The sequence below is a fragment of the Neoarius graeffei genome, chromosome 20, assembly GCF_027579695.1.
Source record: "Neoarius graeffei isolate fNeoGra1 chromosome 20, fNeoGra1.pri, whole genome shotgun sequence".
Taxonomy (NCBI): Eukaryota; Metazoa; Chordata; class Actinopteri; order Siluriformes; family Ariidae; genus Neoarius; species Neoarius graeffei.
This window is the reverse complement of record NC_083588.1, coordinates 46,333,115-46,405,203: the sequence shown is the minus strand read 5'-3', so window position 1 is coordinate 46,405,203 and position 72,089 is coordinate 46,333,115. Positions and strand designations below refer to the sequence as shown.

General features: G+C 44.3%; 2 protein-coding genes across 6 annotated transcripts in view; both read left to right on the top strand.

Annotated features, from left to right (window-relative positions):
- LOC132868717 (uncharacterized) overlaps positions 1–6,924 on the top strand; it is a 15,209-nt gene extending 8,285 nt beyond the window's left edge. For 3 of the 4 annotated variants that reach the window (XR_009650879.1, XR_009650878.1, XM_060901830.1), the window contains 2 exons: positions 959–1,055; positions 6,320–6,924. Coding sequence is in view for 1 of the 4 variants with exons in the window: in XM_060901830.1 (XP_060757813.1) it covers positions 959–1,055; positions 6,320–6,778 (556 nt within the window). In the remaining 3 variants the exon portion in view is untranslated. Of the gene's footprint in view, positions 1–958; positions 1,056–6,046; positions 6,227–6,319 lie in introns of all 4 variants that reach the window. The other variant, XR_009650877.1, reaches the window with a different exon arrangement.
- Positions 6,925–38,241: 31,317 nt separating this feature from the next.
- Positions 38,242–71,783, top strand: sh2b1 (SH2B adaptor protein 1). Of its 2 annotated transcripts, none has more exons than XM_060901820.1 (11): positions 38,242–38,606; positions 38,938–38,984; positions 48,489–50,590; positions 50,803–50,904; positions 52,067–52,158; positions 58,229–58,314; positions 60,985–61,137; positions 61,307–61,518; positions 61,658–61,832; positions 70,656–70,746; positions 71,664–71,783. In XM_060901820.1, exons 3-11 carry the CDS (start codon positions 48,890–48,892, stop codon positions 71,683–71,685), a joined length of 2,634 nt encoding a protein of 877 aa, XP_060757803.1. In that variant the 5' UTR covers positions 38,242–38,606; positions 38,938–38,984; positions 48,489–48,889; the 3' UTR covers positions 71,686–71,783. The 2 variants fall into 2 exon arrangements, with proteins under 2 accessions (XP_060757803.1, XP_060757804.1); XM_060901821.1 differs by having other exon boundaries at positions 38,284–38,308.
- The last annotated feature ends 306 nt before the right edge of the window (positions 71,784–72,089 follow it).

The following is a 72,089-nucleotide window of genomic DNA, read 5'->3' as shown; positions in this document are numbered from 1 at the left end:
TCAAAACTCCTTGAAACCGCATGTTTTAGAAGGGCACAACTTAGAGAAACATACTTGGTTATTTATATACACTAGAAGAACAAATAAAGACAAGAAATATTAATGAGTGCGAAAACAGGGGCAACTGCAGCAAGCAACTGTCTCAGTCGACGCCTGCATACTTATTAAAATGCTACCCTGGACTTTTCAATGTAAAACAGGGTCAGCAGCATTTCCAAAAGTCACCATTTCGGGGACTCGAAAACTCCAGAGTAGTGTAGACACCAGGCATAAATGTCGCAAAAATGATGCGTTTTAAAAGTAAAACGTATGAATGTGGATGTAGCCTCAGCCTCTCTGGGATGCTCTTTTTATACCCAATCATGTTACTGAAATACCGCGAGTTGGCCTAGTGATCAGCGTGTCCACCTCTCAATCGGGAGATCGCGAGTTCTACTTGTGGTCGGGTCATACCAAAGACCATCATAAAAATGGTACCTACTGCCATCTGGCAAGGCACGCTGCAACACAGATGCGAGTGGGGAGTCAAGCTCTTGTGGTGACCAGAGGACTAGCCCCCCACTGTAACCCTAGCTAGGCGAGAGGCTGAGGGCTACAGAAACGGAGATTGGCGCCGCCATGTGGTGTGGGAAGGACTTTCGACTTTTTTTCGATGTTACTGGAAAAAAAATCTGTTTCAACATTTTATGTTGTCTTTTTAGTACTATTTTCAGTGAAAATAGGGTTTCCATGATTTGCAAATCATTGCATTCTGTTTATAGTCACATTTTACACAGCGTCCCAACGTTTTTGGAAACAAGGTTGTATCTTTCAAGTTACACCTACTAAAGTTCCAATAGATAAACCACCAACATCAAAGAAAAGTACAATGTGGTATCTTTATTTATGAGAGTGCATATAAAAGCAGGCAATCTAGTGACTAAGGAAATATTGTTCTGTATTTTTAATGCATCAATAGCTTCTGGAGTGCGAGCTGTAAAGTTCCTGGAGGTGCTCATGATGTCACTGTGTTTAAGCAATCCCAGCTGTTCACCATGGCTCACCTTCTTCCTAAGGTACATATGGCACTAATGTCAATGTATACTTCTACTCCACATACTAACCAGACACTACATGGTATGGTGGTAAATCTGTAATCCCACATTTTGTCGTCATTTCCATTGCCAAGTTAGACCAGGTACCATGCATACCAGAAAGGGGCATATGGGTGGAGCTTGGAATAGTACAGAGCACTGATTGGTTAAATGAAATGTGTGGCACAACAATCTTGAATAGTGGTAGAAAGATTTTTTCCCCCTTCCCTTTTTAGTGGATTTAGGAGGTAATATCAATTTCACCGTACAGTTCAATGGTCCGGTTTCAAATGGTTTAACGATTATTTGTTGCTCATATTAATTTTACATTTCTTATGCGAGGTGTAAACCACTCCCCCCAGGATTTCACGAGCCTTTTTTGTGATTGTTGCGGGCTAAAATGCCTGATGTTGCGGGGGGGTTCCAAAAAATTGCAATGAAAGTTGCAGTGTTTTTTAGGTTTTTGTTGTGATTACATTGCGGGAGGAAGTGAAAGTTGTGAGAAATTGTTGCGATTTTCGCTTTTTGTGATTAAAATTGAGTTATATGTTAAATATTAAGTTATTACTGAAAAACTATTGAGTAAACAAAGACACTGAGAAATGGTCCTATAAACAACTTTACCAATATAAAAGATGACCAGAACTACAAAAATGCAGAAAAATAGGCTTTACTTATCCAAATGCTCCTGTTGGTTCAAAGTTAAAGTGCAGAGAACCTCACAGCACAACATGAAGTTACCTTAAAATATATAAATGCCTCAGCTTTCATGTAAGAAAAAAAAAACTATTAATACTAGTACTGTGTGCAGGCAGTCTCTCCTGAAGACTAAATTAAACAATAATTATAAACTAATAAAATAAATGGCTCAGGCTTCATAGAAGAAAAAAACAATTTGAACAGAATCTCACAGTATGATGCTGAAGCTGCCTAAACAATGGAAAATAAAATACCATTTTGGCAAAAATGTTGGCATCCATTAATTTCTTGTATTAAGTAAAACAATAATGTAAAGTGCACACAGTCCTTCACTGTAAACATAACACACTTTCAGTAATAGAATTTAAGCCTACATAAACACTGACTCGCACATGCAGTGTTGCCAGATACTGCTGATGTTTTCCAGCCCAAAATATGTTCAAAACCTGGCAAAATGCACTTAAAACCGCCCAATCTGGCAACACTGCGCACATGCTGCTTCTCTTGAATGTAAGTAAGGCGAAAGGTAGTTTGTCGACGTCACCTCAAGACGATGCCAACGATTGGTCAAATTTGCGGGAAAGTTGCGGTGATTGGATATAATTGCAACACTGCCCTGAATTTGCAGGGATTGGTTGAATTTGCGTTGAAGTTGCAAATCGCAACATCGTGAAATCCTGGAGGGTCTGCTAAACAACCTGAACTGTTGGACCTTCAAGTTAAGCTGAATCCCGTATGTTTCCCAGTGTACTGTTTGCGCACTGCAGAGGGTATAACATTGTGGTGTTTTAGAACTACGTAGGACACCACATGCCCTTTTAGATGTGTAACCTGAACAACCTTAAGTTTATCCTAGGTCAGAATCAATTAAACCAGTGAGTACAAAGACTCACTATCCCCCCACTATGGCTATTCAACTGAATGAATAAAGCAAGAGGCTGTGTACAAAAATAAAACACTTTAATGATTGATATCTTTTTTTTTTTAGTTAAGCAATGAGCCACAGGATGTTATCAAAACACTGCAACGGGCCAAAGCCCCACTGTTAATATGAATTGCCTTATAAAAAAAAAAACAGGAAACAAAACAAACAAATCATTCAAATGCACAAATCCAAAACAAGAGGAATCACCCCTAACAAGGGCACACACAATAGGCCAGTGTTTCCCAACCTTTCTTGAGCCACGGCACATATTTTACATTTGAAAAATCCCACGGCACACCACCAAACAAAAATATCACAAAAGTGTGTGTGTGTGTGTATATATATATATATATATATATATATATATATATATATATATATATATATAAATAAAATGATAATCTAGTCTCAATTTACCCACAGTTTCCTTATTGGGAAATAAGGATATTTCCTTATTGTTTAATTGAACACAACTCTGATATACTCGTAGGAATTGAAGAAAGACACACATGAAGATCTTCAACAGCTCTGAGTCACTCTCCTTTTTTAGTTTTTATAGCGGTCATGCTTGAAAAGCCCAGCTCGCATAGATAGGTTGTGGAAAATCACCTTTTTTGCTTTCTTCTGACCTCTACTCATACTAGGGCCTTCATCTGGGTCAGAATTTTCTCCAGGGCCCAGTTTGGATTGTGTACTTTTTCTCTTCAAATATTTATCTATTGCTATCACCACCGTCACACCCAAAGCATTACTAATTCTATTGTTTGAATGGCAACAGGTAGATACACAGGTTAATTAGCTACCTGCTGCCATCTATTGGAAGAGTATTTAATTGTTCTGCCGGTCACTATACGTCGTTGGCATAGATGAACGAAGACAAATTATTTGCAGTAAATAAATAATTTTCGGAACAATTAAGTGAAATTGGATAATGTCCCACGGTACACCTGATGATCTCTCATGGCACACTAATGTGCCGCGGCACAGTGGTTGGGAATCACTGCAATAGGCTATAAAGGGCGAGGGGGAAGAAGACAAAAGGAGCCAGCCGGAGAAGAGAGCCCACAGGGACGCAGCAAGATCATACACTACACTGCTAAACTACTGTATTCAGCTCAGCAATACACCACACTCAGGCAGCAAATGTACTACACCAGTAAACACTATAACTAAAGTAACTATGCACCACGCTCGCCAAGCCCAAATGACATAAGCTAGGAATAAGCCCTCACAACCCCTTGTGCTTCCCCGCCCTGGCTGACAAAAGTGGGAAAAGGGAATAGACCTCGCCAAATAAATATACGAATAAGGAAATAAACAAATAAACTAAACAAAAGTGGAGGTGGTTTTACACACGCTTACAACACACTATGACAAGGCATTTCACTGTGGGCCTTCTGCTGATGGTGGTTAGACTACCCTAAAGGGCATTTAAAGGAACAGTCCACCGTATTTCCATAATGAAATATGCTCTTATCTGAATTGAGACGAGCTGCTCCGTACCTATCCGAGCTTTGCGCGACCTCCCAGTCAGTCAGACACGTTGTCACTCCTGTTAACAACGTAGCTAGGCTCAGTATGGCCAACGGTATTTTTTGGGGCTGTAGTTAGATGCGACCAAACTCTTCCATGTTTTTCCTGTTTACATAGGTTTATATGACCAGTGATATGAAACAAGTTCAGTTACACAAATTGAAACGTAGCGATTTTCTATGCTATGAAAAGGCTGCACTATAATGACAGGCGTACTAACACCTTCTGCACGCTTCGGCTGCGCATTGATATCTGAGCTCCGTATCAATGCGCTGCCGAAGCGCGCAGAAGGTGTTAATACGCCTGTCATTATAGTGCGGACTTTCCATAGCATAGAAAATCGCTACGTTTCAATTTGTGTAACTGAACTTGTTTCATATCACTGGTCATATAAACCTATGTAAACAGGAAAAACGCGGAAGAGTTTGGTCGCATCTAACTACAGCCCCAAAAAATACCATTGGCCATACTGAGCCTAGCTACATTGCTAACAGGAGTGACAGCGCGTCTGACTGCGTCTGACTGACTGGGAGGTCGCGCAAAGCTCGGATAGGTACGGAGCAGCTCGTCTCAATTCAGATAAGAGCATATTTCATTATGGAAATACGGTGGACTGTTCCTTTAACAGGCCCACATTAGCTTTTAAAGTAAACTTTACAATGCGAAAAACAGTGGCTACAATAGGCTACTGTTGCGCTGGCGTCATACCATACAGGCAGGAACAGTCTTTGGCACAATTAACTTCTTACAATCCCCACTACGCATACCAGTAGACTATCCTTTTTCACTTAGACATCGTGTGGGTCAGGGAACTTTGGTGCTGTGTTGTTACTAAGGACTGCTATCACAGGCCAGGAAAACAGCCGGACTTGCTTGAATACCACTCTGCGTTATATCACCGCCGGCAACGCTGCACGCCAACAGTGCTCTCACCACTGCTGCGCTGTTAGGTTTCAGACAAAGGGTGGCCCATGTTACAGGCTAGACTAATCTACCTGCATTTCCTCCTCACGTGAGACAATTGAACGTCAGGTGACTCACTAAACTCCGTTTCTATCCGTGTTCCTGATTAGGTGTGACTAATTACATGGCTTGAAGGCTTCTCCCACTCCCACCCGTCACAGATGTCTGACAAAATGCATGCATTCCTCTCCCAGATTTCATGAAGATTAAAGAATTGACATTGGGCTGTGTTTCATTATTTAAACAATTTAAACATAATTAAGATGGTTACTTGTCATAGTAGGGGCAACATGGTGGTGTAGGGGTTAGCGCTGTCACCTCACAGCAAGAAGGTTCTGGGTTCAAGCCCAGTGCCTGACGGGCCTTTCTGTGTGGAGTTTGCATGTTCTCCCTGTTTCTGCATGGGTTTCCTCCGGGTGCTCCGGTTTCCCCCACAGTCCAAAGACATGCCATCCATCCATCTATTATCTGTAACCCCTTATCTTGTGTTGGGTCACAGGCAAGCTGGAGCCTATCCCAACTGACTATGGGAGAGAGGCGGGGTACACCCTGGACACGTCGCCAGGTCATCACAGGGTTGACACATAGAGACAAACAACCACTCACACTCGCATTCATACCTACGGTCAATTTAGAGCCACCAATTAACCTAACCTGTATATCTTTGGACGGTGGGGGAAACCAGAGCACCCAGAGGAAACCCACGCAGACACATGGAGAACATGCAAACTCTGCACAGTGGCCTTTGTCGGCTACTGGACTCGAATCCAGGACCTTCTTGCTGTGAGGTGATGGTGCTAACCACTACACCACTGTGCCGCCCCCAAAGACATGCAGGTTCATCTAATTCCAGGTCAGCCCTGCAATGATTTGGTGACTTGTCCCGGGTGTACCCCGCCTCTCACCCATGAGTCAGCTGTGATATGCTCCAGCTTGTCCGCAACCCTGCACAGGATAAGCAGTTATGGATAATGGACGGATGGACTTGTCATACTTACCTGGAGAAGGAAATCAAATTCCTGATGATGAAAAAGTACTAGTGTTAGTTTAGAGCATGACATCTTATGGCTTTCATCAAAAAGTGCGTCACTGAGTTGGTCTCTTATGTTTGTGTTCTACTTTCCAGCATACTTGTGAAATTGGTGGGATACCCGTCAACTTCATTGTTCTAGGTGACGCTGCTTACCCACTCCTGGAATGGCTCATGAAGGTGTATACCCCCAGTCCTACTCTAACCCCTCAGCAAAACTCCTTTAACGTCTCTCTTACTGGTGCAAGAACTGCGATGGAAACTGCCTTTGGGAGGTTGAAGGCAAGATGGCGGGTTCTTCTGAAGAGAAGTGATTTTCACTACACCTTTTCACCATATGTTGCAATAACTTGCTGTGCACTGCACAATTTCTGTGAGAGGGAAGAGGAATCTTTCGCTCAAGCCTGGATGGAAGAGGCTGCTGCTTTAGAGAGAGCCGTACCACAGCCGACAACACAGCCATACGCACAATCGAATAATGCTGGTGAAGCTGTTAGGCGGGTCCTCACAGAATATGTGGCCACCAAATTTCCTCTTCACATGCAAGAGTCGTAAACAGGGTTTGGATTCTAGAGGGTGTTGTGAATACAATATTTATTTATTTATTTTATACTTGGTTTGATCAAGTTTTCACTTATGAAAATGTAGCTTTTTAATAAAGCATTGCTGATTGAACACTGATTCCGGACATTAATGACCAAGTGATGTTTTTGTTGTTTTGATCAAGTTCTTCGTGCTCATATTTTGTGTAGCAGTAAAGTGAATGCTAAAAAACAATCTGTTCTGGAAAATGTACCTTCTTTCCTTTACAAAGATTTCATTTTTAAAAGCTCTGATGCACAAATGATCAAAATATAACAATGTCCACATTATTTTGATCATAAATCAAAATATATGCTATTTGTTTCATTTATTGTCAGCTCAATTTTTTTTGTTATCCTATTAACTTCCTTTTTCTCATAGGGTTTTTACTTGTAATTTTTAATGATGAATTAATTAATATATGCGTTTCCCTTTTCGTTTCCACTGGTGCAGCAGGTAGCTGCCTCAAAGCTTCAGGGGCCCAGGTTTGATCTTCAGCTTGGATTACTGTCTGAGCGGAGGTTTTTGCTTGTTCTCTTCATGTCTGTGTGAGTTTCCTCCAGGTTCTGCAGTTTTCCAAAAGCAAGCCAACGTGGATTGGCTAAGATAAATTACTCCTAGGTGTGAATGACTGTGAGTGAGTAAGTGAGACAGACAGAAACTGGGCGCTCGCATGATGTCCTTTAATGCAGTGTTTCCCAACCTTTCCTGAGCCACGGCACATATTTTACATTTGAAAAATCCCACGGCACACCACCAAACAAAAATATCACAAAAGTGTGTGTGTGTGTGTGTGTGTGTGTGTGTGTGTGTGTGTATGTGTATATATATATATATATATATATATATATATATATATATATATATAAAAAACCCCGATTCCAAAAAAGTTGGGACAAAGTATAAATTGTAAATAAAAACGGAATGCAATAATTTACAAATCTCAAAAACTGATCTTGTATTCACAATAAAACATAGACAACATATCAAATGTCGAAAGTGAGACATTTTGAAATTTCATGCCAAATATTGGCTCATTTGAAATTTCATGACAGCAACACATCTCAAAAAAGTTGGGACAGGGGCAATAAGAGGCTGGAAAAGTTAAAGGTACAAAAAAGGAACAGCTGGAGGACCAAATTGCAACTCATTAGGTCAATTGGCAATAGGTCATTAACATGACTGGGTATAAAAAGAGCATCTTGGAGTGGCAGCGGCTCTCAGAAGTAAAGATGGGAAGAGGATCACCAATCCCCCTAATTCTGCGCCGACAAATAGTGGAGCAATATCAGAAAGGAGTTCGACAGTGTAAAATTGCAAAGAGTTTGAACATATCATCATCTACAGTGCATAATATCATCAAAAGATTCAGAGAATCTGGAAGAATCTCTGTGCGTAAGGGTCAAGGCCAGAAAACCATACTGGGTGCCCGTGATCTTCGGGCCCTTAGATGGCACTGCATCACATACAGGCATGCTTCTGTATTGGAAATCACAAAATGGGCTCAGGAATATTTCCAGAGAACATTATCTGTGAACACAATTCACTGTGCCATCCGCCGTTGCCAGCTAAAACTCTAGTTCAAAGAAGAAGCCGTATCTAAACATGATCCAGAATCGCAGACGTCTTCTCTGGGCCAAGGCTCATTTAAAATGGACTGTGGCAAAGTGGAAAACTGTTCTGTGGTCAGATGAATCAAAATTTGAAGTTCTTTATGGAAATCAGGGACGCCGTGTCATTCGGACTAAAGAGGAGAAGGACGACCCAAGTTGTTATCAGCGCTCAGTTCAGAAGCCTGCATCTCTGATGGTATGGGGTTGCATTAGTGCGTGTGGCATGGGCAGCTTACACATCTGGAAAGACACCATCAATGCTGAAAGGTATATCCAGGTCTGGATATGCTCCCACCCAGACGACGTCTCTTTCAGGGAAGACCTTGCATTTTCCAACATGACAATGCCAAACCACATACTGCATCAATTACAGCATCATGGCTGTGTAGAAGAAGGGTCCGGGTACTGAACTGGCCAGTCGGCAGTCCAGATCTTTCACCCATAGAAAACATTTGGCGCATCATAAAACGGAAGACACGACAAAAAAAAGACCTAAGACAGTTGAGCAACTAGAATCCTACATTAGACAAGAATGGGTTAACATTCCTATCCCTAAACTTGAGCAACTTGTCTCCTCAGTCCCCAGACGTTTACAGACTGTTGTAAAGAGAAAAGGGGATGTCTCACAGTGGGAAACATGGCCTTGTCCCAACTTTTTTGAGATGTGTTGTTGTCATGAAATTTAAAATCACCTAATTTTTCTCTTTAAATGATACATTTTCTCAGTTTAAACATTTGATACGTCATCTATGTTCTATTCTGAATAAAATATGGAATTTTAAAACTTCCACATCATTGCATTCTGTTTTTATTTACAATTTGTACTTTGTCCCAACATTTTTGGAATCAGGGTTGTGTGTGTGTGTGTGTTTGTATATGTGTGTGTGTATACGAACTATAATGATAATCTAGTCTCAATTTACTCAGTTTCCTTATTGGGAAACCTGGGCCTGTTTAGTTGAACACAAAGCTGATATACTCGTAGGAATTGAAGAAAGACACACACGAAGATCTTCAACAGCTCTGAGTCACTCTCCTTTTTTAGTTTTTATAGCAGTCATGCTTGAAAAGCCCAGCTCGCATAGATAGGTTGTGGAAAATCACCTTTTTTGCTTTCTTCTGACCTCTACTCATACTAGGGCCTTCATCTGGGTCAGAATTTTCTCCAGGGCCCAGTTTGGATTGTGTACTTTTTCTTTTCAAATATTTATCTATTGCTATCACCACTGTCACACCCGAAGCATTACTAATTCTATTGTTTGAATGGCAACAGGTAGATACACAGGTTAATTAGCTACCTGCTGCCATCTATTGGAAGAGTATTTAATTGTTCCACCGGTCACTATACGTCGCTGGCATAGATGAACGAAGACAAATTATTTGCAGTAAATAAATAATTTTTGGAACAATTAAGTGAAATTGGCGGCATGGTGGTGTAGTGGTTAGTGCTGTCGCCTCACAGCAAGAAGGTTCTGGGTTTGAGCCCCGTGGCCGGCGAGGGCCTTTCTGTGCGGAGTTTGCATGTTTTCCCCATGTCCGCGTGGGTTTCCTCCGGGTGCTCTGGTTTCCCCCACAGTCCAAAGACATGCAGGTTAGGTTAATTAGTGACTCTAAATTGACCATGAGTGTGAATGGTTGTCTGTGTCTATGTGTCAGCCCTGTGATGACCTGGTGACTTGTCCAGGGTGTACCCTGCCTTTTGCCCGTAGTCAGCTGGGATAGGCTCCAGCTTGCCTGCGACCCTGTAGGACAGGATAAAGCGGCTACAGATAATGAGATGAGATGAATTAAGTGAAATTGGATAATGTCCCACGGTACACCTGATGATCTCTCACGGCACACTAATGTGCCGCAGCACAGTGGTTGGGAATCACTGCTTTAATGGACGAGTGTCCCAGTCATGGTGTATTCTTGCTTTATATTCAGTGTTGCTCTGATAGGTTATAGATCTACTATGACTCTGACAAGGATAAAGTGATTACTGAAAATGTGTGAGTTCAAAGCAGCAACATCAAGTTTTTAGAAATTTTTTAAAAATCCAGTCCTTAGTTTTCAATTTCTGGTCTATCCATCCATTATCTGTAGTTGCTTATCCTATTCTACAGGGTTGCAGGCAAGCTGGAGCCTATCCCAGCTGACTATAGGCGAGAGGCGGGGTACACCCTGGACAAGTCACCAGGTCGTCGCAGGGCTGACAGTTTCTGGTCTAGTGTGTCTTAATTTTTTTTTTTTTAAATCCAAATAACAAACTAAATTACAAAGTCGTTGAGGGGATAGTGGAGAGGGCGAATGAGTTGAATGACTTCTTCAATCGTTTCAACCAGCCCACGTCCCCCCCACCCTCTCCCTCACTGCAGCAATCTCTCCTTCCCTCAACACACCTCCCCCCAGTCATCACAGCAGCCCCCTCCTCCCCCACCTCAACACAGACTCCTCCATGCATTACTGCAGACCAGGTCAGAGGTCAACTGAGGAAGCTTCACCCCAGGAAAGCAGCAGGCCTGGACAAGGTGTGTCCACGACTACTGAAAACCTGCACTGCTGAACTGGGTGAACCACTCCAACACATCTTCAGCCTCAGCCTGCAGCTGGGGAGAGTGCCAACCCTCTGGAAGACATCATCTATTGTTCCAGTTCCCAAAAAGAATCGGCCCAGCGAGCTGAATGACTTCCGACCGGTGGCGCTCACTTCACATCTGATGAAGACGTTGGAGCAGCTCTTCCTCAGCCTCCTCAGACCCCAGGTACAACATGCCCAGGACAGTCTGCAGTTTGCGTACCGGGCAGGTGTTGGTGTGGAAGACGCCATCCTCTACCTGCTACACTGAGCCCACTTGCATCTGGATAAGGGAAATGGCACAGTGAGGATCGTCTTCTTGGACTTCTTGAGTGCCTTCAGCACCATCCAGCCCCTACTGCTTCAGGACAAACTGAACAGGATGCGAGTGGACCCCTGCCTGGTCACCTGGATCTCCAGCTACCTCACTGACAGGCCGCAGTATGTCAGGCTGAAGGACATCACGTTTGACACTGTAATTAGCAGCACCGGAGCACCCCAGGGCATGGTGCTGGCCCCTCTTCTCTACACCCTGTACACCGCAGACTTCTGCTACAACTCGGAGCTGTGTCACATTCAGAAGTTTGCCGATGACACAGCCATTGTTGGGTGTATCAGTGACGACAGAGAGGAGTATAGGAGTCTGGTGAGGGACTTTGCTGTGTGGTGCAACAGGAACCATCTGCAGCTCAACACCTCGAAGACCAAGGAGCTGGTCATTGACTTTTTGGGAGGTCCAGACCAAGGTCACAACCAGTTCTGATCGAGGGAGTCCAGGTGGAGGCTGTGGATTCCTACAAGTACCTCGGGCTGTGGCTGGACAGCAAGCTGGACTGGACTTGTAACACCAATCACTTATACAGGAAGGGACAGAGCAGGCTATACTTCCTTAGGAGGCTGTGGTCCTTTAACATCTGCAGGAAACTCCTGTGGATGTTCTATCAGTCTGTGGTTGCCAGTGTCCTGTTTTGCACTGTGGTGTGCTGGGGGGGGCAGCACATCCAAGAAGGACACATCCAGGCTGGACAAACTGATCAGGCGGGCCGGTTCTGTGGTCGGCATGAAGCTGGACTCTCTGGTGACGGTGGCAGAGAAGAGGTCTATGGACAAACTATTGAACATCATGGACGACGACAGTCACCCTCTGCACACCGTCATCAGCAACCAGAGGAGCCTGTTCAGTGACAGAATGCTCCTTCCCAAGTGCAGGACGAACAGACTCAAAAACTCCTTTGTCCCTCACGCCATCAGACTGTACAACTCCTCTCTGGGGGGGGTAACAGGAGGACAGAGGACGGGAAGGAGCAGTAGCCAAGTCTAACAATAAGCAATACCGGACAATGTGCAATATAATGTGCAATATCTTTCCTGCTTCTCCCCCCTTTCCCCCCCCCCCCTTCCTCAATTCCCCATATCTTATTCTTTTATATTTGTATATGTAAATACTTAATTTATTTTAATTTATCTAGAAGTTTTTCTCTATTTCTTTTCTCTGTTTATTTGTAATGATGCTGCTGGAATCTTAATTTCCCTGAGGGAACCCTCTCAAAGGGATCAATAAAGTTTTATCTAATCTAAAGTTTGATATGCAGATAGGCAGTATCGTGGTGTAGTGGTTAGCACTGTTGCCTTCCAGCAAGAAGGTTCTGGGTTTGAACCTCATGGCTGATATGGGGCCTTTCTGTGTGGAGTTTGCATGTCCTCCCTGTGTCTGTGTGGGTTTGTTCTGGTTTCTCCCACCCTCCAAAGACATGCAGTTAAGCTAACTGGCTACTCTTTTTTTTTTAAAGATATTTTTTGGGCTTTTTTCACCTTTATTAGATAGGACAGTGTAGAGCAGACCCGGGCATTTTACGGCCCGTGGGCCGCATCCGACCCTTTGGTTCATTCTGACCGGCCCGCGCAAGGTTAATTAGAAATTACAAAATAAACGTATTTTCTAATTTTACCTCATGCATGGACTGAATGTGCATTGCTTTTATTTTGAAGTTGTGTTCAACAAAAACACAATGCGCACGACAGGAACATGATATGAAATCCCATGAAACCTAATCCCGCGATAACTACTTCCGTAATTTGTCCAGACCAACTACAAACTTGCATGTCATCCTTCAAACGGTCCAGTCAATCACATAGTGTGACGTCACCAGCAGGCGCCGGAGCCCGAGCCGATCTGATACCTACACCGAATCGACACGGCATCATCATTATAATATGATGTATCTTGCTTGATATTTGGAGTAGAAAGACAATATTGTGATGTCTTTATTGTGTTTTGGGGGTGAATGTGACTGAAAAAAAAATGGTACAAACGTTCACATTTTGTTAACCATTGTTTTGGGAAATTTGATTGAATAAATGACATTTTTGTAAGGCAACCTCGTTTTTTCTATACTCTTACCAGTCTTAGCAGCTTGTAAAAACAATGTTATTTACTGCTTTATATAAAGAAATACAATTAATATTATGCAGAATTTAGTTCAGCCTTTTGGTCTGGCCCTCCACAAAATTTTCTGTTTCTCATGTGGCCCCATGGAAAAAATAATTGCCCACCCCTGGTGTAGAGACAGGAAATAAGTGGGAGAGAGAGACGGATCGGGAAACAACCTCGGGTCGGAATCAAACCCGGGTCCTTGGATTTATGGTATGGCACCTTATCCACCTGAGCCACAACACCCCCCTAACTGGCTACTCTAAATTGTTTATTGATGAAGCTTGGAGAGGGATGGGAAGTTTACATACCCTAGACACACCAATGATGGACTGTTAAAATGTCATCAGTGGTGCCTCTACAGGCTATAGAGAAGATAAGCAGGGAAAAAAAGTGTTTGGGTGTAAAGATTTTACAGTACTCTCAATCACTGTGAACTTTTCAGCACTTGTTCATCAGTAAGACATGGAAGTTGTTTATCAATATACAAAGGATTATATGTTCAGTTTTGGTTACTGGAATCCCATGGAAGTATCATTCTTCTGAGACCATCAGGTATTATAGAAGCACTCCTTTTTGTGGCCTGTGCATTGGTGCTACACCTGGCTTGTCATCCATCTGCGTTCTCTAGGAATCTTTTTGTTCCTGGTTTTTAGGCCTGGAGCCAAAGAGTTGGTCTAACTGGAAGGCTAAAACATAATACCGCTAATCAACAGTGGCTAACACACAATTTGCTCTTTACTCAGAAATATGTATTGTTTAAAATAAATTGTGGACACACTTCTTGCAGAACATTGACAGCTAACAAACTTTGCCCTTTAAATAACTGACCTATAGAGGTGATGTGTGAGTTTGCAGAAGACACTTTGGAATGAAATCCAAATGTTTCCAAAAATTCATTCATTTGTCTTAAGTAACCTCTTGATCCTGGTTGGAACGTACCCTGGATAGGACACCAGTGCACATACATTCACACCTAGAGAACATTTTAACAGCCAGTCCACTTACAAGCATGTTTTTGGGAGGTAGAATGAAACTGGAGAAGCCGTGTGGTCTTGGAGTGAAACTTCACACAGACAGTAACCCGAGCTCAGAACTGTAAGGTAGCAATGCAACCCGCTGCACTACTATGCCACACAAACATGTATAAGATATAAAATAAGGATGGAGAAAACATCAGTCCACATTAGTTAAAAAAATCCAACACAATGTCACTTTTGTGCTCCTGATCCTTTTTACTTCTATCTCTGAGGTCATGGAAGAGTCTGCGCTTTCTGTTGAACTGATTGATTGTTTCCTGACATTTCCCTCCAGCCCAAATCAAACAATAGCTATTCAGTGCCACTTGTACATTTTTTTTTTTTGATAAGGGCACATCACTGAATGTGACCTTTTCCCAGTAACTGGCAAATATATCTCGGATATAAGTAGTTTAAAAGAACAATAGGCAGTCGGGTCCATATGTATTCAGACAGTGATATAATTTTGGTAATTATGTCTCTGTACACCACCACAATGGATTTGAAATGAAGCAACCAAGATGTGATCAAAGTGTAGATTTCAGCTTTAATTCAAGGGGTTTAACAAATTTATGACATTGACGTAATGTAATTGTCGTCTCATCTCATCATCTCTAGCCGCTTTATCCTGTTCTACAGGGTCACAGGCAAGCTGGAGCCTATCCCAGCTGACTACGGGCGAAAGGCGGGGTATACCCTGGACAAGTCGCCAGGTCATCACAGGGCTGACACATAGACACAGACAACCATTCAAACTCACATTCACACCTACGGTCAATTTAGAGTCACCAGTTAACCTAACCTGCATGTCTTTGGACTGTGGGGGAAACCAGAGCACCCGGAGGAAACCCACGCGGACACGGGGAGAACATGCAAACTCCGCACAGAAAGGCCCTCGCTGGCCACGGGGCTCGAACCCGGACCTTCTTGCTGTGAGGCGACAGCGCTAACCGCTACACCACCGTGCCGCCCTTGTAATTGTCGTATTTGGCATATTATTAATTAGACAATTGACTGACAATCAGTTTCATTCCCGGGGTGGCCTGTTTCTTCATTATTTCATGACAAATTAAAGAGATAAAAGGTCTGCAGATGATTCCAAGTGTTAAGTTTGCATTTGGCAGCTGTTTATGGGAACTCTCAATACGCAGTCCAAAGAGGTGTTGATGCAAACCAAGAATGCCATCATCTCATCTCATCTCATCATCTCTAGCCGCTTTATCCTTCTACAGGGTCGCAGGCAAGCTGGAGCCTATCCCAGCTGACTACGGGCAAAAGGCGGGGTACACCCTGGACAAGTCGCCAGGTCATCACAGGGCTGACACAGACAACCATTCACACTCACACCTACGGTCAATTTAGAGTCACCAGTTAACCTAACCTGCATGTTTTTGGACTGTGGGGGAAACCGGAGCACCTGGAGGAAACCCACGCGGACACGGGGAGAACATGCAAACTCCACACAGAAAGGCCCTCGCCGGCCCCGGGGCTCGAACCCAGGACCTTCTTGCTGTGAGGCGACAGCGCTAACCACTACACCACCGTGCCACCCAGAATGCCATCATTAGGCTGAAAAAACAAACAGACCTATCAGAGAGATAGCAGAAATTTTAGGGGTGCCTCATAATTCAACAATTTGGTACATTCTTACAAAGAAGGAATGCACTGGCAAGCTCAGTAACTCCAAAAGGCCTGGAAACCCACAAAAGACAGTTAAAGTGGAGGATCGTATACTTCTTTCTTTGGTGAAGAAAAAATCCCTTTAGAACATCTAGCCAAGTCAACAACACTCTCAAGGAGGTAGGCATATCATTGTCAAAGTCTACAATCAAGAAATGCCTTCATGAATATAAATACAGAGAATGTAAACCTCAACATGCCAACCACTCAAGATCAGAAAGGCCAGATTAGACTACTAGAAAGCCTACCCAGTTCTGGAACAAGAGTCATTGGACAGATGAAACCAAAATTAACTTGTACCAGAATGATGGGAGGAGAAGAGTACAGAGAAGGAAAGGAAGGGTTCATGATCCAAAGCATACCACATCATCTATCAAACATGATGGGCATGGGCATGTGTAGACGCCAATGGAACTGGGTCACTGGTGTTTATTGATGATGTGACTCCTGATAGAAGTAGCAGGATGAATTCTGAAGTCTATAGAGCGATACTTTCTGCTCAGATTCAGTCATATACTGTAAAACTGATAGGACGGCACTTCACAGTACAGATAGATAATGCTCAATAATATCCCGCAGAGGCAACCCAAGAGTTTCGTAAGGCAAAGAAATGGAATATTTTTATATGGTTGAGTCAGTCAACCCAATGGAGCATGCTTTTCACTTACTGAAGGCAGAAAGACCCACAAGCGAGCAGCAACTGAAGGCTACTGCAATAAATACCTGGCAAAGCATCTCAAGGAAGAAAACTCAGCATTTCGTGATGTACATGGGTTCCAGACTTCACGTGATCACTGCCTGCAAAGGATTTGCAACGAAGTATTGAAAATGATGCTTATATTTTTTAATCATGTTAGCTTGTCCAATTACTTTTTAGCCTGTAAAAATGGAGGAAATATGTAAAAAAAAATGGCTGTAATTCCTAAAGGGTTAATGCAATATACTTTTTTGTTAAACCCCTTGAATTAAAGCTAAACATCTACACTTCAATCATATGCTGACTGCTTCATTTCAAACCCATTGTGGTGGTGCACAAAGGCAAAATTACGAAAATTGCGTCACTGTTCAAATACTTATAGACCTGACTGTAGTTCATTCCTATCTTATAAATGTATAATACTTATGACAAGATTTTCTTCAGACTGGGATATAGAGCCACTGATTCTATTCTGCAACAATATCCAAAAAATTTCTTGATGTTTTAGTTTGTCACAAATATTATTTATGACCACAACCATCATTGATGTCATACAGTCAGTAATTCTGCATGTTTTTTTTTTAAAGATTTTTACTGATTCACGTTTTAACATGATGTCCCCAGCCAGCACTTGTAGAGCCCTCTTCTTACAAAACAAAACTTATTTTTGAATATGATAAATCCGTGGGGCGGCACGGTGGTGTAGTGGTTAGCGCTGTTGCCTCACAGCAAGGAGGTCCGGGTTCGAGCCCCATGGCCGGCAAGGGCCTTTCTGTGCGGAGTTTGCATATTCTCCCCGTGTCCGCGTGGGTTTCCTCCGGGTGCTCCGGTTTCCCCCACAGTCCAAAGACATGCAGGTTAGGTTAACTGGTGACTCTAAATTGACTGTAGGTGTGAGTGTGAATGGTTGTCTGTGTCTATGTGTCAGCCCTGTGATGACCTGGTGACTTGTCCAGGGTGTACCCCGCCTTTCGCCCGTAGTTAGCTGGGATAGGCTCCAGCTTGCCTGCGACCCTGTAGAACAGGATAAAGCGGCTAGAGATGATGAGATGAGATAAATCCGTGATAGAAATAGTGGATGTTTGTGACTCCTTGAATGATTGCTTATGAACACACAGGTAATATTAAAGGTGAAGGAAATTGGATCATGAAAGTTTCAGGATATACAAATGGATTGAACTCCCTCCACAAGCCACAAAATATGTGATGTGCAGTGGTCTGATAAAAAAAATACTACAGAAATGATATAAAATGCTGTCTTTGTTCTATAAAAATGCCTAAATTTTGGTCATTCACAGTAAAGGTTTGGACTGGGACAGAAGCCTGTAAAATTGCATCTGTCTGACTTTAACCTAATGAAGTTTTTGCAGCTGGAAAATATTAGATTTACTTTAATAGATTTAATAGATTTAAGTGTAGCAGCATCGTTGGTATTTCTGACTATTGTTAATGCCTTAATGCAGATAACATTGAAAAATTATGAACAGTAATATGATTGTAATACCTCCTTTATTGGAATATACGTTAACAATTGTTGAACTGTGACATTCCTTATTACTGTGTGTGTACTTTATTATAAGTAGTTTATTATATGTGTATGTTTATTAAGGTCTTAGTTCTTGTGTTATATCTTTTGATTTTCATTCATGCTATTACTGGGTTTCAGTCATGTGACTTTTCTTAGTGGTTTTACCGGAAGTGAAATAGCCGGTGGTCTAAACAGCCGCCGTAGTGCAAACAACTAGCGATAACTTATCAGAGTGCTCATAATCTAGCAGCCACTGCTCGCTTTAGATATATTCAGAAGATTGTTGTGTGCAATGGAATCGACCCCTACAGCCTGGGAAAGAAGGATTTGTCATACAATCTTGAAAACTACCCTTCAGTCGAGTTCCTTGACATCTCGAACTATCTGGTGTTGCAGACATCCTTCTACACCGCAAAACAGATGAAAACGTGGAAGAGTATGGAGGCTTATAACTTTTTTGTATGTGGCTGGGTAAAGGACCTCGGTATCAAGTCGCTGCCGAATGAATCCTGTATTGTTTTTGCCCGTGTAAGAATGTTTTTTTTTAAGCTTTTCGTTTGTGTCTTTACAACGAAGCGCTGCAAGTTGAAGTGTAAACAAACAACAGTTCGCTTCATTCTGACTTGTGTTGGCTCTTATCTGTCAGGTAAATCATTCACAAAGATCATCAGAAACCCCTTTAAAGACCTGGAGCTTAGTTAAACAAGACGGAGAAGTGATCACGGCGCATTGTAACTGTATGGCTGGGTAAGAATTTTGTTGCAACCTTCATGCATATGGACTTTGTGAGGAGTAAACAAAGAAACAGCCGGGGACTTTAGCGCTTCGTGACTAATAAAAGTAAAGTTGGAAAACACTAAGGCCATAGCCGAGAGGGAAATACAAACCTTTCACCAAGTGATCACTGCAAACTCGACCATGCTTCGACTCGGCTCCCTTTGATTTCAGTGAGAGGTTCAAAAGCCCCCTTTCTCGACGTTTTTTTGTGAAACCCTGTGTTCGTTCACCCTTTTTTATTAGTTCACGGGAACCCTGAAGAAACTTTTATCAGTTTCACGGTTTGATCGATTCGAACAACCTAAAACAACTCAAGCGTAAGGGATTTTTCATGCAGAGCAATGCACCTTCTCCATACAAATGCTTTGCCAACTGAGCTTTGGTAGACCACCAGCTAAAGTTTTGAATAACTAATGAGGCAGATGTGATATCACGTGAAATCGAGCAATACATCACAGCTTGAAAAATGAACTTTGCTCTAACTTCTCATCTCATCTCATTATCTCTAGCCGCTTTATCCTGTTCTACAGGGTCACAGGCAAGCTGGAGCCTATTCCAGATGACTACGGGCGAAAGGCAGGGTACACCCTGGACAAGTCGCCAGGTCATCACAGGGCTGACACATAGACACAGACACCCATTCACACTCACATTCACACCTACGGTCAATTTAGAGTCACCAGTTAACCTAACCTGCATGTCTTTGGACTGTGGGGGAAACTGGAGCACCCGGAGGAAACCCACGCGGGCACGGGGAGAACATGCAAACTCCGCACAGAAAGGCCCTCGCCGGCCACAGGGCTCGAACCCGGACCTTCTTGCTGTGAGGCGACAGCGCTAACCACTACACCGCCGTGCCACCCAAATAATAGTATGTCTAAAGAATATTCTGTGAGTAGAAAATGTGGAAGGATTTTTTTTAAACCAGAGACAATCATTTGTTTGTTCACAGTCTTTAGGATATAGGTGCCCAAATTCCTTTCTTCTCTGATGTAAATAGGATAAACAACAAATGACAATGACATTACTGTGTGAAATTTCTATGGGTACAGAGAAACAGAGACATTTGCATGTGTTTTATCTGCACAGGAAGTATATCAGTGGTTGGGGGATTTCTCAAGGCGAAAAAGTCCAAACACTCTGGTTTGCTGTACCTGTCAGTTGCAACATTGGATATAATAACTTGTGATTTTTTTTTCTTTTCGGGTAAATGAAGATCCAGAATTTTATGGTATGTAAAAACAAGATGCAACACACTCTGCTTACCTTTCATTATCTGTTTCAAAGACCATAGACTCTAAATCTGATGGGTATAATTTCATTGTCATGCTTGCAAATAGGATCTTATTATTCTTAATATATAATAAGACCTTAATAATATTGTGTGATTCTGGGTGCAAATTGTACCCTGTTTCCTTACTAGTTCTTCAGATACACTTTCATGCCATTTTGTTTAGTTTGTGAATCAGTTACTTTGTGTTCTGTTTCATTTTGCACTTGATAGACAACTTAAAATAAGAAGTTATTCCAAAATCAAAACCAGAACTATAATGTCCAAATTAAATGTATTTAACAAAAGATAAACAACAACAATAAAAGAAGGAGTACTTGGAAGCTGGCTACATCAGAATATGACTTATGCAAACTTTTGCATTTATATTTTGTACATTATACAAATTTTTGCTCATGAATGTGATACATTAAGCAGTCAAAGCAAAATTTACTCTCTAGTTACTCTGAGTTACTTCATACGTAACTAAACTTTATTGTATGTGACATGCAGTATGTAATGCATTGTGCTTATTCATTTTCTGTTTTGAAAGGAACTGTTTCAAACAATACTTACGATCTGCTACATACCTCTATATCTCACTAACCAAAGAACAGAAGATTATAATTTGGTGTCATGCTTGGAGTATGATAAAGAAAAAGGTACTATATAAGAAAAAAAATGACATCTTAAATCAGGTTTTCTTTCCAGAAAAGGTTCCAAGTTAAACCCCCTCAGGTGAGAAAAGATAAAAATGCCTTGAATGCTTGAGAAATTCCACAAAATTGCAGAATTCATTAATTTTGAAATTAGTAAAAGGTTTTAAGAAGTCAATGTTGTCGTAGTTAAGAGCTTACAAAATCAGAAAACGTTGGGACGGTATGGGAATGCAAATAAAATAAGAAAGCGGGTGATTTCTAAATTGACTTGTATTTCCTTACAGACAGTAAGAACCCAAACTATTTCATGTTTTATCTGGTCAATTTCATTTCATTTGTTAATATTCATCTACAACCCCGATTCCAAAAAAGTTGGGACAAAGTACAAATTGTAAATAAAAACTGAATGCAATAATTTACAAATCTCAAAAACTGATATTGTATTCACAATAAAACATAGACAACATATCAAATGTCGAAAGTGAGACATTTTGAAATTTCATGCTAAATATTGGCTCATTTTAAATTTCATGACAGCAACACATCTCAAAAAAGTTGGGACAGGGGCAATAAGAGGCTGGAAAAGTTAAAGGTACAAAAAAGGAACAGCTGGAGGACCAAATTGCAACTCATTAGGTCAATTAGCAATAGGTCATTAACATGACTGGGTATAAAAAGAGCATCTTGGAGTGGCAGCGGCTCTCAGAAGTAAAGATGGGAAGAGGATCACCAATCCCCCTAATTCTGCACCGACAAATAGTGGAGCAATATCAGAAAGGAGTTCGACAGTGTAAAATTGCAAAGAGTTTGAACATATCATCATCTACAGTGCATAATATCATCAAAAGATTCAGAGAATCTGGAAGAATCTCTGTGCGTAAGGGTCAAGGCCGGAAAACCATACTGGGTGCCCGTGAGCTTCGTGCCCTTAGACGGCACTGCATCACATACAGGCATGCTTCTGTATTGGAAATCACAAAATGGGCTCAGGAATATTTCCAGAGGACATTATCTGTGACCACAATTCACCGTGCCATCTGCCGTTGCCAGCTAAAACTCTATAGTTCAAAGAAGAAGCCGTATCTAAACATGATCCAGAAGTGCAGACGTCTTCTCTGGGCCAAGGCTCATTTAAAATGGACTGTAGCAAAGTGGAAAACTGTTCTGTGGTCAGACGAATCAAAATTTGAAGTTCTTTATGGAAATCAGGGACGCCGTGTCATTCAGACTAACGAGGAGAAGGACGACCCAAGTTGTTATCAGCGCTCAGTTCAGAAGCCTGCATCTCTGATGGTATGGGGTTGCATTAGTGCGTGTGGCATGGGCAGCTTACACATCTGGAAAGACACCATCAATGCTGAAAGGTATATCCAGGTTCTAGAGCAACATATGCTCCCATCCAGACGACGTCTCTTTCAGGGAAGACCTTGCATTTTCCAACATGACAATGCCAAACCACATACTGCATCAATTACAGCATCATGGCTGCGTAGAAGAAGGGTCCGGGTACTGAACTGGCCAGCCTGCAGTCCAGATCTTTCACCCATAGAAAACATTTGGAGCATCATAAAATGGAAGATACGACAAAAAAGACCTAAGACAGTTGAGCAACTAGAATCCTACATTAGACAAGAATGGGTTAACATTCCTATCCCTAAACTTGAGCAACTTGTCTCCTCAGTCCCCAGACGTTTACAGACTGTTGTAAAGAGAAAAGGGGATGTCTCACAGTGGTAAACATGGCCTTGTCCCAACTTTTTTGAGATGTGTTGTTGTCATGAAATTTAAAATCACCTAATTTTTCTCTTTAAATGATACATTTTCTCAGTTTAAACATTTGATATGTTATCTATGTTCTATTCTGAATAAAATATGGAATTTTGAAACTTCCACATCATTGCATTCCATTTTTATTTACAATTTGTACTTTGTCCCAACTTTTTTGGAATCAGGGTTGTATTCCTGCATTTCAGGCCTGCAGCACATTCCAAAAAAAGTTGGGACCAGAGCAATTTAGGGCTAGTAATGAGATAAAACAATTAAATAATGATTTAATTCGAAACAGGTGATGTCAACAGGCGATTGTAATCATGATTTGGTACAAAGGCAGTATCCAGGAAAGGCCTAGTCTTTGAGGAGGAAAAATGGACCGAGGATCTCCAGTTTGTCAACAGATGAGTGAGAAAATTATTGAAATGTTTAAAAACAATGTTCCTCAAAGAAAGATAAAAAGGGATTTGGATATTTCACCCTCAATGGCGCATTGTCATGGTCCTACCTGTGGGCTTCTCTCTTTAGGTAACATCTCCACTCAGCATTACCGGCCACGCCCGCACTCACTTCCTCTTATTAACTTTCAGTGACTGTCATTGGCTGTTGCCGATCACCTGCTTTCCCCCTGTGTGTATTTATACTGCAGTCCTCCCAAGCTTCTGTGTCAGATCGTCTGCAACTCTCAGCGTGATAACCTGCTCTGTGTTCCTACTACTCTGACTCCTGAAGATATTCGGTTCCGTCTGACTCTGTCTGCTCTCCAGCCCCGGTAACCTGATCTGCCTTCTGTCCTGTCGACTCTGCCTCTTGCCTGCCTCTCCTGTACCTTTGCCTGATCTCCAGCTCGCCCAGCCCTGCTGCTCGCCTGCCTCTCCATCTGCCTGGTGTGAGCAGCCCTGCCTGGAGCCCTACTCTTCTGCCCTGGTAACCTGACCCTGCATTTCTGTCCCCTATCTTGCTACCTGATTTGTGACTGTGTTCCAGCCTGCTCTCTATCTCCTGCTTGCTGGGAGACTGCCTGAAACCCAAGAGCTGTCAGCCTACAGCCACACCTCTCTGACTATGCCTGATCCTGTCTGATCTCAGAAGCTAAGCAGGGTTGGGCCTGGCCAGTATTTGGATGGGAGACCTCAGACATCACCACCATGCTCCCACCAGCCTCTCAGTCCTCCTGCCACTGAACTTCACACACATATGTTCTCCCAACTCCCTCTTCCCTTGTTATTAATAAACTGTGGCTTGAGTGCATTTGATCTCCTCTCCTGTCTGGTCCTTGACAGAATGATCTGACCATGACATGGAGTCAGCGCTGTAGACTGGCTGCAGTGCATGGAAGGAGATGTCAGTTGGATGTCTGCTGACATTGCAGCCCTGATCCAGTTTGGGCAACAATGACTGGACCAAGCACTCTAGCTGCTCACTGCCCTAGCTCCTCTGAGTCAACCACCACTGCCCCTCGTTGCATCAGCCCCTGTCATACCTGCTGCTGACGTGCCAGCTCCAGGAGGTGCTCCTGCTGCACTCGGTGCCCTGGAACCCAAGGTTGGCAGTCCAGAGCGTTTCTGACGGTGACCCCTCCCAAGTCCATGCTTTCCTGACTGGTTGCTGTTCGACCTGCAGCCCAGAACCTTCGTGGCGAAGGTGGCCTTCATCATCACTCGTCTGACTGGCCGCGCCCGCCTGTGGGGGACTGCTGAGTATGAGTGCTGGACACTGGCGTGTGCCTCCTTCTCCCTGTTTGCAGCGGAGATAACTAAGGTCTTCGACCTGGGCTTGTCGTCAGTAGAGGCATCCGGAGGACTGATGAGTATTCGCCAAGGCAGACGAACAGTGGCTGACTACTCGATCGATTTCCGGACCTTGGCCCGGCACAGCAAGTGGAACATGCAGGCGCTGGTGGACGCCTTTCTGCACAGCCTGGCCGACTATATGAAGGATGAACTGGTCTCGTACGAACAACCATCGACACTCGATGAGGCCATTGCCCTGGCCGTCCGCATTGACCGCCGGGTCCAGACCCACCGACGAGAGAGGGCCCGCCAGACTCAGTCAGTCACCAGCGCACGGAGTAACCCAGCCCCTTCCACGTCTCCTGCTGCTTCTCCACCGAACCTTCTGGACCAGTCAGAGCTCATGGAGATCGGCCGTGCTTCCCTCAGCCCGGCAGAGCGCCAGCATCGGATCACCTCCAATCTGTGCCTGTACTGTGAGAGTGACGGTCACCGTGCTGCCTCTTGCCCAGTAAAAGCCCGAGCTCACCGGACATAGGAGGGTGAGCTCAATGACCATCCATTCCTCCACCAGCCAGAAACCTATGCTCCAAGTTTGTCTTCGTCTATTGGATTCCACCCACACCCTGGCCGCCCTGGTTGACTCTGGCGCCGAGGCTAACATCATGGACACCGAGCTTGCATGCCAGTTGGGTCTGCAAAGCCATCACTTATCCTCTCCCGTTCCAGCCAGGGCGCTGGATGGCCATCTCCTTGGCACCGTCACCCGCCTCACTGCCCCTGTTCCAATGACTCTGTCAGGCAACCACCACGAAACCATCCAGTTTCACCTGCTCCGTTCCCCCGGCCAACCTCTCATCCTGGGCTATCCATGGCTCCGCCAGCACAGTCCTCACCTCGACTGGGCCACTGGAGCGATAAGAGAATGGGGCAAGGACTGCCACCGGACCTTCTTACGAGCCACCACTCTAAACCCCCGTACTCCACCTGCCAGCTCTGCCCCCGACCTCACTAATGTCCCAGTGTGTTATCACAGCCTTTGGGAGGTATTCAGCAAAGCCAAGGCCACTTCCTTGCCTCCTCACCGGCCCTACGACTGCGCCATTGATCTCCTCCCAGGCACTGCACCACCCAAGGGCCGTCTCTACTCTCTGTCCGCCCCGGAAAGGAAGGCGATGGAGGACTACATCAGTGACTCTCTGGCTGCCAGCCTCATCCGTCCATCCTCCTCTCCCGCCGGCGCTGGGTTCTTCTTCGTGGGAAAGAAGGATGGATCCCTGTACCCCTGCATCGATTACAGGGGTCTCAACGACATCACCGTCAAGAACCGATACCCTCTCCCACTGCTCACCTCCGCCTTCAAGCTGCTCCAGGGAGCCACGGTCTTCACCAAACTCGATCTCCGGAATGCCTACCACCTGGTTTGGATAAGGGAGGGAGACGAGTGGAAGACTGCGTTCAACACCCCCACCGGTCATTATGAATACCGGGTGATGCCGTTTGGCCTTACCAACGCACCAGCGGTATTCCAGGCTTTGGTGAATGATGTCCTGCGAGATATGTTGAACAAGTTCGTGTTCGTTTTCCTCGACGACATCCTAATCTTCTCCCAAACCCTGTCCGAACACACCCAGCATGTCCAGCAAGTGCTCCGTCGTCTCCTTGAAAACTCCCTCTTCGTCAAGGCAGAGAAGTGTGAGTTTCATGCCAAGTCTGTGGGGTTCCTGGGGTACATCGTAGCATAGGGGAGCATCCAGATGGACCCTGCCAAAGTCTCAGCAGTGACTTCATGGCCAGTACCAGAGAGCAGGAAGAAGCTTCAGCAGTTCCTGGGCTTCGCAAATTTCTACAGGAAATTAATTCGTAATTACAGCACCATTGCGTCACCCCTCACCACCTTGACCAGCACCAAACAGCCCTTCGCCTGGACCCCGGCTGCCAACGAAACCTTTGCCACCCTCAAGGCTCGGTTCACCACTGCTCCCGTCCTCCAGATGCCAGATGCGGAGCGGCAATTCATTGTAGAGGTGGAAGCCTCAGATGTGGGAGTCGGGGCAGTGCTCTCACAGAGGTCAGCGGATGACAACAAACTCCACCCCTGTGCGTTCTTCTCCCGCCGGCTATCGCCGGCCGAACGCAATTATGACATAGGCAACCGGGAACTGCTGGCGGTCAAGCTCGCCCTGGAGGAATGGCGTCACTGGCTGGAGGGGTGCATAGTCCCATTCCTGGTCTGGACAGACCATAATCTGGAGTACATCCGCACCGCCAAACGACTCAACCCCAGACAGGCCCGCTGGGCTCTCTTTTTCACCAGATTCAATTTCACCCTTTCGTACCGGCCCGGATCTCACAACGCCAAGCCTGACGCACTCTCCCACCAGTTCCAGAAGGATGATGCCCCCTCCAAGGATCCGGCTCCCATCCTACCTGACCCCTGTATCGTTGCTGCTCTGACCTGGGACATCGAAGAACGAGTGCGGGAAGCCCTCCGTGACCAACCCAGCCCCAGTGCATGCCCCGCAAGTCGCCTCTTTGTTCCTGAAGACCTGCGATCCCAGGTTATACAATGGGGACACGACTCCCGTCTAGCCTGCCACCCTGGTTTCACTTGCACCTACCACCTGCTCGCCCAATGGTTCTGGTGGCCTACTATGAGCAGGGATGTGCGAGACTTTGTCCGAGCCTGCCCTACCTGTAATCAAAATAAGTCCTCCAGCCGGCCGCCTGCCAGTTTGCTCCAGCCTCTGCCCATGCCAGTGCGACCCTGGTCCCACATTTCCCTGGATTTTGTTACGGGTCTGCCCCCTTCTAACGGGATGACGGTCATACTCACCATCGTGGACTGCTTTAGCAAGATGGCACACTTTGTTCCCCTCCCAAAACTACCGTCGGCCAAAGAGACCACCCAGATCGTCCTGCAGCATGTCTTCCGCATCCATGGGCTGCCCAAGGACATCGTTTTCGGACCGCAATTCGCCTCCTCTTTCTGGAAGGAGTTCTGTCACCTACTCGGGGCCACTGCCAGCCTCACCTCCGGATTCCAACCCCAGTCCAACGGCCAGTCAGAGCGGACTAACCAGGAGTTGGAGAAGGCACTTCAGTGCATGGCGTCACGCAACCCTAGGGCCTGGTGTGAGCACCTGCTGTGGGTGGAATACTCTCACAACTCTCTCACCAGCTCAGCCACTGGGCTGTCCCCATTCCACTGCGTGTATGGCTACCAACCACCCCTGTTCCCCAGCCAGGAGGGAGAGGTCACCTGCCTGGCTGCCCTCACCTATGCACGCTGATGCCGCCACACCTGGTCTCAAGCCCGCGCTGCACTCCTCAAGTCAGTCACCAGCTACTCTACTGGAGCCAACTGGCGGAGGACGCCTGCGCCCACCTACCGGGTGGGCCAGAAGGTGTGGTTATCAGCCAAGGACCTGCCCCTCCAGGTGGAGTCTCGTAAGCTGGCACCTCGGTTCGTTGGACCATTCCCGATCCAGAGGATAATCAGCCAGTCTGCTGTCTGGCTCCGACTGCCCAAGTCAATGAGAGTGCACCCCACCTTCCATGTCTCTTCGATTAAGCCAGTGCACGAGAGCCTGCTGGTCCCAGCTGCACCTTCTCCTCCTCCTCCTCCTCCTCATCTCATCGATGGTGGCCCGGTCTACTCCGTCTGGCGACTGCTGAAGTCACGGCGCAGGGGCAGGGGCCTCCAATACCTGGTGGATTGGGAGGGCTATGGTCCTGAGGAGAGGATGTGGGTCCCTGCTGGGAGAATCGTAGACCGTACCCTCATCAGCACCTTTCATTGCCTGCATCCGGACCAGCTGGCCAACCGGAGGGGTCGACCAAAGGGTCCTTGTCGGAATGACGATGCGCCAACCGCTACTGTCCCCGAGTCCGATTCTGAACCAGATCCTGAGGCCTTGGACACTGACCAGTCAGAGGAGTTCTGACCCTCCACCGGTATTCCCCCTCCTCCCGCCCGTCTTTGTGGATCTGTGGCTAGGGACTTCTGGAGGCGTCCCTTGAGGGGGGGGGTTTCTGTCATGGTCCTACCTGTGGGCTTCTCTCTTCAGGTAACATCTCCACTCAGCATTACCGGCCACGCCCGCACTCACTTCCTCTTATTAACTTTCAGTGACTGTCATTGGCTGTTGCCGATCACCTGCTTTCCCCCTGTGTGTATTTATACTGCAGTCCTCCCAAGCTTCTGTGTCAGATCATCTGCAACTCTCAGCGTGATAACCTGCTCTGTGTTCCTACTACTCTGACTCCTGAAGATATTCGGTTCCGTCTGACTCTGTCTGCTCTCCAGCCCTGGTAACCTGATCTGCCTTCTGTCCTGTCGACTCTGCCTCTTGCCTGCCTCTCCTGTACCTTCGCCTGATCTCCAGCTCGCCCAGCCCTGCTGCTCGCCTGCCTCTCCATCTGCCTGGTGTGAGCAGCCCTGCCTGGAGCCCTACTCTTCTGCCCTGGTAACCTGACCCTGCATTTCTGTCCCCTATCTTGCTACCTGATTTGTGACTCTGTGTTCCAGCCTGCTCTCTATTTCCTGCCTGCTGAGGGACTGCTTGCTGGGAGACTGCCTGAAACCCAAGAGCTGTCAGCCTACAGCCACACCTCTCTGACTATGCCTGATCCTGTCTGATCTCAGAAGCAAAGCAGGGCCAGGCCTGGTCAGTACTTGAATGGGAGACCTCAGACATCACCACCATGCTCCCACCAGCCTCTCAGTCCTCCTGCCACTGAACTTCACATGCATTCTCCCAACTCCCTTTTCTCCTGTTATTAATAAACTGTGGTTCGAGTACATTTGATCTCCTCTCTTGTCTGGTCCTTGACACGCATAATATCATTTAAGGAATCTGGAGGAATTTTGGTGTGGCAAGGGCACAAGCCTAAGCTGAACACCCATGATCTCTGATCTCTCAGACGGGACTGCATCAAGAACCGTCATTCATCTATAGCTGATATAACCATGTGAGCTCAGGATTATTTTGGCAAACCTTTGTCAAGCACAACAATACAGAGTTACATCCACAAATGCCAGTTAAAACTTTATGGTGCAAAAAGGAAGCTTTATATTAACTGGGTCCAGAAGTGCAATCGACTTCTCTGGGCTTGATGGCATCTGGGATGTACCATCATCACACAGTGGAAATGTGTATTGTGTTCCGATGAATCAGTATTCCAGGTCTTCTTCTTCTTCTTCTTTTTTTTTTGGAAGAAATGGATGCAACTGGCGACTTGTCCAGGGTGCACCCCGCCTTTCGCCTGTAGTTAGCTGGGATAGGCTCCAGCTTGCCTGCGACCCTGTAGAACAGGATAAAGTGGCTAGAGATAATGAGATGAGATAATGAGATGAGAAATGGATGCCGTGTGCTCCAGACCAAAGACAAAAAGGACCAGCCAGACTGTTACCAGCAACAAGTTGAAAAGCCAGGGTCCGTCATGGTGTGGGGTTGTGTCAGTTCCCTTGGCAAAGCTAATGTACACTTCTGTGATGGCAGCGTTCATGTATGAAAAGTATGAAAAGTATGTTGAGATTTTGAAGCAACATATTCTGCCTTCAGGACGACACTTTCTCCAGGGATATTTCAACAAGACAATGCAAAACCACATTCTCCACACATTACAAAGGCATGGCTGTGGAAGAAGAGGGTGCCTGTTCCCTCTGTCCCCAATAGAGAATGTGTGGCGAATTTTGAAATGAAAAATATGACCTCACTGTTGGACCTGTTTGCAGGAAGAATGGGACAAAAAGACACTGAAACACTTCATCACCTGGTGTCCTCAGTCTCTGAACATCTTCTAAGTGTTGTGAGAAGGACTGGCAACATTACAAAGTGGTAAATGCTTTACTGTCTCAACTTTTTTTGAAATGTGTTCATTTTGAAAAAAGAAAAAACAAAAAGCAATTAAATTCATGAGTCAAAACATCCAATAATCTCATCTCATTATCTCTAGCCCAGGGGTGTCAAACCTGATCCATAAAGGGCCGTGTGGCTGCAGGTTTTCATTCCAGCCATGCAGCAGCACCCTGATTTGGCTTATTCAATCAACTGACACACCCACCCTTTAATCAAGGGTGGGTGTGGCTGCAAGTATTTGACTGTGTGAAGACAGTTCAGTGGACTGAATGAGCCAAGTCAGGTGTGCTGCTGCATGGCTGGAATGAAAACCTGCAGCCACACGGCCCTTTATGGATCAGGTTTGACACCCCTGCTCTAGCCGCTTTATCCTGTTCTACAGGGTCACAGGCAAGTTGGAGCCTATCCCAGCTGACTACGGGCGAGAGGCGGGGTACACCCTGGACAAGTCGCCAGGTCATTACAGGGTTAACACATAGACACAGACAACCATTCACACTCACACCTACGGTCAATTTAGAGTCACCAGTTAACCTAACCTGCATGTCTTTGGACTGTGGGGGAAACCGGAGCACCTGGAGGAAATCCACGCGGACACGGGGAGAACATGCAAACTCCGCACAGAAAGGCCCTCGCCGGCCACGGGGCTCGAACCTGGACCTTCTTGCTATGAGGCGACAGCACTAACCACTACACCACCGTGCCGCCATTATTATTTTTATTATTATTGGGGCGGCACAGTGGTGTAGTGGTTAGTGCTGTCGCCTCACAGCAAGACGGTCCGGGTTCGAGCCCCGTGGCCGGTGAGGGCCTTTCTGTGTGGAGTTTGCATGTTCTCCCCGTGTCCGTGTGGGTTTCCTCTGGGTGCTCCGGTTTCCCCCACAGTCCAAAGACATGCATGTTAGGTTAACTGGTGACTCTAAATTGACCGTGAGTGTGAATGGTTGTCTGTGTCTATGTGTCAGCCCTGTTATGACCTGGCGACTTGTCCAGGGTGTACCCTGCCTTTTGCCTGTAGTCAGCTGGGATAGGCTCCAGCTTGCCTGCGACCCTGTAGAAGGATAAAGCGGCTAGAGATAATGAGATGAGATGAGATTATGTCTAAAAAGTGGTCTTTTACATACAGTGGGGCAAAAAAGTATTTAGTCAGCCACCAATTGTGCAAGTTCTCACACTTAAAAAGATGAGTGAGGCCTGTAATTTTCATCATAGGTACACTTCAACTCTGAGAGACAGAATGGGGGGAAAGAATCCAGGAAATCACATTGTAGGATTTTTAATGAATTAATTGGTAAATTCCTCTGTAAAATAAGTATTTGGTCACCTACAAACAAGCAAGATTTCTGGCTCTCACAGACCTGTAACTTCTTCTTTAAGAGGCTCCTCTGTCCTCCACTCGTTACCTGTATTAATGGCACCTGTTTGAACTCGTTATCAGTATAAAAGACACCTGTCCACAACCTCAAACAGTCACACTCCAAACTCCACTATGGCTAAGACCAAAGAGCTGTCAAAGGACACCAGAAACAAAATTGTAGACCTGCACCAGGCTGGGAAGACTGAATCTGCAATAGGTAAGCAGCTTGGTGTGAAGAAATCAAATGTGGGAGCAATTATTAGAAAATGGAAGACATACAAGACCACTGATAATCTCCCTCGATCTGGGGCTCCACACAAGATCTCACCCCGTGGGGTCAAAATGATCACAAGAACGGTGAGCAAAAATCCCAAAACCACACGGGGGGACCTAGTGAATGACCTGCAGAGAGCTGGGACCAAAGTAACAAAGGCTACCATCAGTAACACACTATGCCGCCAGGGACTCAAATTCTGTAGTGCCAGACGTGTCCCCCTGCTTAAGCCAGTACATGTCCAGGCCTGTCTGAAGTTTGCTAGAGAGCATTTGGGTGATCCGGAAGAGGATTGGGAGAATGTCATATGGTCAGATGAAACCAAAATAGAACTTTTTGGTAAAAACTCAACTTGTCGTGTTTGGAGGAGAAAGAATGCTGAGTTGCATCCAAAGAACACCATACCTACTGTGAAGCATGGGGGTGAAAACATCATGCTTTGGGGCTGTTTTTCTGCAAAGGGACCAGGACGACTGATCCGTGTAAAGGAAAGAATGAATGGGGCCATGTATCACGAGATTTTGAGTGAAAACCTCCTTCCATCAGCAAGGGCATTGAAGATGAAACGTGGCTGGGTCTTTCAGCATGACAATGATCCCAAACACACCACCCGGGCAACGAAGGAGTGGCTTCGTAAGAAGCATTTCAAGGTCCTGGAGTGGCCTAGCCAGTCTCCAGATCTCAACCCCATAGAAAATCTTTGGAGGGAGTTGAAAGTCTGTGTTGCCCAGCGACAGCCCCAAAACATCACTGCTCTAGAGGAGATCTGCATGGAGGAATGGGCCAAAATACCATCAACAGTGTGTGAAAACCTTGTGAAGACTTACAGAAAACGTTCGACCTCTGTCATTGCCAACAAAGGGTATATAACAAAGTATTGAGATGAACTTTTGTTATTGACCACTTATTTTCCACCATAATTTGCAAATAAATTCTTTAAAAATCAGACAATGTGATTTTCTGGATTTTTTTTTTCTCATTTGGTCTCTCATAGTTGAGGTATACCTATGATGAAAATTACAGGCCTCGCTTATCTTTTTAAGTGGGAGACCTTGCACAATTGGTGACTGACTAAATACTTTTTTGCCCCACTGTAATATGCTGCTCTTTTTACTGACATACAAAGATGTTTCTGTAATATTTAATTCTGTGCTGGAATACTTCTTCTTTTGGCTGCTCCCGATTAGGGGTCGCCACAGCGGATCTTTCGTGTCCATTGCTCCCTGTCTTCCGCATCCTTCTCTACCACACCTGCCACTTTCATGTCCTCTCTCACCACATCCATGTATCTCCTCTTTGGCCTTCCTTGTTTTTGTCTGCCTGGCAGCTCCATCCTCAACATTCTCCTTCCCACATGCTCTGCATCTCTTCTCAGGATGTGCCCATACCATCTCAGTCTCATCTCAGTCTCATCTTAATTCCCAAGCTCTTCACATGTGCTGTCCCTCTGATGTGCTCGTTCCTTATCCTGTCCAACCTTATCATTCCCATTGCAAACCTTAACATCCTCAACTTTGCCTCCTGTCTCTTCGTTAAGGGTATGGTCTCCAATCCATACATCACCGCTGGTCTCACTACTGTCCTATACATCTTACCTTTCACTTTTGCTGGGACTTTCCTATCACAAATGACTCCTGAAATCCTTCTCCATCTAACTGCTCCACCCTGCCTGCACTCTCTTTCTCACCTCACTATCGCAGCCCCCATTTTCCTGCACAGTCGACCCCAGGTACTTGAATTCACCAACTTTCTTTCTGTCTACTCCTTGCATCTTCACTACACTCTCATCCCCATTCTCATTGATGCACAATTATTCTGTTTTGCTACTGCTCACCTTCATTCCTCTTTGTTCCAATGCATACCTCCATCTCTCCAAACCCAGCTCAACCTCCTTTCTACTTTCACCACATATCACAATATCCGTGCTGGAAAACTAATGTTTGGAAATCTAAAATGTTAAAAACCTATAACAAAGTTTGTACAAAAAATGGTGTGCCTAAGACTTTTGCACAGCCATATTTGTGTATAGCCAAATTTATGCTGGAAAAAATGATAAAGAAAACCACATCTGAGTAGTTCTTTGGTAACGGAATTACATTTACAGCAAAATATGGTAACTTTTTTAGTTGCAGTACTCAGGATAATAGTATTAAATAAAAATTTCACACTGTATGGGGTATCTTATGACTAAAAAAAAGCATAGAAAATTTTGCTGTGTTTAACTCTGAATGCAAAATCTTCTATGAGGAAAGAAAAATAAGTAACGGAATTATGTCAGAAAAAAAGAACTTTCCATCCATCCATCCTCCTGTGCAGGGTCGCAGGCAAAGTGGAGCCTATCCCAGCTGACTAGGGGCGAAAGGCGGGGTACACCCTGGACAAGTCGCCAGGTCATCACAGGGCTGACACATAGACACAGACAACCATTCACACTCACATTCACACCTACGGCCAATTTAGAGCCACCAATTAACCTAACCTGCACACCTTTGGGGGAAACCGGAGCACCTGGAGGAAGCCCGAGCAGACACGGTGAGAACATGCAAACTCCACACAGAAAGGCCCTCATTGGCCGCTGGGCTCGAACCCAGGACCCTCTTGCTGTGAGGTGACAGTGCTAACTACTACACCACCATGCTGCCCAAAATAACTTTCATTTCTTAAAATTCAAACCAAGATTTCTCTTAAGTGACACTGCTATAATTGGGGTGATGATTTTTAAATATGATTTTCAGTACATTTTGCTTTGGATTCCATACTTTAGCAATATCACTGAGCTGACAAGTTAATGCACTCTTGATCATTTCATAATTTTGGCCTCTCTGCTGAAGAATTGCCCATATCTATTTGAAATAGGGGCATTTTTATTGACTGGTCAAACCTAGGTATGAAAAAAAAAACAGACTTTAGAGGATTGGAATGAAACCTAATTAGTAAAGTTGTACAATTTGGATGTGCAGTGGACATGATTTATAGAAGTTCAACCCCATAAGGGCAGGAAAGCTATTAAGTAATAGACTAGTATGAAGTATGTTCAGTTATTATTGTTAGTCAAAATCTGACAAAAGGTGTTACATTTTCTGTTTCTCGATATGTGTGAATTCAATTGAAATACCAAAACTCACATGTAGTACGATTAATACGTGAAAATGAACCAAGTGTTTACACTTAAACAGAATATTTCAGGAATATTTTCCGTGCTGTGTGAAAAGCTTCACGGTTTTCAGTACATTTTGCCTTGGATTCCATACTTTAGCAATATCACTGAGCTGACAAGTTAATGCACTCTTGATCAAGAAAGAAAGAAAGCACAACTTTATTCATCACACAAAAAACCCAGACTTTAGAGGATTGGAATGAAACCTAATAAGTAAAGTTGTACAACCCCGATTCTAAAAAAGTTGGGACAAAGTACAAATTGTAAATAAAAACTGAATGCAATAATTTACAAATCTCAAAAACTGATATTGTATTCACAATAGAACATAGACAACATATCAAATGTCGAAAGTGAGACATTTTGAAATTTCATGCAAAATATTGGCTCATTTGAAATTCCATGACAGCGACACATCTCAAAAAAGTTGGGACAGGGGCAATAAGAGGCTGGAAAAGTTAAAGGTACAAAAAAGGAACAGCTGGAGGACCAAATTGCAACTCATTAGGTCAATTGGCAATAGGTCATTAACATGACTGGGTATAAAAAGAGCATCTTGGAGTGGCAGCGGCTCTCAGAAGTAAAGATGGGAAGAGGATCACCAATCCCCCTAATTCTGTGCCGACAAATAGTGGAGCAATATCAGAAAGGAGTTCGACAGTGTAAAATTGCAAAGAGTTTGAACATATCATCATCTACAGTGCATAATATCATCAAAAGATTCAGAGAATCTGGAAGAATCTCTGTGCGTAAGGGTCAAGGCCGGAAAACCATACTGGGTGCCCGTGATCTTCGGGCCCTTAGACGGCACTGCATCACATACAGGCATGCTTCTGTATGGGAAATCACAAAATGGGCTCAGGAAGATTTCCAGAGAACATTATCTGTGAACACAATTCACTGTGCCATCCGCCGTTGCCAGCTAAAACTCTATAGTTCAAAGAAGAAGCCATATCTAAACATGATCTAGAAGCGCAGACGTCTTCTCTGGGCCAAGGCTCATTTAAAATGGACTGTGGCAAAGTGGAAAACTGTTCTGTGGTCAGATGAATCAAAATTTGAAGTTCTTTATGGAAATCAGGGACGCCGTGTCATTCGGACTAAAGAGGAGAAGGACGACCCAAGTTGTTATCAGCGCTCAGTTGAGAAGCCTGGTATGGGGTTGCATTAGTGCGTGTGGCATGGGCAGCTTACACATCTGGAAAGACACCATCAATGCTGAAAGGTATATCCAGGTTCTAGAGCAACATATGCTCCCATCCAGACGACGTCTCTTTCAGGGAAGACCTTGCGTTTTCCAACATGACAATGCCAAACCACATACTGCATCAATTACAGCATCATGGCTGCATAGAAGAAGGGTCCGGGTACTGAACTGGCCAGCCTGCAGTCCAGATCTTTCACCCATAGAAAACATCTGGCGCATCATAAAACGGAAGATATGACAAAAAAGACCTAAGACAGTTGAGCAACTAGAATCAAGAATGGGTTAACATTCCTATCCCTAAACTTGAGCAACTTGTCTCCTCAGTCCCCAGACATTTACAAACTGTTGTAAAGAGAAAAGAGGATGTCTCTACAGTGGTAAACATGGCCTTGTCCCAACTTTTTTGAGATGTGTTGTTGTCATGAAATTTAAAATCACCTAATTTTTCTCTTTAAATGATACATTTTCTCAGTTTAAACATTTGATATGTCATCTATGTTCTATTCTGAGTAAAATATGGAATTTTGAAACTTCCACATCATTGCATTCCGTTTTTATTGACAATTTGGATGTGCAGTGGACATGATTTATAGAGGGTCAAGTCCATAAGGGCAGGAAAGCTATTAATGGGCGGCAGGGTGGTGTAGTGGTTAGCACAGTCGCCTCACAGCAAGAAGGTTCTGGGTTCGAGCCCAGCAGCCGGCGAGGGCCCTTCCGTGTGAAGTTTGCATGTTCTCCCTGTGTCTGTGTGGGTTTCCTCCGGGTGCTCCGGTTTCCCTCACAGTCCAAAGACATGCGGTTAGGTTAATATGGGACGGCCTTGGGCTGAGGTGCCCTTGAGCGAGGCACCTAACTCCCAACTGCTTCCTGGGCGCTGTTAGCATGGCTGCCCACTGCTCTGGGTATGTGTGTGTGCTCATTGCTCACTGCTTCAGATGGCTTAAATGCAGAGAGGAAATTTCACAAGTGTGTGATGAATAAAGTTGTGCTTTCTTTCTAGACTAGTATGAAGTATGTTCAAATCATTTCATAATTTTGGCTTCTCTGCTGAAGAATTGCACATATCTGTTTGAAATAGGGGCATTTTTATTGACTGGTCAAACCTAGGTATGAAAAAAAAAAACCAGGCAAAATAAAATAAATTTAAAAACCCCAGACTTTAGAGGATTGGAATGAAACCTAATTAGTAAAGCTGTACAATTTGGATGTGCAGTGGACATGATTTATAGAAGGTCAACTCCATAAGGTCATGGGCGGCACGGTGGTGTAGTGGTTAGCACGGTCGCCTCACGGCAAGAAGGTTCTGGGTTCGAGCCAGTTTGTGAAGTTTGCATGTTCTCCCCATGTCTGTGTGGGTTTCCTCCGGTTTCCCTCGCAGTCCAAAGACATGCGGTTAGGTTAATATGGGACGGCCTTGGGCTGAGGTGCCCTTGAGCGAGGCACCTAACTCCCAACTGCTCCCCGGGCGCTGTTAGCATGGCTGCCCACTGCTCTGGGTATGTGTGTGTGCTCATTGCTCACTGCTTCAGATGGCTTAAATGCAGAGAGGAAATTTCACAAGTGTGTGATGAATAAAGTTGTCCTTTCTTTCTTTCTTTCTTTCTTTCTTTCTAGACTAGTATGAAGTATGTTGTTATTATTGTTTGACAAAAGGTGTTACATTCTCTGTTGTATGAAATACCAAAAATCACATATACGTGAAAACGAACTGTGTGTTTATACTGAAACAGAATATTTCAGGACTCTTTTGTGTGCTGTGTGAAGAGCTTCACGGTCAGTGCTTTCCCCTCCATCCTAATCCCCCTCCACTCTCCCTGAGCCCCTCACACTCTCCCACTGTATCGCGAGACACTGACTGGGGCAGCAGGCAGAGAAATAATCCTATGATTATAACACATCAGGAGCGCAATGTACGCGTGTTATAGCTGCTGTATGATCCGTTATTAGCACGCTGACGATTTATTCACGCGGGACGTTAGGTGCAGTGGCTAGTCCGAGTGGAACGAGGACTAATACTGAAGACAACAACACTGGCTTCTTGTCTAAACAACTAGCTAGCTATGTAGCCGCCGAGCTAGTTAGTTAGCTAGCTAGCTAGCTCGATTTGCAACATAGCCATTTACGTAGGTTAGCAAGCTAGCTCAAGCTAAAGTCTCGGGGTCTGCTTGAAATTGTTTTAAAATCCTTTTTCGTCCCCTGAACAATAAGGTAGGACGTTTTCTTTAGCTGTAACTGAAGTAAATATGGCTAACTAGCCAGTTAGCTAGCTAGCTAGCTAGCTAGCTAACAAGCAATCCATCCATCCATCCAAGTAGCTTTTATTAGCAAAAGTTCCAAGCTAGCTTGTTCAGCATATTATCATCATTAGGGCGTTATTTAGCCCGGTAGATAGCTGTAATGCTTTTAGTTCTGTCATGTCTTTGTAATTATAACATTAGCTATTGCTCCGTACATGACAGCTGTGTATTGTTATGGCAGCGAGGCCTGTGTGTGTGTGTGTGTGTGTGTGTGAGAGGTTAATTGTTGTTTTCCTCCATAGCTAGCAAGCAAAGCGCCGGTCTCCAGTTACACCCTGACCCGAAAATGGTGAGTCCACGCCGGGGTGGTTTGTTTGTTTGTTTATTAATTATTATCATGTTTTGGTAGCAACTAGTGGTGTGAAATGTTGTCACTGTTACAGCATTAGCAAGCAAGCTTGGTTTCATCTAACTAGTATAAAAATAAAGAAATTGTAAGCAGTGTGTGTGTGAGAGAGAGAGAGAGTGTGTGTGTGTATCTCAGTCACAACTCCGAGCTGTGCAGCTTGTGAAAACTGTAGTAATCAAGTGACATCACACAAGCCTAGGGAGCGAACCCTAGATAAGCCATTACTACAGAGATGAGCAAGGTCCTGATTTCTAGTTGGTTTTGTCATGATCATCTGCCAAACCTTTCTTCTCAAACCAAAACAAATCAGTGAATCATGCTTAATCATTGATGGTTGTATGATGGGTCATCACTCACTCATCCCTTGACTGGCGTCGTCAGAGAGACACGGCAGCCGCTGAAGTCGATATCCTTTTCCAATTCGTCCAGTCGCTCGTGACTCGGACGTTCTCTAGTGCCCCTTTTCCACCAAATCAGTTCCAGGGCTGGTTCGGGGCCAGTGCTTAGTTTGGAACCGGGTTTTCTGTTTCCACTGACAAAGAACTGGCTCTGGGGCCAGAAAAACCGGTTCCAGGCTAGCACCAGCTATTTGCTAGACTTCTGGTTAACACCAGACCATATCACAAGTGAAATATGGTCTGGAATCCGCCTATTGAATTTCTCGTAGGGGAGGTGTGGTTTACGATTGTCAACGGCCGTTTATAGAGATCTTGCAGTCACGTGACTGGAAAGTACACAACCGCCATCTTGTTGGTCAAAAACACCGCTGAATACTGCTGCACTCGTGTACAGAATGGATCAATTTCAACCGACAGACTACACGGCTCATTTTTCTAATGAACAGATGACTAGATATATGTCTAAAATAAACGATCTACAGATTTGTGACCCTTATGGCTTACCGGACGGAGTTTTCACGACCGGATTTTGAACTGCCAGCGGAATACCCGGACGTGTATAATTACCTCATTAACTTTCCCTCACTGTTCAGTGGTGAAGCACTGCGTGCTTATAAATCTCTGGACAGTTATCTTTACAGAAATTCAGGATTTGTCAGCGACTCAGATGTGGCATCTTGTAAACAAGAATCCTCATTGGACGGGTAAGTCACTTAAGTATTGAGTATAGCACTGGCCAGCCGATTATAGAATAGAATAAGGTAATTCCAGCTGTAATTCCAAATCGTCCGTGTTGTTTACATGGATCTGGCGTTGGAGAGGTAGAGGCTTAGCAGTGGAGATTTGAGTGGCTGTTTTCTGAGCTTAGTCAACAGGCCGGCTCTGCAGCCTCGCTTTTGCTTCCGCTCCCGACGCTGCCTCCTTCGCTTTGCCTCCGATAACAATCCACGGAGACCCCGCTGGTCTCGCTATCTCGTCCGGAATGTTGTGCATGCGATGGAAATCGCTACAAACCGTCATTTTCTGCTGGAAACCAATGTCCAGTAAGTCCATACGGTTGTAGTGGATATTGAAGTCCAGTACAGACGAACAACATGCAAAAATACACACAAAAAACATAAAAAATGTGCACAGGTAGGGAGAGCTTGTAGCCTCAGCCGTTGTAGTAGAATTGTATATAGTAGGGTTTTCCAGAAGAAAAGGTAGAAGTAAAAGCAGAAGTAGAAGGCGGAATATGGTGTTTGACCGACAAGATGGCGTCTGTCACAATCTGGATCGGCTGTGACATCACATGCAAGTGCTCCATTGGACGTTGCGAATGTCTATCATTTGGCGTATACGTAGCCCATGGCCAATCATGGCAGTTGTACCCGGTGACGTAGTTAGAGCGACGAAGAGGCGAAGAAGAGAAGGAAAGAGTTTTTTAAAACAAACTTTTGCTCTAAACTATTCAGAACAGTGTCTAAAGCTTGATCGAAAGTTTGGTTCGTATCGCTCGCCGCCATGTTAAATGTGATCCGTAAACAGTCCCAAATAAACTACAAGCTTCCGTTTGTCGAGTAGTACGCGTCACCGTCTTTCCACCCCTCCCCACTCTCTGATTGGCTCCCTAACTCAGGCGAGCCTTTAGACCATAGTTTCCATGCTGTCTTTTCAGATCGGAACGATTGTGCAAAGCAGCATGGGATTTCCCAGGCTAGCTATTTGCTGGGCCAGAGGAAAGAACCACTTGCGTCAGCGGGGGGCGGAGTTGTTAAGACCAACAACAATAGTAAGACCGCGAAAGGTCGCCATTTTTAAATAAGAGACGAGATATCATGGATGCAGTAAAGCAGTAGTCATCCATTACTGTTGTTGTTGCTGCTGCTTCTTCTTCTTCTCCGTGTTGTTGTTGCTTCGATGTTCGCGCCAAGGTTTATGCAAACGCAGCGACGTAACTGACGTATACAGTGACGTAATGACATGGCTCCCCTTAGCACCCCGAGCTATGGAAAAGCAAACTGGTTCTCAGCTGGCTCGCAAGTTGAACGAGTTGTGAACCAGCACCAGCACTGGCCCCGAACCAGCCCTGGAACTGATTTAGTGGAAAAGGGGTATAGGAGGCTTCTCTGGGTCCACTCGGTGATCTTGTTCGTCCAGGCTTTCCTCTGCCTTCCTCTTCGGCATGTGCCTTAAAGAAAGAAAGAAAGGACAACTTTATTCATCACACACTTGTGAAATTTCCTCACTGCATTTAAGCCATCTGAAGCAGTGAGCAATGAGCACACACACATACCCAGAGCAGTAGGCAGCCATGCTAACAGCACCCGGGGAGCAGTTGGGAGTTAGGTGCTTCGCTCAAGGGCACCTCAGCCCAAGGCCGTCCCATATTAACCTAACCGCACATCTTTGAACTGTGGGGGAAACCCACGCAGACACCGTGCAAACTCCACACAGAGAGGCCCTCGCCGGCCGCTAGGTTCGAACCCAGAACCTTCTTGCTGTGAGGCGACCATGCTAACCACTACACCACCGTGCCGCCCAACCATTCAACCATTCCCTGCAGGATCGTTTTGCTGAGCGTGCTGTGCGTGAACCAAGCGAGCTTTCTCTTCTTTACTGTGACGAGGAGAGGTTCGTAGGGTCCTACTTGTCTCCTGACATAGACCAAAGACATGGTACGATGGGTGGCTTTATATAAATATTGGTTTTGAAATTACAACGGGGCGGCACGGTGGTGTAGTGGTTAGCGCTGTCGCCTCACAGCAAGAAGGTCCTGGGTTCGAGCCCCGGGGCCGGCGAGGGCCTTTCTGTGTGGAGTTTGCATGTTCTCCCCGTGTCCGCGTGGGTTTCCTCCGGGTGCTCCGGTTTCCCCCACAGTCCAAAGACATGCAGGTTAGGTTAACTGGTGACTCTAAATTGACCGTAGGTGTGAATGTGAGTGTGAATGGTTGTCTGTGTCTATGTGTCAGCCCTGTGATGACCTGGCGACTTGTCCAGGGTGTACCCCGCCTTTCGCCCGTAGTCAGCTGGGATAGGCTCCAGCTTGCCTGCGACCCTGTAGAAGGATAAAGCGGCTAGAGATAATGAGAATGAGATGAGAATTACAACGACCGTGACCTTATTCAAACTTGGTATGAGGATCTATCACAAGCGGACAACACTTGCAGGGTTTTTTCTAGAAAAATTTAGTATGAGGGCGCTCACCATGGCGAGGGAGCGAAGTGGGGGGGGGGGGAGATGGTGCCGGTTGTCCCCCGCCGTGCAAAGCCTTTGAAAAATGCTCCAATGGGACATTCTGAGGCTATCTGAGAGGAAAATTGTAACAAATTGTCTGTCAACATTGAAAAAGAAAGAAGTAATCTTCTTCTGCCCCGGACAGTCTTTGGCTTTCTTCCGTTTCGTGCCGCGGGATGACATCTTTAAATGCCCAAGTGTCAACAAAAACAACTCGCAAACTACTTCTGTCAAAAGCTCCCGCGCCGGTGGGTGAAAGGTCATTCAGTCTCGAGAAATCTCGCTCTACAAGTCAGCTGACCTTGTATGTAACCCATGTCAAATCTCGCGAGAGCAGCAGCAACAATTAAACAACTAAACAACATGGCACCTCAGTCTGGAAAACGCCAATTCGGATTGTTTTTGCACCGTCTGGCGGTGTATCTACTATGATTGGAATATTTTTGGAGCAATTATAACGTATTTGATGATCAGACACATTGTCACGTGGTGTTGCTGGGATGTTTTCACGGAGTCGGTAAGGGGGCGCACGCCGAGAGTAAGAGGGCGCAGCGCCCCTGTTCCCCCGTTTAGACGAAAGCCTGACTTGGTACAGCTGGAAACAGGTTCTGGTTCCCTCAGAAGTACTTTCTTTTCTTTTTCGTATCACAACATGCATACTACGTTGTGTCTGAAATCATTCACTTGTTCACTACTCACTATATAGGGAATTACTACTATATAGTGAGCTCATGAAAAAACACTTTCAAACACTACTGTTTTGCGCCTTTATTTATGTACGTCATTACTGTTGCACACTTGTCGCACAGAATCAGTGAGAATGGGGATGAGAGTGTAGTGAAGATGCAAGGAGTGGACGTAAAGAAAGTTCAAGTACCTGGGGTCAGCTGTGCGGGAAAATGGGGGCTGCGATAGTGAGGTGAGAAAGAGAGTGCAGACAGGGTGGAGCAGTTAGATGGAGAAGGATTTCAGGAGTCATTTATGATAGGAAAGTCCCAGCAAAAGTGAAAGGTAAGATGTATAAGACAGTAGTGAGACCAGCGGTGATGTACGGATTGGAGACCGTACCCTTAACGAAGAGAGGTTTGCGATGGGAGGACAGGATAAGGAACGAGCACATCAGAGGGACAGCACACATGGAGAGCTTGGGAATGAAGCTAAGAGAGATGAGACTGAGATGGTACGGGCACATCCTGAGAAGAGATGCAGAGCATGTGGGAAGGAGAATGTTGAGGATGGAGCTGCCAGGCAGACGAAAACAAGGAAGGCCAAAGAGGAGATACATGGATGTGGTGAGAGAGGACATGAAAGTGGTAGAGAAGGATGCGGAAGACAGAGAGCAATGGAGACGAAAGATCCGCTGTGGCGACCCCTAATCGGGAGCAGCCAAAAGAAGAAGAAGACTGTCGCATAATTAAAACGTGCCAGATCGCTAGCCGTGCTTTCTGCCATAATGGCGTAATGTTTACTACATTCAAAACAGTTAAAGTGCATCTCACGGGTAAATTCAGGAGCAAGATCAGTGTAATTCTCCTATTTTATATTAAACTTTGGTCAAATATCTGTAACATTCTGCATTCTCTGCAGTTTTTTTACTTTGCGCAATACCAGAAAAATTCAGTTGAAATCAAGCCATTTGAGGCGAATTGGTCCGCCTCTGAAAAAACTTTGCATTTGGATTTCCCGGCAAACATTGATTTTCGTGACATCGCGTGCAGGACGCCTCCCTCTGAATCCTACGTCAGCGCTGGTTTGTTTATGAGAAAACGACCTGATGGTTTTCTGCAAATTTCTTCAACGTTATCGCGTAATTATTAAAATGGTTAACAGATGTATCGTAGGAGGGTGTAGCAACACCAATCTTGATGGGATTAGTACTCATCGTTTTCCAAAAGACCAGACAGTGAGAGAGAAATGGGAGCGCTTGGTCTACACAGGCTGTGCACTGAAACTGCACAAGCTCGCGCAGCCTGCTGGCGCTTCCGCAGGTAACGTCACGAATCTGGCTCCAGACTCCCTTGGGATTTTTCCAAATGCGTTTTGTTATTTTATTTTTTTCTGCTGTAGACAGATGGCCTAGTGCAAAATTACCCTTCTGGATGAGTGTGTAAAGGGACATACTTTCATATAAAAAAAAAACGAAATTGGTCCAGAATTTCACTTTAAACATAATTCAAAAATACTCTGCATATTATTATCAAAAGTCAAACAGAAATTTACATACATTTGTACATAGCATTCTTTCGTTGCTGCACTGGTTGCGCCTCTCTGTCATCTGCCTTTTTTTTTTCCTTCAGCGCGACTGCAATGCATGATGGGATATATTGCTTGGTTAGTGACCATCGGTTGTACACTACTTTTCGTGATGCATTGTGGGATACTTTGAGTGCACTATATTAAAAGTTAAAGTCCTTCCCGCGCCTACAGTACCTGGTATTCCTAGGCAGTCTCCCACTCAAGTACTAACCAGGCCCAACTCTGATGGTGGCGCATCGGGCGGCGCCGATCTCCGTTTCCGTAGCCCTCGGCCTCTCGCCTATTACATAGCTAGGGTTACAGTGGGGGGCTAGTCCTCTGGTAACCAGGAGAGTTTAACTCCCCATGCACATCTGTATTGCAGCGTGCCTTGCCAGATGGTAGTAGGTACCATTTTTATAATGGTCTTTGGTATGACCCGACCGTGAATAGAACTCCCGATCTCCCGATCGAGAGGCGGACACGCTGCCACTAGTCGGTGAGTGCACTATATAGGGTGTAACAATTCTCATTATACATTCGGACAGCACTACAAAATTGCGACCTCGCTATATAGTGAGTAGGGAGTGATGTCGGACACATAGCACGTGACCTAACCGTTGCCACAAAGTTGGAAGCACACAGTCGTACAGAATGTCATTGTATGCTGTAGCTTTAAGATGACCTTTTACTGGAACTAACCTGTTCCTGCATGACAAAGCCCTGTGCACAATGCGAGGTCCGTGCAAACATGGTTTGTCAAAGTTGGAGTGGGAAAAAAACTTGAATGTCCTGCACAGAGCCCTGACCTCAACCCCACCGAACACCATTGGGATGAAGTGGAATGCCGACTGCACCCCAAGCCGCCTCGTCCGACATCAGTGCCTGACCTCACTAATGTTCTTGTGGTTGAATGAGCACAAATTTCCACAGCCACGCTCCAAAACCTAGTGGAATCCGTTCCAGAAGAGTTGGGGTTGTTCTAGCAGCAAAGGGGGAAGTACATCTGGAATGGGATGTCCTATACGCATTTATGAGTTTTACGGTCAGGTGTCCACAAGTATTTGGCCACGCAGTGTGCACCACTATTTGCTCTACTCATATTAAATACGGTCTCAACTTATGCATCACCTTTCCCTATATACAGTACTGTGTAACAAAAGTCTTGGGCACATGTAAAGAAATGCTGTAGATAAAAAAAAGGCTTAAAAATAATAAAATGGTGAAATATTTCAGAAAAATACTGTAAACAGCAGTAAGCCATAATAAAAAAAGTCAATATTTGGTGTGAGACGACCCTTTGCTTAAAAAAAAAAAAGGTCTGCAGTACAGTGAGTGCAGTTTGATAAGGAAATGAGCTGTAGGTTTTACTGAGCGTCTTACAGAACCAGCCATAGTTCGTCTGGACACTTTGACCGTCACACTCGCGTCTTCATTTTGCACCAAAGCCCAGCAGCCTTCATTATGTTTTCTTTTTTAATCTGAAAAGTGCTCTCTTATGTAATATGCTGCTCAGATACAAACTTTGTTTTTTTCTGTAACATTTAAAGGGGAACTGAAGGCAATTTATTTATCAAAATTCTATTTCTCATTTTATTAAATATGAGCCCCGTGGCCGGCGAGGGTCTTTCTGTGCGGAGTTTGCATGTTCTCCCCGTGTCCGCGTGGGTTTCCTCCGGGTGCTCCGGTTTCCCCCACAGTCCAAAGACATGCAGGTTAGGTTAACTGGTGACTCTAAATTGACCGTAGGTGTGAATGTGAGTGTGAATGGTTGTCTGTGTCTGTGTCAGCCCTGCGATGACCTGGCGACTTGTCCAGGGTGTACCCCGCCTTTCGCCCGTAGTCAGCTGGGATAGGCTCCAGCTTGCCTGCGACCCTGTAGAAGGATAAAGCGGCTAGAGATAATGAGATGAGATTTTATTAAATATAGGAATGCATTTTTGATCACTATTTTGTCACTGCTATTGCAAGTTATGAGTGTTTGAAGTATGCTCTGTAATATATCAGTCCATATGTCAAAGCAACGGCCGTAAACGAGATGCGTTGAGACCTGTGCGAGACATCGTAGGACGGAAGTAAAATGTACAGCGGAAATCAAAATGACTGACATCTGCCGACGTTGTCAAAAGACGCGCGCGCCCTCTTTCGAATGCTGATGTAATCAAGCCGGAAGTTGTGTTTGTTTTGATAGCAATCAGGAAAGTTTGAAAAAAGTAGGCAGTAATCAGGCTTTCGTCTAAACCGGGGAACAGGGGCGCTGCGCCCTCTTACTCTCGGCGTGCGCCCTCTTACCGAAATGCCGATTGAACCCCAAGTCACACTCAGGCCATGCACTTGTATGCTTCTGCACAACATGCAATCTCTCAAAACGATCGTTTCTCCGTGAAAACATCCCAGCAACACCACGTGACAATGTGTCTGATCATCAAATACGTTATAATTACTCCAAAAATATTCCAATCATAGTAGATACACCGCCAGACGGTGCAAAAACAATACGAATTGGCGTTTTCCAGACTGAGGCGCCATGTTTGTTTACTTGTCGCGGCTGCTCTTGCGAGATTTGACATGGGTTACATACAAGGTCAGCGAGAGCGAGACTGAATGACCTTTCACCCACCGGCGCGGGAGTTTTTGACAGAAGTAGTTTGCGAGTTGTTTTTGTTGACACTTGGGCATTTAAAGATGTCATCCCACGGCACGAAACGGAAGAAAGCCGAAGACTGTCCGGGGCAGAAGAAGATTATTTTTCTTTTTCAATGTTGACAATTTGTTACAGTTTCCCTGTCAGATAGCCTTAGAATGTCCCATTGTAGCCTCAATTTTTCAAAGGCTTCGCACGGCGGAGAGGGGGGGACAACCGGCACCATCCCCCCCCCCGGCTTTGCTCCCTCGCCATGGTGAGCACCCTCATACTAAATTTTTCTAGAAAACACCCTGGTAATCGTCATTTAAACTCGTTTTTGTGCAATATTTCATTTGGAAAACAGTTTTCAAAATGGCGGCACTGACACCTGGCTGACACTTCACGTTTCGAAGTCTCGTGAAGATCGCACGGATAAGCGACGCCTGCCGTGGACCAAACGAACTAAATTCAACATGGCTAAAAACCGAATAGGCCGATAAGTATAATATTTAATTGCAGTTAGCTGCCAATACGAGTCATGATGAAACCAAAAGCGTAATTGAATAACACGTTAATTAAGAAATAAAGCAAGTTTAAAAATGACTGACTTCAGTTCTGCTTTAATTCTGTGCTGGAAAGCAAACATTTGGAACTTTAAAATGAGCTGTTCATTTCTTGTATGTTGTCTCTGTACCTTGTTGACTCGTACACACTTTATTATTCGTAGGAGCATGTTACTGTAACACAAGAATTTCACGGTTTTTATATAATTTGCGTTTTGATTACATATGACGGCAAAGCTGATTTTTAATATAAGAAAATCTAATAAATGTTGCAAGACATTAGTCACTGACAAAAGCGATCATTAGTTACCCCGTAAAGTGGCTCTGCATTTCAGAATGTTTAATTTGCCTAGCTTTTGTGCATTTATGCCATTGATACTATTATACTTTTTTTTTTCTTTTGCAGGCCACGGATCCGCTCATCTGGTTTCTGGTAAAGCCCTGAAGAAAAACAAGACCTTATCAGCTCCGCTCCTCACTGAACACTAGCTCTTCATAATCCTTTTGGTGTATTCTAAAGTCGATCAGTATGCAGACTCTTCTATGTATTTAAGTCAGCGCTCACTGCTTTATTCAGAGTGTGCAATCGTTTCTAAAGCAGCCCAGTTGTTTCTTAAATGGGGGGAGACTGTCATAACTCCTTCGCCGGATCATTACGTTTCCTAATCCTGTGTACAGCTTTACCCCATGAGCAGAGCGTGCCTTCTCCTGACCCCATCGTTTTGTGACAGTCTCCTGATCCTCGATCAGAAGGCTTTAGTGATTAATCTGCAAATCACAGTGACTCAGTCTGTCATTTAGTCAGTTATGAACGGCTCCTTATTAACCCCGCCCAGCCCACGGGCTGCAGCAAACTCCTCCCCTCTTCCCCCATCTCCATCTCCCTCGCCTTCTCCTCCATCTCCGTCATTGTTGCCCCTTTCTATGCGTCCGCCACCTTTACCCCCTCCGGCTTCTGGTCAGCCGCTGTCTTCTCTGTCTGACACACCGACTCCCTCACCTTCTCCCTGCCTTAGCTGGACCGAGTTCTGTGAGCTTCACGCCCGAGTAGCCGCTGGCGATTTTGCCCGTCACTTCAGGGCCTTTCTCCTGGAGAATCCACATTATTCCCCTGATTCTGCTGCTGCTTTCTGCCGCCGCTTCACTGACCGATTTGTTCGACATTTTGAGAGCGAACTTGAGGGAAGCGGTGCAGTGAGGGAGGGTACAGGGATTTGGGTCACTCAGTCTGATGGCACGTCACTGGAGGAAGAAGCGACGTCTCCACCACTTGTGCCACCTGACGCTGCTTCGACCTACCTGCCCAAACATGGCAGGGCTCCACCCAAGCCACTTTCAGCCCGGCAGGGATTGGACACTCGAGGTGCGGATAGATTTCAGAATCCTACCGTTTTCCAGGACTCGTATGCGCATGCGCAAATTCTGCCACCTTCTTCTTCTTCGTCTTGTTCGTCTTCTATGGGCGGGAACAATGGTCGAAGGGAAGATAGGGCATTGACGGTTAAGAAGTATCCTGGCCACTTGCCTGGTAATGGAGACCTGGAAGAAGAGGAGGACAGCTGGGTGGGGCCAGTGACAGGAGAGGAGGCGGAGTCAGACGAGCTCGTAGGGAAGGACTGTGAGTCAGAGGGTGGTACTCTCACAGACAGACCTGATGGCAGCCTGACACCACTAAGCCCTGCTTCTGGAGGACCGCTAAACTCCGGCTCAAAGGGCAGCATCTCCGGTGCAGGTGGTCACTCCAAAAACAAGCTAAAGAAACGCTTCTCCCTGCGCAATGTCGGCCGCAGTGTGCGGGGCAGCGTGAGAGGTATCCTGCACTGGCGGAGCTCTTCTAGTGACTCGCCTCAAAACTGTGGCTCTGCTAATGCTACACCTCTGCCCTCTAGCTACAGCTACACTATGGGCCTGCAGGATGCCAAGAGGAGCGCTCAAGGTGCCCCAACTTCGCTTCCCGTCTCACTTTCTCTGCCCCTCTCACTCCCTCACTCATCCTCCTCCTCCCTGCCACCGTCGTCCTCCAGCAGCGCCACATCTCTCTCCCTGTCTGAAGCTCGTGATCGGAGGAGGAGTAACGGAGAAGGCGAGAAGGAGAAGTGGACCCACAGGCTAGAGAAGCTGCGCCTGTCCCGCTCTCCACCACCAACCCTACAAGCACCTGTGGGACCCACGTCAGCCTTGTTACCCTCTTCCCTACCTTCTAGGAAGACAGGCAGACTTGTACGAGAGGGAGGCGTGAACGTTTGCTCCTCTGCAGATGAATTTACTGGCTCTCATGGCTTTTCAGGCTTCTCTTTCGGGTTGCTCCATCATGGCATGGACAATACCAATGCCGTGTCTGGCTCCAGTGCAGACCAAGCAGGTGGAATGCCTCCTCCGGTCACAGGGGGGACAATAGCTGGACGGGGCACTCGCTGGCACAAGTGTCGACTGGTTCTGAAGGAGCGAGAAAAGGAAGGAGGCGAGCGAGGAGAGGAGTACTTCCTTGAGTTTTACATCCCTCCCAAGGTAAATGGAAAATCATATTTTTAGAGGTCAGTTTTATGCTCTGCATTGCATTTCACGGAATCTTGCAAACTAGAAGTAGTAAACTTTATATGATTCTGTTGTACTTTGGATTAAAATCAGTTGTTGGAAACTTATTTGTCTGGTGTTGCTGTGAATTCTGTAGACAGGATATGAAAGACCAGAAAAACAAATTTCTTTGCTGTCCTCTTCAGGCCTCCAAACCCAGACTGACTATCCCATGCTGCTGCATCTTAGACGTCAGGAGCACCACAGCTCTTGAAGTGCCAGACAAAGAAAACACTTTTCTACTGCAGGTTTGTCTTTACGGGTCTCAGTTTCTGCTTCCGTCACACTCTCACTCCAAGGTGCCTCGCGAATCAAATGTTACTTTTACCTACGCTTTGCTTTTGTTGTAGGGCTGTAACGATATGCGTATCGAAATCGAAATCGCGATACGCAGAGCCACGATCCATATCACGATACAAGAAGGCAGAATCGCGGTACACCCTTTCAAACTTCTCCTCAGCCCAAAAACAGAGGCACTTCCAAACTTCAATTTATGAATACTTTACTTTTTATTTAAATTACATTTTAAACTTACTTAAATTACTTTTATTTTTTTATATCTATTAGTAAGTCGTTTTTTCGCCGACCTGCGACAATCTTCTGCGAGTCACGCAACGTCCACACTTGCCACTGGCAGAGCATTCATTTCTTTTAAGCGGTCGCCATTCTGGTTGCGACGCGGGGAGCGAATCTGTAAACAAGCAGCTCATTGGCTGGCTAGGTGTGCCACAAGCCAATCACAATCACTTGACCGGAAAGGCATGCAGTGTTGCCAGATTGGGCAGGTTTAGGTGCTTTTTGGCTGGTTTTGAACATATTTTGGGGTGGAAAACGTTAGCAATATCTGGCAACACTGAAGGCATGTCTGCTTGGGCGGAAGCCTTCTGCGGCAGTTACATTTTGACACACGAGCAATGTTTCACCATAAAAATTCTGTAATTTCCATCCGTTTTCCGCGATCACAGAAAATCATTGGCCCTATGAGAGTGAGACAGTGAGCGAGCCACCCCCCAAAAAAAAATCTTAATGGATTTACACGATTTGGAAAAATGACTTTTTCAGAACCGAAAAAAACAGAGCTTCTGGCTCAACAGTATTATTTTGAGAAATAAAACAATCTTTGGATATACATTTGTTCATTTTTGCATACATATTACTCATTCTCTGCAGTGGTCTGAATTATTTGTTATTAAATAGTTAATGTAAGTAAGTAAATGTTAATAAGTCAAATTTACTACTTTAAAAAAACATTAAAAAAAAAAATCGTGGGCATATCGAATCGTGGGTCAAAAATTGCGATACGAATCGAATCGTGAGTTGGGTGTATCGTTACAGCCCTATTTTGTTGCAATTAATATCAGGCCTTCTTGTCCATCTCTTGTTTTCTGTCCCTCTGTGTTGTTCTCTTAGTTGGAAGGACAGGTTCAGTACGTCATTGAGACCAGAGATGCTGTTCAGATGAGAGCCTGGCTGAGTGACATCAGAAACAGCACCTGTATGAGGTAAGATATATATTATTTACCAGCTTAAAGGTCATGGACAATGGTTGGAGGTGAAATGTAGAATATCAACTTTATTGTCTAGAAGAACGACCCAAAAAGCGAATTCAATCTTCCTAGTATCTAATTTGCACCCTAAAATTGAATAAAACGGTTAAAATATACCGTTTTGCCCAATTTCCGAAGGTTTGCTTACATCTCACTTATGCGCACTTTCACCGCCAGGGGACCGTCATCGTGACATCATTTAAGCCAAACAGACTGGGAGCAGCTCTGTATTTACCTGCGAACCGAGCACACGTGTACGGACTTTGGTTGTGAGAGGTTGTGTAAAATGTCTGAAAGCGATAGTGATTTTGAAGTAGGAACTCTCCAAATTGAATATCGAGAGGTGAAACCATATATGTATGAACCTATGGCCGTTGCGAAGCAGTCGGTGAATGTGGCTCACTGGTTTGACCGTGCGGCCTCGGAATCGGACAGCGACTCGGCCGACTCTGATCGCGGTGACCCCGCACCTCAACAAGACTCGCGCCCAAACGATTTATCCTGGTAGTTATGATAAATTCCTACTTTCGTCGTAATGCTAAATAAGAGCCCTTTTGAAGAATAATTAAACGGCCCTCCCTAGTGGATATAGGGAACGATTACTGGACAGTGCGCCGGTAGGCCACATTAGCCTGCCATCCGCGGCATTATACTATTTATAGCCGACTCTGAGCGAGGAAATATCCCTTTGTCTCATTTCCACAATGATTGTACAGGATCCCTCAGGATTCTTGACTTGTCAATTGCAAGCAAAAGTAAAAATGTTTACCTCCAATCTTCTCCTTTTTGCTTGAGCGTTGCTGCTCTGTTTCTTCTTTGACTGATTTTGTTTCACGCACACAATCCACTCTCTCCACCTCTTCTCCTCTTTCGGAAAAAGCCAACCCTCTGGCTTCACGCGCACAATCCACTCTCTCCGCCTCTTCTCTTCTTTCGGAAAAAGCCAACCCTCTGGCTTCACACGCACAATCCACTCTCTCTGCCTCGTCTCCTCTTCCGGAAAAAACCAACCCTCTGGCTTCATGCACACAATCCACTCTCTCTGCCTCGTCTCCTCTTCCGGAAAAAACCAACCCTCTGGCTTCACGTGCACAATCCACACTCTCCGCCTCTTCCGGAAAAAACAACCCTCTCGCTCCGCCTCTTCTCCTCTTTTGAAAAAAGCCAACCCTCTCGCTCTGCCTCTTGTCCTTTTTCAGAAAAAGCCAACCCACTTGCTCCGCCTCTTCTCCTTTTTCAGAAAAAGCCAACCCTCTCACTCCGCCTCTTCTCCTTTTTCGGAAAAAGCCAACCCACTCGCTCCGCCTCTTCTCCTCTCTCAGAAAAAGGTAAAAACTTCTTCCTGAACCGGTCCCGTTGTTACAGTTCACTGCACAACAATGAGGCATGGGGTTTTTCTTTGGAAATTCCTGAACGCACATCTCCACTCAAGCCGAACGGCAATGTAAATAAACGGAAGTGGACTCAACTCAAGCGGTTTGTTTGGCTTGAATGATGTCACGGGGCGAGTGGTCACGAAAATAGCCGAACAGAAATTCGCTGCAATCCGCGCTAACTTATTTTAATTACTTATTAACAATACTTCTTGGGACCAGAAGAAAATTACAGAGGGTTTTTTAACATATAAAGTTTCAAATGTGCATAAAATTAAAACCGTTGCCTATGAGATTTAAGGTCGGTCCATATCGTGAAATACCATGACCTCTGCCTTGAAAATACTGACCTCGGTCCAGAGGCCTCAGTCAGTATTCAAGACCTCAGTCACAATATTTCACGATACGGACCAACCTTAAGCTGGTAAATAATATATTTATTTTTTTCTTTACCAAATTCTAACAGAAAATGAGAGCGCCTGAAAGGGAAACCATATTTAGAACAAACCTGCTACAAACTCGTCAAAAACACACCCTGGCTGCTTGTGGATGGTTTCCCTTTGCGAAAACCTCGACCAGCTGCCGTTTACGGGCCATAAGGACTTCTCTTGACTTGTTGAATTCAGGGTCTGTGAAGATATTTAGTTTCGAGCCGGACTGATTCAGATAGCGCTGGATACTTCTCTGGAAAGACGTGAGCGAGGACGGCTCGTACACATCGCCGTTTTTCTTTGTTGCGGACATGAAAAAGTTGCACAGCAACATGTTTAGTTCTTCACCGGGTATGTCTTCCACCTTTCGACCTTCATTTAGGTTTCGACAGAACTTCCCAAAGACATTGAGGTCGTAGGTCGTCTTTTTTGTTGTATTTTCTGCCTCTTTGCTTCTCAATAAACTGCTGGATTTGCTCGGCGTTAGCAACAGTTACAGGTTTTTAGCTTTCTCCTGAAACGTTTTCTTTTATTTCGTCTTCATCAGGGTAGTAAAACTCGCTTTCGCTGTGAACACTGTCGTTATCGCTATCCATGATATAAAATTAATGCTATTATACTGAGAAATGCGAAAATAAATGTTGACAAAAAATTGCTACCATGTTTGTTGTTGCGAACGAGCGAGTCGCCAAAGGTCCGTAACCGGGGTCCGGATCGTAGGAGTCCGGACCGCTCGCGAGCCAATCAGAGCGCACGATTTGATGGAAACCGGACCGCGAAAAAAATAAATTCAGTTTTGCTGTCAATGTTGTTATAACGTTCAAAAGACCGCTAAACTGGAACAGTTGATTTATTAGAGAGGTGAGTTTGCTTGTACCACATAGTCTGATAACTGCAAAAAAAAAAAAAATCGCATTTTGGCAATAATTTAACAAGTAATAAAGTAATCTGATAATGGAAAACACTGGCTTTACATGTCAGTCAGTAATTAAGTTTAAGTGGCAAAACGTAACTACATTTTAAGCTGGTAGCATTGTTAAACACAAGTAGCTTGTAAACCGTTCAATAATTTAATCAAACAATTTGCAAAATAGTGATAATACCGTTCATTTCTTAGCAGACCTGATATATTTTTTTGACTTGTCTTCAGCTGACCCCAGATTACTGACTGTTAACATCTCCTGAGTAGCTTTACTGGTTTTTATTTAGTGAAAAGTTAACTTAATGACGTCCTCCTCCTCCTCCTCCATGTGTTCTCTGTTCTAATCCGAAGATGGAGGCAGGTTTATTTCTTCTTGGGTTATGTTTGAGCACATATGAATGTTCAAAACAATGTGTTGTTTTTATCGTATATATGAGCTGAGTCCAGTGTGTGTGTGTGTGTGTGTGTGTATGTATATATATATATATATATATATATATATATATATATATATAAGATGTTACACAGTTGTGCGAAGATATGAAGTTTATCTTCAAGTAGTGAACATATTTTTCAACATGAGAAGATAAACTTCATTATCTTCAGGCTACTGTGTAATGTTCTTTATATTATATGGAGACATCTACAAAAAAAAATACACAATCAAAAGAATTTCAATTTTGAACCGGTTCGCCATTTTAACAACGTGCGTCAAATCAGCAGGAAAACACTGGGAGTGATGTCGTCGGAGCAAAATATCGCAAATTATTATACATTTTCCATTGAATAAAAACACCTTCTAGCAGGTTTCATTCATTTGGTTTGATAGCATGCAATATTGTTAGCATATCGCTTATCCTACGTGTGTTACGTCACTCTACCCGATGGAGAATGAGCGTTGAATATGGTTTACAATCTTGCATGATTGTCGAGACAACATAATGTCACATGTTGGAACTGATGCGAATATCCAGTGCAAAAGTTTTCTGCTGTGCATGCACAGAAACGTTTTTGTTTGCCAGGAAAGAGAAAAATGTGTTGAACACCCAAAAGTCGACCAAAACTTTGTTAGATATTCTTCACACATATTTACAAGAGAAAAACATACCAACGTCAAAAAACTGGAAAAGAGAGTATGTATGTACAACCCCGATTCCAAAAAAGTTGGGACAAAGTACAAATTGTAAATAAAAACGGAATGCAATAATTTACAAATTTCAAAAACTGATATTGTATTCACAATAGAACATAGACAACATATCAAATGTCGAAAGTGAGACATTTTGAAATTTCATGCCAAATATTGGCTCATTTGAAATTTCATGACAGCAACACATCTCAAAAAAGTTGGGACAGGGGCAATAAGAGGCTGGAAAAGTTAAAGGTACAAAAAAGGAACAGCTGGAGGACCAAATTGCAACTCATTAGGTCAATTGGCAATAGGTCATTAACATGACTGGGTATAAAAAGAGCATCTTGGAGTGGCAGCGGCTCTCAGAAGTAAAGATGGGAAGAGGATCACCAATCCCCCTAATTCTGCGCCGACAAATAGTGGAGCAATATCAGAAAGGAGTTCGACAGTGTAAAATTGCAAAGAGTTTGAACATATCATCATCTACGGTGCATAATATCATCAAAAGATTCAGAGAATCTGGAAGAATCTCTGTGCGTAAGGGTCAAGGCCGGAAAACCATACTGGGTGCCCGTGATCTTCGGGCCCTTAGACGGCACTGCATCACATACAGGCATGCTTCTGTATTGGAAATCACAAAATGGGCTCAGGAAGATTTCCAGAGAACATTATCTGTGAACACAATTCACCGTGCCATCCGCCGTTGCCAGCTAAAACCCTATAGTTCAAAGAAGAAGCCGTATCTAAACATGATCCAGAAGCGCAGACGTCTTCTCTGGGCCAAGGCTCATTTAAAATGGACTGTGGCAAAGTGGAAAACTGTTCTGTGGTCAGACGAATCAAAATTTGAAGTTCTTTATGGAAATCAGGGACGCCGTGTCATTCGGACTAAAGAGGAGAAGGACCACCCAAGTTGTTATCAGCGCTCAGTTCAGAAGCCTGCATCTCTGATGGTATGGGGTTGCATTAGTGCCTGTGGCATGGGCAGCTTACACATCTGGAAAGACACCATCAATGCTGAAAGGTATATCCAGGTTCTAGAGCAACATATGCTCCCATTCAGACGACGTCTCTTTCAGGGAAGACCTTGCATTTTCCAACATGACAATGCCAAACCACATACTGCATCAATTACAGCATCATGGCTGTGTAGAAGAAGGGTCCGGGTACTGAACTGGCCAGCCTGCAGTCCAGGTCTTTCACCCATAGAAAACATCTGGCACATCATAAAACGGAAGATACGACAAAAAAGACCTAAGACAGTTGAGCAACTAGAATCCTACATTAGACAAGAATGGGTTAACATTCCTATCCCTAAACTTGAGCAACTTGTCTCCTCAGTCCCCAGACGTTTACAGACTGCTGTAAAGAGAAAAGGGGATGTCTCACAGTGGTAAACATGGCCTTGTCCCAACTTTTTTGAGATGTTTTGTTGTCATGAAATTTAAAATCACCTAATTTTTCTCTTTAAATGATACATTTTCTCATATGTCATCTATGTTCTATTCTGAATAAAATATGGAATTTTGAAACTTCCACATCATTGCATTCCGTTTTTATTTACAATTTGTACTTTGTCCCAACTTTTTGGAATCGGGGTTGTATAATAATAATAATAATAATAATAATAATATTGGCTGGCTTTTTTTCATGGTATATCCGAGATATTCCATTCAGCTAGCATGATCTTGAACTTTGACTCGTTTAATATCATGCTAGCTGAATGGAATATATCTGATATACCACGAAAAAATAAGCCAGCCAATGTTATTTAAATATGTCACTCAGACCTGCAATGTATTTTGTATGAAAAAAATGCAAGTTTTTCAGTACGAGAAGATAAACTTCATATCTTCAAGCCACCATGTGATGTTCTTTTTATTATATAGACACATTCGCAAACAAAAGGTACCCAAATGTATCAAAACAATTCCTTGTTTTCCTCACAAGTGACATGTATAAAGATTTATGTCACGGTTTTTGTTCTCCACGTCCTGGATATGGAGAACAAAAACGCCTCTGGCGTATTTCCCAGTAAAACAGTCCTGTCTTTGTGATATAGTATTACATAGTTATAGTATGCTTATGCACGACTGGTCTTGTAACTGCCGAAATCTGATGATTAGTGCGCTTGTTGAAACGCTCACTTTTTGGCTGTTGACCTTAGTGAGCAAGAGGATATCGAGGGAGTGTGTGGTGGAGCACAAACGGACCTCAGTAGCACACCAGAGTTCAGCGATCGTCTGTCTCAAGGTTAGTATCTTGTCAGTAACTATTTGGTGTGAGTTGCAACTATAGTAGCTTCAGTTAAATTGTGGAGATATTACTGAAACTTACCATTTCACTGGTAGTAATTTAATAGTCTTATTTAATTTTTTTTAAAATATCTGATTTACCTTCAGAATTATGTGCATACAGTACCAGTCAAAAGTTTGGAAACGCCTCTAATTCAGTGGTTTTTCATTATTTTAAAATTTTCTGAATTTTGGATTAATACTAAAAGTCATCGACGTTATGAAGAAATATATATATGGAATTATTTGGTAAAAAAAAAAAGTGTTAATCAAACCAGAATATGTTTTATGTTTTAGATTCTTCAAAGTAGGCACCTTTTGCTTAGATGACAGCTTTACACATCTTGGCATTTTCTCAGTCAGCTTTACGAGGTAGTCACCTGGAATGGCTTTCAGTTTACAGCTGTGCCTTGTCAAGAGTTAATTTCTTGAATTTCTTGACCTCTTAATGTGTTTGAGACCATCAGTTGTGTTGTGAAGAGGTAGAGTTGGTGTACAGTGAATGGCCCTATTTGAGTACTGTTCTAATCCATATTATGCCAAGAACTACTCAACTAATGCTGTGTTCACACTTATACCGGTACGATAGTGGTATAACTGTATCGATACAAAGTATACCGGTACAGTTTAGTGCATCTGTCCACACTAGCGAGAAATGTTTGCGGTTTTCTTTCACGGTAGTTGAAATGCACGTGCGCGAAATGTTTCCGTGGTTACCGAGTAACTTCCTTCCGAGAATATGGCGGATGAAACAACGTGTGTGTGCTTTTTGTTGTCAATGTACAGTCTGTATTTCTGGTGGTCATTTATTCAGTCGAATCGTATAAAACGCGCGAGGCAGTTGAGAAAGAAGCAAACGAATCTCCGTTCTTCACTATTTTATTCAGCGAAGACATCGATTGAGGTGTGTGACTTTGCGCATGCGCATTATATTTGTATCGATACAGAGCCGCTTCATCTGTCCACACTACAGCGAAGCGCTACAGTACCGATACTGTACCGGTACGAAACCCATACATTTGTGGGTTTCGTACTGATACAGTTATACCGCTACAGTACCGGTATAGTTGCTAGTGCAGACAGGTGTTGCGGTACGAAAGTAGTTTCGTATCGGTAAAAAATCCCTAGTGTGGACAGGGTATAAGTAAAGAAAAACGACAGTCCATCATTACTTTAAGAAACGAAGGTCAGTCAGTCCGAAAAAGTTTGGGATGAGTTGGACCGCAGAGTGAAGGCAAAGCAGCCAACGAGTGCTCAGCACCTCCGGGAACTCCTTCAAGACTGTTGGAAAACCATTTCGAGTGATTACCTCATGAAGCTGATTGAGAGAATGTCAAGAGTGTGCAAAGCTGTAATCAAAGCAAAAGGTGCCTACTTTGAAGAATCTAAAATCTAAAACATATATTTTGGTTTGATTAACATTTTAAAGTTTACTAAATGATTCCTTACATGTTGCTGCATAGTCTGGATGACTTCAGTATTAATTTACAATGTAGGAAAAAAAATTAAAAAATGGAATTTGAAGGTAGAGCCCTGCACTCCCGCGGGAGTCCCGCGGGACCCGACGCAAAGCAGTGCGGCGCGGGACAAATTTTGAAAGCTCATTGCGGGCGGGAGGGGGAGTGCACAATGCGGGAGCGGGCGGGAGAGGTGATAAGCTGCAGTCCCGCTAACTAAAAACGTGTTTAAAATAAAATTTATAAATTTATGTCTATCATATATAATTTGTGCTGGATATTTTATTTGGCATTAATAAAAACATTTTAAGATGCCTAAATTTGCGGATGTGGTCTAATCTCGCGTACGTTTCCGATTCCTTTCCGCTCTTCCGTGTTTGAGATCTCCGATCATGGCAGAAGAGCAGAGCTCCTCTAGTGAAGCTCACAATGGGTATCTCTGTAAAGCCTCAGCTGCGCATGCCGCCTGGCAACGCGCACCCTCGCTACGTGCGCTAGGTGAAGGATCGGTCAGTGGAGAGCTCAGCTAAGCTCAGCATGTTTAATTCCCCAAGCCAATGACAAGAACTTTCGTGAGAAATAACGCGAACGTCTGCATCATGCGGGATTTGCGGGTGGGAGCGGGACAAAATATGGCAGGCGGGAGCGGGACTGAAAATCATAATTCTTGGCGGGAGCAGGACTGAAACTTCTGTCCCGCGCAGACCTCTATTTGAAGGTGTTTCCAAACTTTTGACTGGTACCGTAAGTTCACATGCAAAGACACATTCTGGCTCTGAAATTGTTTGAATTCACTGTGAGCGTACTACTGAAGTATAGAGCAGCCTTTCTCAACCGGGGTGCCGTCTGGCTTCGTTAGGGGTGCCGTCAAAAAATAATATATTCTAACATTAAAATGAATTAAAATTCCAAAAAACGATAGTCACACTAATGCAGATCATCGCCGCCTCATGCATCATCAAAATTTGTCTCACGGCCCCCTTTCCCATCTCACAACGTCACTGCCGGGGTCAGCGTGACTGCGTATATTTTATATGGGGGTGCCTTGAGAATTTACATACTTCTGAAGGGTGCCATGACTGAAAAAAGGTTGAGAAACGCTGGTATAAAGTATTAAAGGTTTTACTTTACATAAGGACAGTTAAATATCGTGTGTGTTTCTTAATTTGCAGTGTGTTACGGCGGGGTGGGTGGTTCTCCATTGCTGGAACCGCTTCCTCCTGAGTTGCCACCACGTGCCCCTCTAGATGAACCCGATGGTCGACTGCTTGGCGGAGGCGGAGCTAGTCTCGGCATGCCATTCCCAGAGACGCCCGATGCCACAGGTATCCCTTACAGACAATACCAAGTAAAGGGCTAACAAACAGCTGGTCAAACAGGAGTCCGCTGTGAAGTGTGTAACGTCAGATCCAAACAGCGTCTGCCATACTTCTTTTTTTTTTTTCTTCTTCTTCATATAACGGTGGTCCTCAGTGATCCATTGCTTTTCCTCAGGGTCCTTCCTGTTCTCCGAGGGCTCAGCAGCAGAGCCAGTGGAGCACCCATTAAGTGAGTGTCAGTGGTTCCACGGCACCTTGTCACGGCTTAAAGCAGCCCAGCTGGTGCTGGCAGGCGGCATGGCAAGTCATGGCGTCTTCCTTGTGCGCCAGAGCGAGACGCGGCGTGGGGAGTACGTCCTCACCTTCAACTTCCAGGGCAAAGCGAAGGTGTGTTCACGGTCCTTTCTGCTCACAACACCTGTTCTATGGTAAAAGTTTGAGTGAGAAGCACTCTGAAGATATTCTCTTCTCATCGTTTGGCTTTCCATTGCGATGTTAATATCTCTCTTTCCTGCTTCTCGTACAGCACCTGCGCCTTTCTCTGAACGAGGATGGCCAGTGTCGCGTGCAGCATCTCTGGTTCCAGTCTATCTTTGACATGCTGGAGCACTTCCGGGTGCATCCCATCCCCCTGGAGTCTGGAGGCGCCTCAGACGTCACCCTCATCAGCTTTGTGGGAGCCACGGCTGCCCGGCAACCAGGTATTGCCACTTAGGGCCAAAGCTCAAAACTGGGGAACTGGAATAAGGCTTGAGTGTGATGGCAGACTGGAGTAGCATTTGGATTTTGTTAAAAGGGTTTGGAAAACGTTCAGTGTATCCCAAAATTCCAGAATACATTTTTCATTGTGTGTGTGTGTGTATATATACAGTTAGGTCCATATATATTTGGACACTGACACAAATTGGTTTTTTTTACCTGTTTACTGAAACATATTCAAGTTATAATTATATAATGGACATGAACATAAAGTCCAGACTTTCAGCTTTCATTTGAGGGTCTCCACATTAAAATTGGATGAAGGGTTTAGGAGTTTCAGCTCCTTAACATGTGCCACCCTGTTTTTAAAGGGACCAAAAGTAATTGGACAATTGACTCAGAGGCTATTTCATGGGCAGGTGTGGGCAATTCCTTCGTTATGTCATTCTCAATTAAGCAGATAAAAGGCCTGGAGTTGATTTGAGGTGTGGTGCTTGCATTTGGAAGATTTTGCTGTGAAGAAAACATGCGGTCAAAGGAGCTCTCCATGCAGGTGAAACAAGCCATCCTTAAGCTGCAAAAACAGAAAAAAGCCATCTGAGAAATTGCTACAATATTAGGAGTGGCAAAATCTACAGTTTGGTACATCCTGAGAAAGAAAGAAAGCACTGGTGAACTCATCAATGCAAAAAGACCTGGACGCCCACAGAAGACAACAGTGGTGGATGATTGCAGAATAATTCCCATGGTGAAGAGAAACCCCTTCACAACAGCCAACCAAGTGAACAACACTCTCCAGGAGGTAGGCGCATCAATATCCAGATCTACCATAAAGAGAAGACTGCATGAAAGTAAATACAGAGGGTTCACTGCACGGTGCAAGCCACTCATAAGCCTCAAGAATAAAAAAGCTAGATTGGACTTTGCTAAAAAAACATCTAAAAAAGCCAGCACAGTTCTGGAAGAACATTCTTTGGACAGATGAAACCAAGATCAACCTCTACCAGAATGATGGAAAGAAAAAAATATGGTGAAGGCGTGGTACAGCTCATGATCTAAAGCATACCACATCATCTGTAAAACACGGTGGAGGCAGTGTGATGGCTTGGGCATGCATGGCTGCCAGTGGCACTGGGTCACTAGTGTTTATTGATGATGTGACACAGGACAGAAGCAGCCGGATGAATTCTGAGGTATTCAGAGACATACTATGTGCTCAAATCCAGCCAAACTGATTGGTCGGCGTTTCATAATACAGATGGACAATGACCCAAAACATAAAGCCAAAGCAACCCAGGAGTTTATTAAAGCAAAGAAGTGGAATATTCTTGAATGGCCAAGTCAGTCACCTGATCTCAACCCAATTGAGCATGCATTTCACTTGTTAAAGACTAAACTTCAGACAGAAAGGCCCACAAACAAACAGCAACTGAAAACCGGTGCAGTAAAGGCCTGGCAGAGCATTAAAAAGGAGGAAACACAGCGTCTGGTGATGCCCATGAGTTCAAGACTTCAGGCAGTCATTGCCAACAAAGGGTTTTCAGCCAAGTATTAGAAATGAGCATTTTATTTACAGTTGTTTAATTTGTCCAATTACTTTTGAGCCCCTGAAATGAAGGGATTGTGTTTAAAAAAATGCTTTAGTTCCTCACATTTTTATGCAATCATTTTGTTCAACCCGAATTAAAGCTGAAAGTCTGAACTTCAACTGCATCTGAATTGTTTTGTTCACAATTCATTGTGGTAATGTACAGAACCAAAATTAGAAAAATGTTGTCTCTGTCCAAATATTTATGGACCTAACTGTATATAGGCCTATATGATCATATGAATGCGCTGCTGCAGGCCACCGCATGAGCTTTGTGACATTGTAGTAGGCCTAAAACGGGATTTTATCCACCTATCTAGTTGCCTCCCATCGCCAGCATGACCTGTATGAGTGAAATTTGCCGTTTGCTGGCTGTGCATGACTTTTTGCTTCTGACATTTTTCTGATTCTGTATTTGCTTAGTGTGCATGGCCTGATGTGTTTTACTTGTCCCTTTCCTGCAGTCCCCTTACCACTCTAAACCTCAACACTTTCATTCTCAAAACATCTCTCTGATGATTTATCTTTATTGTTGGCTCTACTCGCCACTAACTTTTCAACTCTTTTTTTTATTTTTTTATTTTTCTGCTTCATTCTTCTCCTTTCGATCTGTTTTCCCCTTTTTCTCTCCATCTCTTCTCCTTCTGTACCACCTTCTTAACCTTTGCCACCTCTTCTCCACCTGCTAGCTATACCTGTGTCACGATGATCGAACTTCTATCATAATTATACCAGGGCCCATCTGGGATGAAAATTGTTGTGAAGTTTAAGAACGCAAAATTTTACACGAAAAATAGTGTGACGTACAGTACCAGTCAAAAGTTTGAACACCCCTTCTAATTCAATGCTTTTTCTTTATTTGTATTCATTAGAAGACACTTCATGTCTTAAAAGTAATGATGGCTGTCGTTCCTCTTTACATAGTTGAGCAGTTCTTGACATATGATTACGACAGTTGTGGAATCAGGCTGTTTTACTGTGTTTTTATTATTTATGATTTACTCTTTGATCTCAAACGCATTAAGAAGGCAAGAAACTGCGCTAATTAACTTTTGACGAGGCACACTTGTTAATTGAAAAGCGTTCCAGGTGACTACCTCATGAAGCTGGTTAAGAGAATGCCAATAGTGTGCAAAGCGTCATCAAGGTAAACACTGACTACTTTGAAGAACATGTATATAGTTTTTCTTTACCACATAATTACATATATGTTATTTACCAGCTGGGAGGTCCGTATCATGAAATACCGTGACCGAGGTCAGTATTCAAGGCCGAGGTCACGGTATTTCACCATACGGACCGACCTTAAGCTGGTAAAATAATATATTTATTTTTTTCTTTACCAAATTCTAACAGAAAACGAGAGCGCCTGAAAGGGAAAACCGAGCCGAGCCGCCATTTTGAATCCTCATTCAAGACTGTAATGCAAATTGCTTCCTCCTCGGTGTACAAGTGCACTTCCATGGCAGGAAAAAACTACATTTTGCCGCCTATGTAGTCCCCTATTTATACAAAATTGAGTCATTCAGCATTCAGCCATGTTTTTGCTCGGCGTTAGCAACAGTTACAGGTTTTTAGCTTTCTCCTGAAATGTTTTCTTTTATTTCTTCTTCCTCAGGGTAGTAAAACTCGCTTTCGCTGTGAAGACTGTCGTTATCGCTATCCATGCTGTAAAATTAATGCTGTTCTCTTGAGAAATGCTGGCAAAAATTTATAAGTTTTTTTGATATTATAAATAAATCTTATTAAAAAAAAAAATAAAATCGCATTGATATCTGAGCTCCGTATCAATGTGCTGCCGAAGCGCGCAGAAGGTGTTAGTACGCCTGTCATTATAGTGCGGACTTTCCATAGCATAGAAAATCGCTATGTTTCAATTTGTGTAACTGAACTTGTTTCATATCACTGGTCATATAAACCTATGTAAACAGGAAAAACGCGGAAGAGTTTGGTCGCATCTAACTACAGCCCCAAAAAATACCATTGGCCATACTGAGCCTAGCTACATTGCTAACAGGAGTGACAGCGCGTCTGACTGACTGGGAGGTCGCGCAAAGCTCGGACAGGTACGGAGCAGCTCGTCTCAATTCAGATAAGAGCATATTTCATTATGGAAGTACGGTGGACTGTTCCTTTAAAGCTCGACAAAGGAAAAACTTGACAGCAAGCTAATTACAGTTGTGTTCACAATTATTCAACCCCCACTGAAATTAAGTGTTTTGGCCAGTTTGACATTGATTTTGATCATTTCAGTCATCTTATTTACAATTAAATCAAAGAGGCACTTGTAAATTAGACAAATATAACATAACATTTATAATAAAATGACCACAAATGTCTTTTCTGTGCTCACATCATTATCAGTTTTATTCAACCCCCAAGTGACATTCATTCTTAGTACAACATCCTTTTCCAGTTATAACATCTTTCAAGCGTGAAGCATAGCTTGACACAAGTGTCTTGCAGCGACCAACGGGTATCTTAGCCCATTCTTCATGGGCAAAAGCCTCCAGTTCAGTCACATTCTTAGGCTTGCACGCTGCAACTGCCTTCTTTAGGTCCCACCAGAGGTTCTCAGTCGGATTTAAGTCTGGTGACTGCGATGGCCACTCCAGAATGTTCCAGCCCTTCATCTTCAACCATGCTCTAGTGGACTTGGATGTGTGCTTAGGATCATTGTCCTGTTGAAAGGTCCAACGTCTCCCAAGCCGCAGGTTTGTGACAGACTCCATCACATTTTCTTCCAAGATTTCCTGGTACTGAAGAGAATTCATGGTACCCTGCACACGATGAAGCTTCCCTGTACCATTAGAAGCAAAACAGCCCCAAAGCATAATTGACCCCCCGCCATGCTTCACAGTAGGCAAGGTGTTCTTTTCTTCATAGGCCTGGTTCTTCCTCCTCCAAACAAAGCGCTGGTCCATGGGCCCCAAACAGTTCTAATTTAGTTTCATCAGTCCACAGAACACTTTCCCAAAACTTTTGTGGCTTGTCCACATGACTTTTGGCATACTGCAGTCGACTTTTCTTATTCTTTGGAGTTAGCAAGGGGGTGCGCCTGGGAGTTCTGGCATAGAGGCCGTCATTACGCAGCGTGCGCCTTATTGTCTGTGCTGAAACCTCGATGCCCACATCTGACAGATCTTTTTTCAGTCCCTCACCAGTCACACGGGGATTTTTATCCACCTGGCGCTTCAGGTAGCGCGCAGCAGTCGCCGTCAGGATCTTCTTTCTGCCACGACCAGGTAGTGTTTCCACTGTGCCCTTTGCCTTGAATTTACAGATGATGCTTCCGATAGTATCTCTTGGAATGTTTAACATTTTGGAAATCTTCTTATATCCATTGCCATTCTTGTGAAGAGAAATAACCCCTTCTCTTGTCTTCTGGGACCATTCTCTTGCCTTCACCATGTTTGTCAACACACCAGTAAATGTCTAGAAGGAGCTGAGTATCACAGTCCTTTTAAATCTGCCTAATTGGTGCTTATTATGCTTGATTGATGCTCATTGACATCCACAGGTGTTTTCAATACCTGATTGAAAACACTGTTCTTAAGAGTGGTAGTCTTAAAGGGGTTGAATAATTGTGTCAATGAAGAAATCACAAAAAGGCCATTTAATACTTTATTACAAAAGCAATTGATGTCATTTTACAACCCCGATTCCAAAAAAGTTGGGACAAAGTACAAATTGTAAATAAAAATGGAGTGCAATAATTTACAAATCTCAAGAACTGATATTGTATTCACAATAGAACATAGACAACATATAAAATGTCGAAAGTGAGACATTTTGAAATTTCATGCCAAATATTGGCTCATTTGAAATTTCATGACAGCAACACATCTCAAAAAAGTTGGGACAGGGGCAATAAGAGGCTGGAAAAGTTAAAGGTACAAAAAAGGAACCGCTGGAGGACCAAATTGCAACTCATTAGGTCAATTGGCAATAGGTCATTAACATGACTGGGTATAAAAAGAGCATCTTGGAGTGGCAGCGGCTCTCAGAAGTAAAGATGGGAAGAGGATCACCAATCCCCCTAATTCTGCACCGACAAATAGTGGAGCAATATCAGAAAGGTTTTCGACAGTGTAAAATTGCAAAGAGTTTGAACATATCATCATCTACAGTGCATAATATCATCAAAAGATTCAGAGAATCTGGAAGAATCTCTGTGCGTAAGGGTCAAGGCCGGAAAACCATACTGGGTGCCCGTGATCTTCGGGCCCTTAGACGGCACTGCATCACATACAGGCATGCTTCTGTATTGGAAATCACAAAATGGGCTCAGGAATATTTCCAGAGAACATTATCTGTGAACACAATTCACCGTGCCATCCGCCGTTGCCAGCTAAAACTCTATAGTTCAAAGAAGAAGCCGTATCTAAACACGATCCAGAAGCGCAGACGTCTTCTCTGGGCCAAGGCTCATTTAAAATGGACTGTGGCAAAGTGGAAAACTGTTCTGTGGTCAGACGAATCAAAATTTGAAGTTCTTTATGGAAATCAGGGACGCCGTGTCATTCGGACTAAAGAGGAGAAGGACGACCCAAGTTGTTATCAGCGCTCAGTTCAGAAGCCTGCATCTCTGATGGTATGGGGTTGCATTAGTGCGTGTGGCATGGGCAGCTTACACATCTGGAAAGACACCATCAATGCTGAAAGGTATATCCAGGTTCTAGATTAACATATGCTCCCATCCAGACAACGTCTCTTTCAGGGAAGACCTTGCATTTCCCAACATGAAAATGCCAAACCACATACTGCATCAATTACAGCATCATGGCTGCGTAGAAGAAGGGTCCGGGTACTGAACTGGCCAGCCTGCAGTCCAGATCTTTCACCCATAGAAAACATTTGGCGCATCATAAAACGGAAGATACGACAAAAAAGACCTAAGACAGTTGAGCAACTAGAATCCTACATTAGACAAGAATGGATTAACATTCCTATCCCTAAACTTGAGCAACTTGTCTCCTCAGTCCCCAGACGTTTACAGACTGTTGTAAAGAGAAAAGGGGATGTCTCACAGTGGTAAACATGGCCTTGTCCCAACTTTTTTGAGATGTGTTGTTTTCATGAAATTTAAAATCACCTAATTTTTTTCTTTAAATGATACATTTTCTCAGTTTAAACATTTGATATGTCATCTATGTTCTATTCTGAATAAAATATGGAATTTTGAAATTTCCACATCATTGAATTCCGTTTTTATTTACAATTTGTACTTTGTCCCAACTTTTTTGGAATCGGGGTTGTAGTTGCATTTGGTTCTTTAACAAGTCCTTGTAAGATGTCATTATGAACACAATTACAAATGTACAGTGAATTCCCTAAAACCCTTTACAGCATTGGGGGTTGAATAATTTTGAACACAACTGTAGCATTTGTTACCGGCTACAGTCGGTACTCGGCACGTTAAAAGTGGGTCAACGTTGTAACAGCATAACGTTACTGTACAGGCGATGCTTATTTAACGGTAACAAACTTAAGCCCTATATGTTGAAATTCCTCTCTTATTCGTTTGTTAATTTATCACAGTCTTGCCTCAGTCAACTTCTTCCCTCCTTCTGTGAAAATTCAACGTCTCAGACGCGGAGACAAGTGGGCGGGGGATGCGTTTAAGTCTCCAGGTTGGCTGGTGATGGATTGGTGTCATTATAGCACGTCGGAGCGGTTCATGCCAGGCTCGAGTCTGATCCACCACTGATGAGTTGCCCAATGAGAATCCAGAATGTCATCAAAAGACGTATTTTTTTCTCAGTAGACGCAGGTGACGTTAAAGCCTATTGGCAGTCACGAGGCAGACTACAAAACCACAAAACCACAGGGCATCAAGGCCACTGTGGCCTTATGGCAGATATTTTTTTCCAAGGGCACAAGGCCAAGGCCCTCGTGAAATTCCTGCCCTGCGTACATCTATCTGCAGGGGAAAAATAATCCATTAGTGTTAACATAATTTTGACTAACCCTGTGTGTGTGTGTGTATATAATGTACAGTTTGATTTTGACTATTCTATTATAATATTCTATTTGTACTACTCATAATGTAACTTTCAAACAAGTAAATAACATTTGCCAACCAGACGAACAAGAGTGTATTTAAAAGTACATTGTCCCAGCACTAACTGTCTAATATCCTGTCCACACTAGGGATTTTGTACCGATACGATACTACTTTCGTACCACAACACCTGTCCACACTAGCGACTGTAGCGGTATAACTGTATCGGTACAAAACCCACAAATGTATGGGTTTCGTACCGGTACAGTATCGGTACTGTAGCGCTTCGCTGTAGTGTGGACAGATGAAGCGGTTCTGTATCGATACAAATGTAATGTGCATACGCAATGAACCATTCCTACTTCTTCCGGCAATACGCACGTGCTTTCCAGCTGTAAATAAAACGTCAAAATGGCTCAAAACGACCGTGGAGCTACATGGAGCAAAGAAAGGGGGGGAAAAGGAGGGAGGAAGAAAGGAGAAAGAGGGGAAAAGAGAGAGAAAGGGAGGGGAAGAGGGAGAAAGTGAGGGGGGAGAAAGGGAGATTCGTTTTCTTTGTTTCTTTCTCAACTGCCTCGCGCGTTTTATACGATTCGACTGAATAAATGACCACCAGAAATACAGACTGTACATTGACAACAAAAAGCACACACACGTTGTTTCATCCGCCATATTCTCGGAAGGAAGTTACTCGGTAACCACGGAAACATTTCGCGTACGCGCATTTCAACTACCGTGAAAGAAAACCACAAACATTTCTCGCTAGTGTGGACAAATGCACTAAACTGTACTGGTATACTTTGTATCGATACAGTTATACCACTATCGTATCGGTATATATGTGAACACAGCATATGGTGACTTGCGATGATGATTGCGAATTCTGGTCATGACAGAGTTTAATTGCACTAAAGTATCACATACAAAAAAAAAAAATCTATTTCCATGAGCGATTAATGCCTTTTACTCCCTGTAATATATTTGGTGGTAAAGATAGTGTCCCACGCGATGCTTTTACACAACCTGAATCTAGCTTTCACCTCCTCTTTTAGTTCCATCTATCTCTCCTTTAATTTATACTCGTACATCATCCACCTTTCTCTGTGTGTGCACATCCACCTTTTGCCCAAACCCCTGTCCCGCCCTTATGCCTCAGGCCTCCCTCCTGCTAGTGCGTACCAAAGCTCTGATTGGCTGTCTTTGTTGTTGTTTGTCGTTGGGTCATCTTCGCAGGCCGGGACAGGGCAGGCAGCCGGCCCACAGTCTGTGATGTCATCACCACGCGCCACCCTGACTCTCCATCAACCCCCATCTCTGACTGTGTGTAAGTGAGACCAGATTTAATAGACAGAGAGCAAGATAGAGAGAATGTAAGAAAAGTACGACACGAGAAAGACAGTACCTGATACAAAGGGGGTAGACGCAGTCACAGCATAATTACCAGATGGTTACAGAACAATGAAAGGACAGTATTAATCTCAGGCCGCTTGAAGCATGAAGATATTTAAATAAACATGCGGACAGCAGAGCGAGTCATTTAGTCAGCTACTCAATTAAGAGTATGCAGTTTAGAGAAGGCTAAACATGACACCACGAAAGCTGAGAGAGATGGGAGGGAGTGGAGCAGCAGGTCATCCGTTCACCTCAGATGCACATTTTGTCTGCCTAACTCTCCATTCACGGCTGGATTTCAGTTGCATAGATCCATCGTAGATTTGTCGTCACATGGGACATTGCTCACTATAGCTTGTGATTAATCACAACAGCAGTTCAGCTTTCCATTGAGTAATCGATCTTGCATCACACATTTGACCGACGACAAGCTCTTTCTCCACAATCACCTGAAATTAACTTCCTCAAAGACTTTTATTTATTTATTTATTTGTGTAGAATGAGCGATGGAGCTTTATAACATAGAATGCATTTAACTCTAATTACATCCACACTGTGGAGACAGGGTATAGGAGGTCTGTGTACTGTGTGTTGACTGATTCCATTACTGCGACACATGCATGTGTTTCCTTCCTGGATCTCTGACGTACTTTGCCATTTCTCTCTCTCTCTCTCTCTCACTTTCTTTTCTCCCCCCCTTTCCACCTCTTCTTTCACTTTTGGAACTTGCCACCTTTGGTATATACCCGATTTTTCAATTCCTTTGATCCCTTTCGACTTTCTTTCCTGTTTTGCCTACTTCCTTTCTATCTCTTTCTTTCTGTCTTGGCCTCTCTGTCCACGTTCCAGACTTGACCAGCAGACCCCGTAGCCCCCCTCAGCCCCCGCCTCCCCCCCTCCCGCCAGGGCGCCCACCACCTCCCACGCCACCGCAGGAGCGTGTAAGCGACGTGGAGGCCGTAGGAGGAGGAGCAGCCAGCGGGCCAGAGGAATGTGAGGAGCGCGAAAGGGACGCGCCTCTAAGACAGCTGGAAGGAGCAGAGGCCGAAGAGAGAGAGGGAGGCCGGGCCCGAGCCATCGACAACCAGTACTCCTTCTTCTGAGGAGCAGAAGAGGAGAGCCAGTCACAATCAGTATTTTTCACTTCATAGGAAGAACTCGAGGGGTTGGGGGGAGCGTTACTAACACTAATTAAAAAAAAAAAAAAGCTTTTAAAGAATGGGAGGGATATGGAGGGAGACATATATATATATATATACACATACACACACACAC

What these genes read in the sequence shown, in the direction of transcription:
- sh2b1 (XM_060901820.1), top strand. Translation starts at nt 48,890, where the DNA reads ATGAACGGCTCCTTATTAACCCCGCCCAGCCCACGGGCTGCAGCAAAC. An exon ending in AAAACACTTTTCTACTGCAG is followed by an intron (nt 50,905 to 52,066) that starts GTTTGTCTTTAC and finishes TTGTTCTCTTAG; the next exon opens with TTGGAAGGACAGGTTCAGTA. An exon ending in ACCCCCATCTCTGACTGTGT is followed by an intron (nt 70,747 to 71,663) that starts GTAAGTGAGACC and finishes TCCACGTTCCAG; the next exon opens with ACTTGACCAGCAGACCCCGT.